Genomic DNA, 72,089 nt, shown 5'->3' on the forward strand with positions numbered 1-72,089 from the left:
ACCTCGTAATGATCGCTAACACCTTTGGATGAGTCAGGATCCAAAAAGATTTTGAACTTAAATCTGGCTTCAGACACTTAACAAGTTGCATGACAAGTCAATCAACCTCTGTCTGCCTCAGTTTTGCCATCATTTAAAGGGGGATAATAATAGCACCATACCTCCCAGGGTTGTTGTGAGGATGAAATGAATTGCAAAGCCCTTAGCTCAGTGTCTGGAACACAGTAAGCACTCTATAAATGTTAACTGTTATTATGACAGCTAGGTGGCACAGTGGATAGAGCACTGTTCCTGAAGTCAGAAAAACTCATCTTGCTGAGTTCAAATCCGGCCTCGGACACTTACCCTGGGCAAGTCACTTGACCCTGTTTACCTCAGTTTCCTCATCTGTAAAATGAGCTGAAGAAGGAAATGGCAAGCAAACCACTCCAGTATCTCTGCCAAGAAAACCCTAAATGGGGTCACAAAGGGTCAGCAACACCAAATTATTAATATACAATAAAACATTTGGACAAATCTATTAAGATGAAGTTCAACAGGGATAAACGTTAACTTCTTACATTTGGGTTCAAAAAAATCAACTTCACCATTACAAGGTTAGAGAGACAAATCAGCTATTTATCTTGAGAGAGATCTGGCGGTTTTATGGACTGCAAGCTCAACAAGTCAACAGTATAATGACAGCCAAAAAAGCTAATGCAATCTCAGCCTGCAGAGAGGCAGAGCTTCTAGGAAGGAGGGAAGGGTCATATTGTAGCCTGCCCTGGTCAGACTACCACTTGAGCTGTGTGTTCTAGTCTAGTCTAGGCACTACAGTTTAGGAAGCTCTTGATAAGCTGAAGAACTGCTAAAGAACAACTAGAATTGCGCAGGCCCATGAGGCTTAATCTAAGGACTAATCAGAGTAAAGGGGGATTTTTAGCTTGGAGGAGACTCAGAGGGGACATGGTAGTTGTCTTTAAGTATTGGAAGGGCCATTATGTGGTTGACTGAGGGCAGAAGTGGGAATGATGAATGGAAGTTCAGAGAGGCAGATCCAGGCTCGATCAGGAAAAACCTCTTAACAATCAGAGCTATTCCAAAGCAGAACAGACTGCCTTAGGAAGCAGCGGTCAGATCCCTCTTTTTGGATGTCTTCAAACAAGCCGAGACGACCGCTAGTCGGACGTGTTCCAGCGGGTGGACTTAATGACCTGAGGCTCCCTCTAACTCTGAAATTCTGCGATTCCACTTGAGTCTGCAGTGGCAGAGCAGGTATTTCGATCCAGGGCTCTTGAGCTCTTGGCTGGAGAGAGCTCCTTCAAACGTGCTTTCTCACAAACTCCGAGGGCCCTATGTTCACTCAGTCTGATGTTGATGTACTTCCATTTCTTTATAAATGAGAGACACGTTGACGGCTGTAGCTCACTGCAGTTGTGCTTAACTCATATTGCTAATTTTTTGTGTGTAATTAGGTTGTAAAGCTCTACAGGGGAAGACTATTTCTTTGTATTCCCTAACATTCCTAGGCATCAAAATCGCTACTAAATTTAGTTTCTTTGAAGTACTTTCATCTGAATTCCTATTGATGTATTAACCAATGCTGAAGCCCCCTCTAGTGGAGCCTCCCATGTTTACCTCGTAAGACTCAGAAGGCTGAAGGGGACCATCCAGGTCATCTAATCCAAGCCACAGGAGCTGGAAGGGACCTCAGGGGCCAGGTGGTACAAACTCTGAACTTGACAGATAAGAAAACCCAGGTTTCGGTTAAGTGACTAAGTCACACAGCTTGCAAGTATCAGAGGCAAGATTTGAACGCAGGTCTTCTTGCCCAGTCTGGTATTTTAATGTTTTGATATATGTTCCTACAACTGGGGTATCTTTATCTATCTACAACACTCTGCTTCTTTAGTGGAAACTATCGTGCACACTTCAGAATGTGATCAAAAGCCAACAGTAGGGGCCCGCTTTGCACCTTATCATCATGGTTCCTGTAATCTCAGAATGCTCAGGGTTGAGGGTCCTAAGAGGCCAGTTAGCTTACTCCAAGCCTGAACAAGGATGCCGTCTACACTATCCCTAAGCAATCATTCAGCCTTTGCTTGTTCAAATCCTACTGAGGAGAACCTACTAAACGGGGCAGTCCATTTTTTATCTTTGCTTAGAAATTTCCCCTTTTCACAAGTTTAAATCTGCCTCTTTTCAACTTCGACCCATTACTCCCATCTCTGCCCTTTGAGGTCAGTTTTACCCATGACTACCTTCAAACATTTGACATAACTATCCTGTTTCTCCTGAATCTTTTCTTTCCAAATTCCGTGGACTAACTTTCCTACGACATTACCTTGGATGCACCATCTGGCTCGCCCTTTTCTGGATACTCTTATACACGTCACATTCTTGTAGAGTCAGTCAGTGGGGGATGGTTTTTCACATGCCTACCTACCTACCTGCTGGTACCTACATACATACATAATCCAGGCAGATTCTGCTGGGACCAAGCCTAGAAGTTCACAACAATGCTAAAACTAACTGGTTTTACTCTACAGAAACCTGAATTTTACAAGATATCCTTTAAGCCCATTTTGTCCACAACTAGAGATTCTTCCAAAGATGGCACTGAATGTCTCTGACATGAGTACATGAGTTGCTTGTGCTTAGCTCTCAGTATATGTGCCCTTGGCCCCACAAAGTTCCAACTTGTACCTAAAAAGATCACAGAAGATGTGACCTACGGACTCAACTAATAACACAAATACAAAATAACACAAATCTGCAAAAACTGTGTAGTCCGCTGAGTACTTTAAATCCATCAGCTCGCACTTTGGGAGGTGAGTAGCATAAATATTATCATTCCCTGGGTGGCTGGGATGTTCCCCGGATCACTGGTGAAGCCAGGGGGCAAAGCCAAACCTACTGCCTTTGAGATGCAAGGGCTCTTTTCACCCATGACATCCTGTGCTTCCCCAAAGAGGCCTTAGGTGTCATTCACTAAGCAGGCTGTAACCTCAAGTAATAGTCTTAGTTACTTCCATCTAATTTGGAAGCTCATACCAACTACAAAAAGGCATAGAACAAGGTCATCTCTTTACTCATTTACAAGAAGGTTGTTTATATTTGTATATTTAAGAATGAAATCACTAGATGATTAGTTTTAGACAGACACTGTGTTTCCGGAGTCCCTCATAAAAACTACATTCCACCCTAACTTGGAAGAACTACCTACCCCTGCTTTTCCCACTTTCCTTCTTTTGTCCCTCAACCTAAGACAAAAGCAAAACTGGGCCAGCAGAAGAAGGGTGCTAGGAAATGAAAGTTTTATTAAGAACTTCTGGGAAAACACCAACATTTCCAAATGCTTTCTCTAAGTCACATTTTCTCAGGCTGGTAGGGACTTAAATTTCAAACCTGATTGTTACAGCAATTCGGTAATCAGTGAGCTGATTACATCCCTAGAAAATACCATTTTCCTCATAAATTCCTCATAACAGCTTTCAATAAAATTATAACTAGATCCCTGAGCAACGTTTTAGATTTGTTAGGAGGTCTTTTCACCTTAATGCTTGAGGGGTGAGGCACATGCTGTCCTAACCCTACCCCTTGCTCCCACAGGACACCAAGTACAATTCTAACTCCAACATGCTCTGAGCCTGCTGTTGCTTCATGGAGAACACACAGGTAATACTGACATAAATTCTTGTTGCACCTACTCCCTGAATTTAGCAAAACTTAAAAATATTAGGATGGGAAAAAAGAAAAAAATTACCTTGCTATACATCACACTAAATTTAAAAATTTGCAGATTTCCAAATGACTGCTTTTTCACCCTAAAAAATAAGAGCAGTTGGCAGTATTCATTCTCAATCTTCTGATCCTGGCCCATTCTCTCTTCCTTTCCCCTGAATAAACTCCAACTGATTACAAAGCAACTCTGAGAAACTTCCCATAACACTTCATTCCTGAGCTCACGACCTACATATTAACAATGTGTAAAAGCAAAGATTCCCTCAATGAAATTACAAGCCACATAAAATTAAAGATCATAGTAAAAGTCATACCCTGATATAGTATTAAATTTTTTTAACATATAAAAATAATGTACACAGGGATTATTCAGTAGAATACAATCTTCAAGATCCAAGAGAATATACAAAATGGTTTAATGGAGCCCAATGTATTTTACTGTACATAAGGATTAAATATAGTAGAACAGTGAGTCTGAATCTGTTCCTTGAGAAACCATTATTATTAGGGTATAAAACCAATTATTATACAGGTATTGGGCAAGGAGAGGCTATTGCTATATTTCAAACAAATCAGTCCATATTTTTAAAAGATCCCTTATCTGTGGAACAGTAACAAAAACACACAAACCAAATGAAAATGTACTAAAATTTAATCATTCATAAAAGCTGTAATTTAATCTGTGACAGTAAAACACAAGAAGCAATATTAGAGTTGGTTTAGTATATTATATATTTTAGCTTTGAAAGCCATAGAAATCAGTTATCCCAGTTTTTTTCCTATAAAAGACCCATTTTTTTCCAAAGCATTATGCACAAACAATTTTAATTAGAATATAATGGCAGAATGATATTTCATAATTTTTAAATATAAAATGAAGTCAATGACTCAAAAAAGTTATTTGCTGCAGTGAGTTTGTGGGGAAATTTCATATTCTATATCTATATCATTATAGATACAAAGTATAATGGTTCAACTTTTTAGTGCTTGATGGGGAGGAATTATGATAAAAAGGTCAATATGAAATCGTTTAATTGGAGTAGCAATATCTAACATTTGAAATGCATCCATGCTCTTTTGTATAATCATATTAGAGTCAAGTATATTTATTTTCACATCTGTTATAACTGCTATTGCAAAGGAGAAATACTATTGTCTTATTTTTCCAAGAGATATACACAGAGCAATTTTTTCTCCAGGGAACTTGTGCAAACCATTATAAGATCTAGATTCTTCACATAATATATAAAACAGGAGAAGCCTCTTCAGGTATGTTGTTAATTAATTAATGTATTTTTTGAAGTCTGGAATGCTGGCACTTTCCAATTAGGCAACAGTTCTTCATTCCTGTAATCTTGAATAGGAACAAAAAGAAAAGTTAATTTCTTGATACAGAGAATACAACAATGAAAAAAGAAAACTCAATTTGGGCTAACTACCACTAGAGGGCTAGAAGTATTTGGAACACACAAGACATGGTAGAAGCAAGAAAACAGTAAAAGGCAGTAAAGCTATTTTAATTTCTCTTCACTATGAATCCTTTATATGTAAATCAAACACATGGGACCAGATTAACTCAAAGAGGCCTACAAATGGTTTGTAATTTTAAAGCACGGAGCTTGCTCCCTCCACTCTGTGGGCTGGCACCTTCTCTGAAACTGAAAGCCTTAGGGAACTGCCTAGAACACTGAGAAGTCAAGGGATCTGACCAAGGTCACACAGCCGGCAGAGGTGAGAAGTGAAACCTGAAGCTGGGGCCTTCTGCATCTGAGGCTAGCTGTATCCCTTGGAGCGTGCTGTCCTCGTGTTTACTGCTTCATCTTTATTTTATATCTGATGGCATCGTTTGGGAAAAGAAAAAAGGGATATGTTATTTTATACAGATTTCGTTTTTACTATTATCATGGAACAGAAGAGAGAAGAGAAGTCTTTCCCAATTAAGGAATCCTGCCCAACTGCTAGACTTTTCATGAACAAATCTAAGATTCTGAGAAGTTCTACTGGGCATAATGAGCTACAGTATACTCTTCGTAGGAATTTGAGTTCTTCTACCCCTATAGATCCACTACAAAGGCAACAGGTTAGACAGATAGGCTACAGCACAGAACCCTCTCCAGTGACCTGTACAAACAGGTACAAACACCCCATGGCAAGAGGATGGCTCAGCTGCCCTCATGAGGTCCTTTCTGACCTAGGGTTCTCACAACTAGCTGACAAACCAAAAAAAAAACACACTTTGTAAACAGTGAACCTCTATTCATTCATGAAGCTTTGTGTCTGTGGATGATAGCACTATACTTTGCACATATGAATAATCAGTTACAGAAAAGCACACAACAAATAAAGGGCTTTATGGCTATGATCTGACCTAGCACTTTCGTCATCCAACAAGCATCTATCATGATGTGCCGGGTAGGGTAGTGTGCTGAGTGCTACAGGGATAAAGAAAGAACAAAAATGATCCCAGCCTTCAAGGAGCTTACATTCTAATGGAGGAGATAACATAACACATACATCAGTACAGACAAGGCACATACAAAGCAGGCATGTTTCCTGTATGCACTGTGAAGTGAAGGTGTATTGACAGAGTTTTCAGAGCTAAAGAAAGTGTGCCAAAGAATGGGTATCTGCTCCCAAAGCTTTGTGCTCAGGCTAAAATCTTCCCTTTACAAAAAACAAACAAAAAACAATCTATGGGATCACAGGAGGCCAGCAGATGGCTCCTCTTCCACTAAACTCAAGAGGAAATTTTGTCTACACAAACAGACTTAAATAGAATTAGCTAATCAACTTTAAATCCATAGCCAAAGGTGGAGGGGGAACACACATACACACACACACAAATATATGTATGATATATACATACATAATAATATATATGTATGTATATATAAGAACTGAGGACCCATCCTCAACCTCCAAAATGAGACCCCAAGATGCCCACTTTTAAATAATCAATATTAAAGTCAGTAAGCTATAGCAATATATAGCATGATATCTGATTAAGGAAGAAAATATCTGCTGACTGGTTCTCATTCAATTCTGTCAATCAAAACCAGCTTGGGTCTACTTCCACAGTATCTCTTCACTTACACAGCCACCAACCTAGCTCTGGCATTTAGGCCCTTATCATTTCTTGCCTAGATACCTTGCTAACAGTCAGTGCCCCTGCTTCTAGTCTGTCCCTCCTTAATCTAGCCTCTACATAGCTACTAGGTTTGTCTAAACACATAAGCCCCTTCCTCTCTGTCCTGCCATTCAGGAAGTGTCAATGGCTCCCTACTGACTTTAGAATAAAATACAAACTTCCCAGCTTGGCATTTAATCAATCAACAAATATCCGTGAAACACACCAGGCACTATGTTAAACAATGAGGATATTACAAGTGCAAAAAAAGAAACAATCTTTACTCAAAACAAACTTATATTCCAGCTCTTCATAGGCTTACTTACTTACAAGTCTGCTCACTTGTCTTTTTTTTTTTAATCTAACAAAAATAGCTAACATTTATACAGCACCCACTATGTTCCAGGCAGTGTGCTAAGAGTGGTCCTCATAACACCCATGGAAGGTAAATGCTGTGATTTTCCCCTATTTTACAGATGAGGAAATTGAAGCAGGCAGCCTGGGGTCGGTTGGTCTGTCTCTCTGATTACATGTTATATGTTTTAGTAGGATATAAACTTTCTGAAAGAAGTGACTTCTTTTGGTTTTTAATCTTTGGGTCACCAGTGCCCAGAATATATGTTTAACATTTGTACTCAATATTAACTGAAATAACTTTTATTCGTTTTTAATTCATAGAAGAGAAGACTGCAGGGTGAAGTGGACAGAAGGCCACCAGGAGTCAGGAAGACCTAGTCTCCAGTTCCTCCTGGGTCACATGCTGGCTGTGTGATGCTGGGCAAGCCCCTTTGCTTCTTGGTGTCCCAGGAGGCTCTTTAAGACTATCAGTGGGGAGCAGCTAGGTGACACAGTGGATAGAGCACCAGCCCTAGAGTCAGGAGGACCTGAATTAAAATCTGGCCTCAGACACTTAACACTTACTAGCTGTGTGACCCTGGGCAAGTCACTCAACCCCGACTGCCTCACCAAAAGGAAAAAAAAAAAGGCTATCAGTGGCCAATCTGAATGGCAGAGAAAGTTTTCACCACCAGAGTGGACAGGCCTGTCCAAAAAAATTCAAGTAATATTAACATTAACTCAGAACACTGCTGCTTGGAGCCTGAAGCGGGAATCCACTAAAAGCCATTTAGCTAAGGCTTTTTGGCTAAATGCTAACTTTTCTGATAAACATGGCTAAGGAGAAGCAGTTACCATCCAGAAGATTACATCTGCTGGTCTTTTCTCCCTCCTATAAGGATTCGTAATTTTTTTCTAGTGTGGATATTCCATTGACATTAGTCGAAAACCCTTAACAACTTAGAAGACATTTTTTGAGACTTGTTGCAGCCAAAATACTCATTAATCCATGGATAACTTTGTGATGACACTCTTTAAACTCACTGGGATGGCTTCCCTCTCTTAGCTACCTCCTTTAAAAAAAAAGAACTACTTCTGCTATCAGAGTTAATTGTCCACTTTTAGAAAAGGGTTCATAACCCTTTTTGTACCATGCACCCCTCTGGCAGTTTGGTGAAGCCTATGGACCCCTGCCCAGAAGAATGTTTTTAAATGAATAAAATACATAGAATTACAAGGAAAACTAATTATACCAAAATAAAAATATAATCTCCCCCCAAACCTCATGGATCCCAGGTTGAGAACCTGTTTTAAAAGGCTGCTCAGTGCTTAGCACAATGGCCAGCACATAGTAGGCACTTAACAAATGTTTATTGATTGATTCAGGCTTCTAGGGAATCATGTGTTATTAGTTAAATTTAATTTAGTGCAGTAGAAAAGGCAATTTGCTAAATGAACCCAAGTGATCTCAAAGAATTAGTACAATTCTCCACTGGGATAATTTTAGTTCCTTCTCACCAAAAGAAGAGAGACTTAGGCATTAACTCTTGCCAAAGCATTACTACAAAAATTTCTTTCCAGGTAGTGGATTTGTTTATAGTATTGATGGTGACAAGTAGAATTATTCAGAGAAATGACATAAGCTGTTAAAGAAAATAAGTGGGTTCACAAAACCCAAATTCTAGCTGGGTAGGCAGCCCAGAGGGCTCCCTTAAATCAGTACAGGTGATGCTTACAGTCAGAAGTTGTTCTGATGTTCTCAAATATATTTGAAAAGCAGACAAAATAGGCCTAACAAGAGATGATTTGTATAAAAATGTGTTTGATGAGTGGCACTGTGAATGGAAAGGACTTTTAACGCCCAAGTAGGCAATGAAGGGGACACTTGGGGATAAAGGGCCTCACCCTGGGGTTCCTTTCCTAATAGTCCAACACCATTGGCAAATGTGTCAATTTTGGAGAAAAGATAACTTGTCCACTTAAAGAATACTTCAATCAAAGCTGGCGATGTTGTGTGATTCCTGGCAGCTTGTTTCAGCCTTGGTTTTTTTTTCCCCCCCGGGGAGCTGTTACTGTCTCACTTGAATGCTGCTTAATTCTCAGCCTTCCCTCTAGAAGAGCAAGAACCTGCCTGAGCATGGGGAAGATAAGTGAGGGAACCTGATGTTATGGGAATCAGAAAAGACCAGCAACTCTTCACTAAGGCAAAAGGAAGAGTGCTTGCAGGCAGGGCAAAGACAAACTTGATGCTATTCACCTGTGCCCACCCATCCGTCTGAAAACCCTGTGATCTTACCTGGCTCAGAGCTGCTGCACGCTGGGGTCTAAAGCAGCAGGCAGGATTTCTTTTTAGGTTTCTTCTTTTCCACTGGTGTTTTTCTATTTATTTGTCTGACCAGGTCATAAAATATCTAAAGAAAAAAAAAGAAAAGAAAATGGACACTTAATCAATTAATATTTGGGAATTCATTCCACAAAAAGATATCCCTCTGACACGTCTTCTTTCAATCTTATAAAGGGGGTTGTCTCAGAAAGCGCCAAATCTTTCAGGAGACACTCAGTGCATACATAGCAAAACTTACGCTACAGCACAGAATAAAATCCTTTGTTCTCAACCAATAAATGAATTAAGGGAAGGAGGTGTTAGGAAACTATGAAACCATCAGACTTAACTAAACGGACTTACTGGAAATTTAACAATTAAGAAATTTTATGCTATATGGAATCTGTTAATTTTTAAAACTTCTAATGAGAGGCAGGGAAGTGGCACAGGACTACTATTGTTGAACTGGTACGGTTAAACACCATTTGCAATTTGAAATTCTGTCCAAAAAAACTCTTGTGAGCCTAGTTTTTAGGTATTTCTGGTCCAAAACATAGGACTCTATTGTTTGCTTTTAATTATAAAAAATAAATGGATGATGGAAAACTAGGAAACTATCACATTTATTTATTTATTTAAATTTATTTAATTTTAGTTTTCAACAATCACGTCAAAAGCTTTTGAGTTTTAAATTTTCTTCCCCTCCCTCCCCATGACAGCATGAAATCTGACATAAGCGCTACATGTATATTCCTATTAAACATATTTTCACATTACTGCATTCAAATGCCATAGTTCTTTCTTTGGATGTGGATAGCATTTTCTATCATGAGACTTTTGGAGATATCTTAGATCCTTGCATTACTGAGAAGAGCTAAGTTTATCAAAGTTAGTCATCGCACAATGTGGCTGTTACTGTGTACAATGTTCTCCTGGTTCTGCTCACTTCACTCAGCATCAGTCCATACAAATCTTTCCAGGTTTTTCTGAAGTCAGCCTGCTCATCACTTCTAACAGCACAATTAAACTGTCAGATTTAACAAATTGGACTGAGTTAACTAAATTCAGAAATCCTGATTTCTTCTTCCATATGTGGAATTTTAAAAATCAGGACAATATTATAACAGCATCTCCTCCTTAATTTCACAAAAGCACAGATTTTAAATCTAATAGGCCTCAATATCTCACCAGGCAGGGTGGTATAGTGTAGAACGACCAGCCTTGGAGTCAAGGAAGACTACTAGTTCAAGTTCCATCTCTGACACATACAATCTGTGTGACCCTGCACAAGTAATTTAACCTTTCAGTGCCCTTGGCCAGGGCTTCTTAAACTTTTCTCAAGACCCCTTTTTGAGTTTCCTCAGCATTCCTTGGCGCTTCATGGGCATGACGGCATACACACTGCAAAATGCACATGTTGTGTGTTCAGAACCAAGACTGCACTGAAGTTGAGCAATGCAATATGGGCAAGTGCTTCCAGAAACCCCTCAGATTCATTACGCATTTGATTCTGAATTAATTTTCGGTCACCGCGCGTTAGGAAACCTTTCACTGTCGCCAAATTTTTCGAGACCCCATATGCGCCAGGCATAAAGTTTCCTAAGTCAATGAAATCACTGGGCCAGTAAAAGGAAAAAACCTCCATGTGACAGAGAGAGGACAGTGCAGCAGAGCAGAGGCTCTGCAAGGCTCTTGAAGCGGCGCAAGCTTCAAGTCTGAGCACAGGAATGGCCCGCACGCTGGCTAAGCTAGCCCAAGGCCGGCAGAGAGAACTTCAGACATGGTCATCGCTAGGGGAGGGAGATTTTCAGCAACTCAAGGACATCACCTACTAACAAAGAGAGGTGGGAATCAGGAGGATGCACCCACACAGATAAAGTCCTGGATCACTTCAATACATATTTATACCTGTTTATCAATTCCTCCAAAAGAAAATCCAAACAAACCCAAAATTGAGAGAAAGTGTGAGTGTGAGTGAGAGTGTGTGTGTGTGTGTGTGTGTGTGTGTGTGTGTGTGTACACTGACAGATCTGTTCTGTCCCAGGTGACTTTTAGTCACACTCTTCCTTCAAACACTATTTGTTCCTTTTCTGCAGGGTTTCCTGAACTGGAAAATGACAGGGTGAGAAAGATTATTTTGTCAGCTGTGTGGAGAATGGACTGGAGAGCTTAGTTACTTGATTCTTACAACAACCCTATGAGGTGGGTGGCTCATATACAAAGAACAAGTAACAAGTTTTGAAGTATCATTTCAAGTTTTTTATTTGAAAAAATCTTTTCTACCTCAATGCAACAGATGGTTTAGAAAAATCCATAAAGCATAACTGGTGGGGAGAAGGAGGTGAAAGTTTAAAATGAGTGCTTTTGGAAGTGTGAAATCACTTGGAATGATTTGAAGTTCCTTCTTATTGCTAATTGAAAGGATAAAAGAAAGACAGAATTGAAGTTTTGCATTTTTTCCTCTATTCCTAAATTGGGATGTCTGGGTTCTATTTATTATGTCAGCCTTGGGATGAAGCAGTCAGCTCTCCACAAAAGTGAGAGCGCTCCTGTTTGTGTAAACTGATACTCAGCATTAGCGATGCAGACTGAAAAACAGTTTAAAGGTGTTCTCAACGTAACTTCAATCTGTTGCCAATACATCTGTGTAGATAACATATGAAACTGACTATTATATGAGTATCTGCACTGTGCTTTTCCAGTTTTTAGGAAACTGGGAAACTATACAAATTTGCTATGTATTGAATCTGAGCAGAAAGCTCCAGCATCAAAGTAAAATACTCAAAGAAACTAACCCTACATAGGATTCTTAAGTTGTAATGAGAGAAAAGAATCATAAATGGTCTAAATGATTAAATTGTGAAAACCACTAGCATGAAATTTGTGTTTTCAATTAAGTTAAAACATCTCTTAGTGTGTTTAATATAGTTTGTTCCAGGTCACATTTACTGACAAGTAAAATCATTGGAACCTGAGGGAAGAAAAAATAAAAATGAGTATCAACATATTGGCTATTTGTCCTCAAGACCTTTTCAACAGTCATTATATTGCAGAAATTTCCACCACTTTAGACATGAGGGAACTCTGACCTACAGAGGTTTAGTGTCAGTTGGTGGTATAACCATGACTATATTTTTTTCTGAAGATTATTAAAACCCTCAAGACCCCCAAACCCAAATTACTATTCCACAATAGGGAAATTCAGAGTCAAGTAGTAAATACTTAGCAGTAAATAGCACAATAGTACAGGTGAAGGAGGGTATGGGATCCACTAATTTCCTGTTTTATTTTTATCATTTGTTAATGCTAGTTTTCTACAAAAGATAAGTTTTGGTATTCATGACTGAGGAGGTAGGGAATAGACAAGTGGGAGAAAGCTAACTCCTTCTGACAAGTGCCTGAAGAGGCCCAGGAAATTCTGGCAGAAGTTAGAGTAGTAGTTATAAATTAAGGAAATCCTGGAGAGTAAAGGCAAGAAACGTAAACTTAACACTGGAGCCTAACCACATAAGCACACCGCTCCTTTAAATGGCAATGTCATAAACAGACACAGACATCTCAGATATCACTTCAGGCTCATTTAGCAGGACTAAGGCACATGTAAGCACCACTCAAACCCAGCCCTGTGTGACTAGCAAAGAGGCCTTCTCTGGCATAGGTCTGTTTACTTTGAAATCAACAAACACAAGGAGAGTCTCTCTCAGATTTTTGCTTTGGTGGACTAGGATTTATATTTACGGCACCATGAAGATTCATTTTTCCGGGGCCCTAGAAATTCCTCTCCTAAAGCATCAAGCTGTGTCTAAGGTACCTGTTCTGGAAACTCCCAACTCAACTCAGGCAGCAGATTATGGACTTGGTAGAATTTGACCCTGGTACAGCACTCCTAATGAGAGCTACATTCTCAACGTAGAGCAGTCCAGAGGGCAGGGACTAGAAAAGGGCACCTGCTAGAGTCTAGAGCTAGAATGATTTGGGTGAACGATGCCTACAAGATGATTAAGTGTATTCCCATACATACACATCTCTTCCCTGGAATTATGGTGTCACTGCCCAGGAACACACCGAGTAAGACCTTGTGGTTTCCCAGAAGGTAGCATGAATGGACAAATTGTAATGATCTGGCTTAAAAGACTTCTTTCTTTTAATTCTCTTCCTGACTTCATAATTAAAGAATTTATAGATGATATTTAAAAAGGAATTTATTTCAATATAAATCTTTATGGAATGGTTTTGGCAGAGCATTTAGTGATAGGCTGTTTAGAGGACATTTAGAACAAAGGTAAATGAAAGCTTCTATGTTCTTTTCAGCATAAATTGAGCCATAAATTTATGTGCTGATGTTAAGTTTTAGATAACTTTATCTATAGTTTCTAGAAATTCACCTAGATATTTAAAATAATTGTTCAAATTCAAATTACTTAGAAAGAGAAATGATATTTTAAAAAGCAATTTTCATATTTTGGCAGTTAAGGCAAACGAAAAAGAGAGACAAGTGTTTGCATATCTTAACAGTTAGAGGTTACCTCATTAACGTTGATCTTTGACTTTGCAGAAGATTCTAAAAAGGCACAGTTACACCACTGTCTTGCTAAATTCTGACCCTGTTCTTTGCCAACTACTCGCTCATCTTCCAGGTCACATTTATTGCCAACCAAAATCATTGGAACCTGAAGGAAAAAAAACACTGAAATGAATATCAACATATGGGATATTTAGCCCAATACCAGAAATCTAGGTAAAATTCGATTAAGCCTTTGTGCTTGCCTTTTAATATAAATCAAAAAGAAAAGTGGAAGGGATATATACACTTACTAGTTTTACACAAGGTAATACTAAAATTCTCTTTTGCGTTTGTTGCTGGAGTTGTTTTAGTTGTGTCCGACTATTTGTGACCTCATTTGGGGTTTTCTTGGCAAAGATACTGGAGAGGTTTGCCATTTCCTTCTCCAGATCACTTTACAGATGAAGCACTGACGCAAACAGGGTTAAGTGAATTGCTCAGGGTCACTGTCTGAGGATGTATTTGAACTCAGGTCCTCCTGACTCCAGGCCTGGCGTTCTATCCACTGTGCCACCTACCTGCCCATCTCTCATGTGCAGAAATATATGAATCACTGATAATTAAACTCTAAGCAGAAAGTCATAGGGATAGAAGCTTTTCAGAATTTAGTTGAGATCCAAATCCAATCACCCAACCGCCACACTGTTTTAAATTAAAAAATCTAACTTTAACTATAGCTCACAGACAAGCTTTTTGAGATTACATACATTCAAATATAAAAGAGCAAGTTTCAGTGCACTGTTTATTACTCTAGTAATTAGCTCTAATCTAGCACATTAGATCATGACCATATAAACAAATTACATATTAATCACTTAAGGGGATCCAAAGCAAAACAAAACTACAAGTATGTAGTATGGAAAACATCAATCTACCAAACTAGAAAGAGCACAATTTCATTTATACTTCAAGACAGTGAATGTATGCAATTCAACATTCCATACAGTGTAGTTCTTGGAACAGCTTAGCATTCTGGCCCAAATGTTAATAAAAAAAAAAAAAAAATCCAGCACTCAGATTAAATGAACCACAGTCATCTCTAAATGAAGATCAAAGATGGTTAAAAGTGCTACTAAAATATATACCTAAGAGCGATGCTCTCAAAAGCAGTTATTTAAATCTTATATTGATATTAGAAAAATTCTAGGGATATATTTTTCTCTCAGAGAGAATAGAAAGGTAAGAGGCAAAAAAAATTAAGTGTATAGAAAATGTCTAGACTACTCCAGCACTTACACATCACCTCTTCTGTGGCACATTTATATCCTGCACTAAGCTAGATAAACTGCAAAATGACCAGCTGCAAATGCAAGAAAACTAGAAGAAAGCCGCTCTCTCAAGTTGCTTTAGCAAACAGCCAACTATTGCTGACAAGGAGGGGAAAACAGTATTAATAAAGACAGTTTAACCCCAAGGGGTTTGAGTGTATAAACAGAGAAGAAATAAATTTAATAACTACAACCAGAAAAAAGCCTGACTTGGGATTAGGGACAATGTCCCACCCACTGTTCCGAGTTCTGCTCTCTGGGAACAAGCAGACCAAGTCCGACCCCATTTCCCCATGACAGCAATCATGTATGTTCTCCTCTAAGTCTTCTCTTCCCCACATAAATGTCCCCAGCTCAAGTATGAAGCTGTAGGAAACGCTTAATTTGGAGTCAGAGGACCTGGAATCCATTTCTAGCTTTCTGACTATTGGTGTCATCTTGAATTCACTTAATCATTCTGGGCCTCAGTTTTCTAATCTGTAAAATGGCATTAAACAAGATTACATCTAGGGTACCTTCTAATTCTGACTCTATGATACATAGGACAGGAGTTCTTAACCTTTTCTGTGTCCTGGCTTCTGTTGGCAGTCTGGGGGAGCTTGTGGACCTCTGCTCTTCTCAGAATGTTCTTTTTTTAAATTCATAATTGAAGTAAATGTTAAATTTCTGTTAAAGGGTAGTGAAAATAACGATGTAATTTTTTCCCCATTCGGTTTCATGGACCCCAGGTTAAGAACCCCTGCTATATAGGACGTAGTATTATAGGTCCATTATTTGTTCAATACAGTACCAACAGTACCAATTCAGACCAAGTGAATCATGGGTGCTGCTTTTCTAGAATTTGTCTGGCAGCCCAAATTTAAAGGCCAGTTTGGGAAGAAGATCAGAGAGACGATAAAAATCAAAATAAAAATCTGCTTATGTGCAGCTTGACTCTCTTGTTCTCTATACTTTAAATGACTCAAAAACTTTGACCTGGTATAGTACTCCACAGAGTTATTGTGAGGATCAAATGAGATTATATTTGTAAAGTGCTTAGCACAGTACCTGGCACATAATGGGCACTTAATAAATGCTTATTTCCTTCCCCCTTTCTCCCTAATTTATTCCTACACTACACAGTCTTGGGGTAACTAAGGTGGTGCAAAAGACAGAGTGCTGGGCCTGGAGTCAAGATGACATGAGTTCAAATCCTGTCTCATACATTTAATAGCTGTATGAACTCAGGCAAGTCATTTAACTGTCAGTTTCCTTATCTGTAAAATGGGGACAATAATAGCACCTACCTCACAAGGTTGTTGTGAGGCTCAAATGAGATGATAAATTATAAAGCTCATAGCACAGTGCCTGACACACAGTAAGTGCTATAATAAAAATGAACACATTTCAGAAACCCACAATTCAACTCTCATTAAAGAAGACAAGATTTTTACTCCTTCATTGTTGAATAGAGGAACAATGTTTCTGGCCTTTAACATTAGCAATGCTAATAGTGGCATCTTTATACCACCACCTTTTATCAGTATAAAAACAGAGGTTTTAAACAAACTCTTATATGAATTAGCCATGAGAAAGAAGATAACTTATTCATTAGGTCATGGTTGGTTATGAGTCATATAAATTTTTTCCTCATGCAACATTACCCAAGGTTAAAGATCTGAGTAGACACATGGGGATCCTATTAATAATTACACAGAACATAAAACCATGGAATATAAAAGGCAAAGGTACAAACAGATTTTTATTTTCTAATTTACACCAAAGAGAAATTCTTTGAGCTCAAAAAAATTAACCTAACATAAATTTCACTTCTGCTAAGATCTAACCAATTTATATAACAATGTGCTTAACTATCTAGTTACTATCTACCTAAAAGCTTAATTACCAGACAAAATAGTTAAAATAGTTATCATTCTGACTATACAAGAGAAAAGAAAGCATGTTTAAAATTTTGTGACCTAATTAATTAAAACCCTCACATAACTGAGAAAGAAAAAATAAAAATAAAAATTATTCCATTAGTATTATTTTAATAGGCATTAATTATGCATCTAGTTTTGGGATTTAAACATCGACCCTCTTCATGAAACCTTCCTCAACAACTCTCACCTATAGTTTCATTTCATTTCTTTTTTTTTGCTTTTTTTTGGTGAGGCAATCAGGGTTAAGTGACTTGCCCAGGGTCACACAGGTAGTAAGTGTCAAGTGTCTTGAGATGGGATTTGAACTCAGGTTCTCTGGACTCCAGGGCCAATGTTCTATCCACTGTACCACCTAGCTGCCAACTCTTGCCTGTAGTGATATCTCTTTTCTTCAACTCTTTTTTGTGTCATTTAAAGGACCTAACAATTACACTAGTGCAATTATCTGCCCAGTACAATTATGCACTTTATACATGATGTCATCCTTCACTGCTATGAGGGAGTGATTCTTAGACTTTATACTCTACAGACCACCTAATACTCTGTGCAATTGATTGATAAACAGAAACTTGCTTATCTGACCACTGAAGGATTTTAGTGCTCAGAGGGGATAAAAAATTATTACTTACATCTTCTGTATCTTTAACTCGTAAAATCTGTTCCCTCAAGTCCTGTAAGTCATTAAACGTGGACTGAGCTGTAATAGAATATACTAGTGCAAACCCTTGGCCATTCTTCATATACAGATCTCTCATTGCTGTAAATTGCTCCTATAATAAAAAACAAACGTGAAGACAATTATAAAATTTGATGTTAATTAACTAGAATCTTTTTTAAATTAAAAGATTTTAAGAATCATTCAGTTATTTCATGGAAAAAGAAAATAAGACGTAACACATGGATTTTATAAACAAATCTTTACCTATGTGAAAGAATTGCTTCTGTTTCTCATTCATGGAAAAAATCATACAACTCTAGAGATAGAAGAGTTATGTAAGGTAATCCACTTCAGTCTCCCTGCTCTTATACAGGAAAAGTCTCCCTGCTCTTAGACAGGAAGTGTCAACCAGTGATGATTTTTTTTTAAAGAACAGTGCATCTCCCCATCTATACCTTCTATCCCATGCTACATAAACTCAGACCATGATCTACATTTTTAAAAAGGGAATTAAATATATTTTTGCAAAACCATAGTATCTCCTGGACTGGGTCACCTTCTGAGAACTCTTCCAATTCCTGAGCTATAATCCTATGATCAGTCTAAACCATTCCAGATAGAATGCTATGTATTCTTTTCTGTAAATCTCCATGGAGAATTGACAACCTCCTTTGGTGGCCCATACCAGTGTTTAGCACCCCAACAGTCAAGAGGCTCTTATTCAACTAAAATATCTTCTGTTTTACTTAATATCTATTTAATTTTGTTCAGGAAAAGAAGGTAATGCAATAATTATAGAAATTACAACTAGGGATATGTAAAATAAGTTAGAAAATTATTATTATTTTTTAAATAGAATGAGATCTGTACAAAAGATAAACAGGTACGTACTGCAGAATATTTGAAAATCTACATGGCCTGGGAACAAGTAGTGCGAAAATATTGCTTTGTACCTATGGACCATATATCTTGGTCTAAGAATAACCTGTTTCTCAGCCACTCTGCCCCTTTATTTCTACATAGCTCTTTCACTCTCAAGCTTTCCTGGGCTATCATCCTACCTTGGTTGCTACTTGATTCCAGCTGGCTGTCCTTAATCCTTCTTTTCCTACTATTCCCCCACCTCCCCCTGATCAAGCCTCTGCTCTCCTATGTCAGGCATCCATCCCTGCTCATTCTCAATCTTCAGTATTCTACGGTGTTCACTGCTTCTTTGGCTGCCACCATAATGCATTTCTGGAAGGTACAGGTAAGAAGTACAAATTTTCTATCTTCAGATTTTCGAGGTATAGATTTTTTAAAATTATATTTTATAAACTACTGTGATGTTAAAGTCTATCAGCTCCCAATTTATTTATCAGCTGGTTAATATTGAATAATTTGATGGAAATGATCAGTTTATTTAATTACAAATGTTAAACACTTACTCTACTACGACTGAATCTTCCCACCTATCTGGCTGCAAGGCATTATTTATTTAATCATACCACTAATAGAAATTTCATCACTACCTATAACATTATTTCTATGGAAAAATGCATTCTGAATTCTAAGCAATTAATTTACAAAGCACAGCAACAACAAACTATTAATAAGTTGGGAAAGTATGTGTACATGAAAAATGAACTACTACTGTATGGGTGGTTTGCTGATGCAGGTAATACAACAAAAACTCTTTGGTTAATGCTAAAATAAAAGAATATTTCACTCAAATCCTAAAATGCGTTTTGCTTTACTTGTAAATAGTTCATTAGAACTTTCTTTAGAAACGAAGTTGCTGATATTAAAAAAAATCAAAATTATTATCTCTTAATAAAGATGAATGATTGTGGTTCCAAGTTAGGTCTCTCTTTAAACTCATAGTAAATGTTTTCTATCTAAAGAGAAGCTCTTGGCTTAATCCTCTCATACTTAAACACCTCAACCAAAGGGAAAGGAAACAATACACAGATATGAGCACAACATAAAATAATATGGTGTTATATAGGAATTAAATACACCCCAGAAGACTTAATATGCTTAAGAAAATTTAATCAGTCCTAAATTTAGGAAGATTCATTTTTAATCATAACAATGATTTTTTTCATGGTGGGATTAATCTAATCACAACTTTTATTCAATGTCCAAGTTATTAATTCAAAGTTTCATAAAAAGATAAAACGTCCTTACTGTCCCTGCTGTATCGAGGATTTCAAGCATACACTGTTGGCAATCAACTTCAACTTGCTAGAAAGAAAAAAAGGGCAGGATGAGAATTAAGCTGCAACATCCAACTTTTCGTTCCATTTCCCTCCCACCTTTACAGAGTATCTTGTTTAATTATAATTTACTAATGGCTTAAGAGCCCCTCAAAATGAACCTTCTGTTCATATCTATTTGACAGGTTTCATTTAAAACTGTGTGTTGACATTATGCATACCCATCCTACTACTCTAATGACTTATAATTTACACATACAGAAAGCATTCTCCTACATGTGCAATGGAAAGATCACTGGATCTGGAGTCACAGAAGCTGGGTTCAAGACCCAGTTTTGCTATTTACTACCTATGGGATTTTGGGCAAATTCACTTAACCTTTCTGGTCTCAGTTACCTTCTCTGTAAAACAAGAGTTGGGTTAGGGATATAAAAAGTCTTTTCCAAGTTCTAATTTGTGCTCTTATGATCCTAAGATGAGGCTAAACATGGGAACAGGTCTTGTGATACTCTAGACACTGTGGTACTTCAAGTAATGATGTTTTTGGGGAATTGCAGGCATTCAATAGCTTACTTTAAAAAAAGCTTTACTATGCACACACACACACACACACACACACACACACACACACACACACACAAACCTTCAAAAGTACCTCCTTGCTACTATTTTTATGGTTGGTTTTGAATCAGAGCAGATCAGCAATGGACGAAATTTTAACAACATTAGCAGTTACAGGAACCCTAGTCTGCATTTTAGAACTTACTTCTTGTGGTGCTGGTGACAGGAAAGACAGCACCAAAGTGACCGAGAAAGGTTCAAGTAATATGTAATTAATTTATGACAGTGTAGAATTATTCCATAATTTTCTTAATTTAGTTAGTACAAAACTTCACATAAATTTTATTTTATTTTTAATGATAGATATCTATATATTGTTGTCAATTCCACTCATTGAAGATTTCATTCAGGAAAAATTATGGTACTCTATAACCATATCATGACAGCTTCCTAAAGAACTTCTCTTTCCCATGTGTAGAAAAATGGTCTCTGATTTGAGCACCCCCCTCTCCAATGATCTTTTAACACATTCTCTTTCTCCTCCCTCATATTAACATGAAAACAGGAGGAAAACTGGTAAAGATTGCCACAGGACTTTACAGCTATACAGTATAGCCATTTGCCAAGACCAAACACATAGCTCTTTCTGTTTTAAAGGGGACAAGGTAATACTTTTATAGTCAAGCAACAAAATAAATAAAAGGCAGTTTTATAACCACTTAATGATTTCAAGCATGACCATAATGGAAATATCAAACCATGAAGAAGTAGAAAAAATTCAAAAGCAGATCTATTGTAAAGATGTCGAAGTACTTTTTCCTCCACATAAAAATTTCTTCCAGAAAAATGTGAATATTACCATAGTTTCAAGGTTTATCCTTCTACTTAATATTTAATTATAAGATCTTTAAAATAGCAACAGACCGCTTAGAAATTGTAACAGGGCATAGATCTATGAATTTAAGAAAATTTTAAGTATTTAAAAATATACTTAGGACTCATGCAGAGAATTTGTATCTACTTTAAAAATAACTTGTTTTTAAGCAGCAATTTTGTGTACCAAGATTTCAAATTATAAGGAAACACTAGTGCAAATGTTGAGACAAGTTCCATAGCTTACCTTTCTGTAGGAGTCTTCTATTGTAGGGTCATATTTTTCAACAAAGATTCCTTGAACAAACTGTACTGTCTAGAAAAATAAAAGTGGAGAAAAGTTAAGCATCCAAGAATCAAACCTCTTGACAAAAAGTTAACAGCTAAAAAGAGACCACAGTTCAATTAAATCACAATTTTTAAAGTTTTTGCAGCTCTTTAATTTCTTAAACTTCTATAATATGGCATAAATTATTAGACTAAGATAAATTTAGGTAAAACTTCAAAATAAAACATCTCAAAAAGAGGACCATATGTAAGTATTCAATGAAATCATTTAAGTCAATATATTTAATCAGAGAACTGATAATCTACTTCTTTGGAGAGACAATTCTGGGCAAGGAGTATGGTTAATTATGTAACAAACTAGACATCTATACATCTTTAAACTCATGCCTCTGCAGTACAATTCTGAATAACCAAAGGGAACCTCTGAAAATCAGAAGACACATGGATGATAGTTACCTTCAAGCCAAAGACACATCCCATAGCAAATTTCATTCGTTTTAACTCTGACTATAAAAACTAAATATCACTTCACTATTCAATAGCAGTGAAAATGTGGAAAGCCATTTAAATGATCAACAATACTGCCACCTCTGTATATGCAAATGTCTTATAGTAAAAAAAATTTTTTTAATATTACATGAATGAATATATACTAGGTACATGTCCAAGAAAAAATGAAAATTCACTTTTATGAATTCTTCTCCTATCACCTTATTCTTAGTACACCTACACTACCCTCTTATCTGCTCATTTCAAAACTAGTTCTGAATGAATTAAAACCAGGGCAAAGAAGCCAATAGCCCTATGTAAAGTCTTAGAATGTTTAAAAATTAGCTGCATTGTTCTTAGATTTTGCTGAACTTTTCCTCTATAAGAATTATCTAGGCTGGAAACAAAGTACCTTATATCTTTTAAGTAAATGAAAAATGTATAGATTATAAAAATTTCCTTAGATAGATTTAAGAAACTGTCCTTTTTTGAACAGGTTAGATACACTCACACCCCACCTCAACCAGAAGAATACTAACTTTCTCTTGAGAAACTATTACTTTTCAAAGGAATCTTATCACATATAAAACTGAAATGTCAAATAAATCTTCTACCTTTCTTTGTAGCTTATCTGATCATTCTTTCTCACACTCCTTCCAGGGATCATTATTCACCTCCCACCTCTTGACATGAGTATCCTTCAAGGCTCAACTCTGGGACCTCTTCTCTCTCTATACTCTCTGCCTTGGTGAACAAACAAAGTTCACCACATCTTTTTCTTCCAATACTTCAGATGCTGATTGCCAGATCTATAACAGTAAGCCACCTCTTCTCGTATTCACTCACTCCAGATACTTCGATCCACCCCTCTCTATCCATTGTGCCTTCTAGAACTTCTATCCCAGTTACACACTTGTCTTCATTTTAGACCTCTTTCTCTTGGGCTCTTTTCATCTTTACCTATCAGGCATACCCAGCTCCCCTCAAAATAACACCACATCCTTAGCCGCTCTCTCTAGCTTTCTCTCCTATGTCCTGGAAGGTCAGTCTACTCTTTGATCCTCTAATATCACTGCCATACTTTCTTTGCAGCCACTACTTATTCTCTTTTGAGGTTCACTCCATTGAAATCTATCACAAAATCCAGATTTTAGTAACAGGGAGCTACTGGTACCTATATCATTCTTTCCTTCTCAAGGAGTTAGGTACTTGGCTCATAGTTTCCCTTTACAGCCCAATTCCATATAATCTAATATCTCCTCAAAGACCCTAACTAACCTCTCAGTCTCATTCTCCATTCAAACTCCTACAACTTATTCCTCTATACTTTGTCTCAGCCCCAGACAGGGATGGTTAACATCCTTGACCTAGGTTATCACTCATAAGATCAAAAACTCAAATCACTTTATGAGACACTAATCTTTTATGATTCACTTCTCCCTATGCCTTCCGTCTCTCTAAACTTGTTCTTCTCCCTCACTGAGATCACTAATCCCTCCATCCCTCAGTACTCTCCTAGGCCATGAACCCTGCTCTAGGCTCATTCATCTCCTTTCTCAATCCTGACCTTATAATTACTAGTTCAATTCTGCAATGTCTTCTACACTTAAATCCCGTGCTCTATTGTTCTTTTGAGGCATACTGCAAGTAGCCTTTCCGTGTGGTGAGCCGTCATCCCATCCCCCACCCTCCTTTTTGCTTGAGCCTTCCTCCTCAGATTACCTTAAATTTACACGTAAATATCTCGTTAGCATTTAGTTTCCTCCATTAGACCATTTCTGCCTTTCTTTGTATCCCTAGTGCTTAGCACACTGCCTTGTACTTAAAGCACTAAATAAATGCTTGCTCAGAATCCTGCCAAACCCCAACCATGGATTACTCCCACTTTCCACTTTCATTCCTACTCACACATTGCTGAATGGAGCTAGAAGAGATCATGAAACCAAGAGGAATGAGATCACTACAAATCTGTTATCTAATCTCAACTGGGGCCTCACTTTTAAAAAGGACAATCTTTAACTCTTCCTTAATTGAGTTTATCCTATTCCCTGGAGGTCTTTCCAAATCTTTTCTCCTCTCCTCAAGCCTTCAGTTCCCCAATCATCTGAGGTGAAGATCTAGCCTCATCCATTACTGAGAAAAGGGAGACCATTTTCTGTAGAATCCCTCTTCTCTTCATGAAAACCTCTTGACAAAATCTCCCATTATCCCCTTCTTTACTTTTGTCTCTGGTAAAGAGCTGACCTTTCTCACAAGGGCTAATTTCTCTGCATGCATCTATTCTCTCTGCCCTCCAAACTTCAGTTTTTTTTTTTCCTATCAGGCTTCTTCCCTGCTTGCTTACAAACACACTCTAGTCTCCCCCATCCTTAAAAAACCTTCAGTAGATCCTACCATCCCCTCAAGCTACTATCCCATACCTCTCCTTTCCATCTCTGCTAAACTCCTGGAGAAAAGAATCTATACTCAATGGTTCTACTTCCTTACCTCCTACTAACTTCTCAACTCTTTGCCACATAGTTTCAGACTTCATCACTCAACTGCTACTGCTGCCTACACCTTACTGATGATTTAACTGTCAAGTCTGATAGCCTATCTATCTTTAATCCTCAACCTGCTTGACCTCTCTGCAGCATCTGACTCTACTGAGACCACAAGTCTACAAGGGAAAGGAAAGGACTGAATAGAAAGAAGAGAGAATAAAGAGAAGAGTTGAATAATAGAGAGAGAAGAGGAAAATAATTCTTTCCTTGCTTTATTACTAGCAGTTTCACAGCTTTCTCAGTTTCCCTGTTTGGTTCATCACCCATACCATTTCTTTATGCTTTCATCTGGTGCAGCGATCAACTCCCACTGGTTTAGTTACCATTTCTATGGAGATGACTCCCCTCAAATCTACAGTATATTTATCCAATCCTACTCTCTCTCAAGTTATAGTCACACATTTACAACTGCCATCAAACTGGTTGCCCTACAGGCATTTTCAACTCACTATCTTCAAAACAGAACTCATTATCTTTCTCCTTAAATCCATTTCTATTCTAAACTTCCCTATTAAGCAACACCATTCTTCAAGTCACCCAGGTTTGCAATCCTGTCATTCTGCTATCAACTCCCCATTTGATCTCATCCAACATGGTCGATGAGTTCCCAAATCCTGTTGTTTATACCCCACAGTCTATCTCTCTCAACCTCTTCCCACTACTCACACTTTCAGTTTCTGTCCTCTGTTTCGGCCCTTATCACCTCTCACCCTATGTGGTGTCTTCATCTCAAATCTCTCCCTTCTCAAATCCATCCTCCACATAGCTGCCAAAGTGAATTTGCTGAAGTGCAAGTCTGAACATCTCATTCTCCTCAATAAACTCCAATGGCCCCTAAGTGTTTCAAGGATAAACTCCTCTTTTAGAGTTTTAAGGTACTTCACAAACTGGCTTCAATTCACCTTTACAACTTTATTATATATTATTCTATTTTCTGCACTTTATAATTCAGCCACACTGACATACTTATTGTTCCTCATATAACACTCATCTCTGGCCTTCACACCCTTCTCTCTTCTGCCTCTGCCTCTTGGAATCCATTTCTTTCAAGTGCCTTACTTTCTACATGAAACTATTCCTAATCACTCCATGTGTTAGTGCTCCCTTCAATTAACCTTGTATTTATGTTTGCATGTGTTGTCTCTCTAATATAACAAAAGTTCCTTGACAGCAAAGACTTTCACTTTTGGCTTTCGTTGCCTAATGCTTAGCCCAGTTTGGCATATGTAGACAAGGCTCTTAAATGTCTGCTGATTAATGATCTCATCTCTTCCTGTATTTTCAATGATCAACTCTATCTGATGATTCCCAACATTTATATATCCAACACAAATGTCTCTAATGAACTTCATTCTTATTTTTTTACCTGGATGTCCTTAGACATTTCAAGTCAAAACTGTTAAACATGTCTTCCAAACATCTCTATCTCTAAACATAACATATCTAAGTGATCACAGAAATTCCCCTTGCCTCTCAATAGCAATGTTTAGGGTTGTCATTCTCTCCCTTTACTGACAGCACTGATACCCAGAACACCTCATCCAGTCTTGTTTCCCACTTCTTCACCTTAGTCCAGTATGGGATCTATAATGGTATAAGTACTATGAAATGGAAAAAGAGGAGAGGAAGGCAAATTCTAATAACTTCTTATCTTGTTATGCTCTCTTCTCCTTGCTGGTGTTTCTCTCTCCATTCCCCCCAGCAGCTCTGGTCCTAGCAGCAGGGTCTCTATCCCCTTCTCATCTCAGTTCAATTCAACACACATTTATTAAGTATTTATACATGCTGAGCACTGTGCTAGAGACACAAAGGCAAAAATGAAAGACCTTGCCACCAAGTAGCTCATGGTTTACTGGGTTATAACCATCATTTATATAGTTCTTTAAAGTTTACAAAGGATTATACAAAACTTTTCTAATTTGATCCTCGTAACAGTCTTCTGAGCTAAGTGCTATAGATATTACCTTATTTTACAGATGAGGACTCAGGAGGAGAGGGGTTAAATGACTTTTCCATAGTCACACAGAGATTTTTGGTGTCTCTGATGAGATATGAACTAAGGTCTTTCTGACTCCAAGTCTAATATTCTTCTACTATGCCATGTGGTCTCTCAAACTACTTCTCCACCCCCAAGCCTCTTGTGGTAAAATGCTTGGTACAACCTTCCTTTAGGAAAAAGGAAGATAAGAGTCTGGGTTTTCCTCTAAGATACAGATGAATCTTACTTTAGAACATCAGATGCTCTAAATAACTCTCCATAACTACCCAGTGTACGAACTAGGACAGACTCTTAAGAGATCACTTAGTCCAGTTTCCTCATTTTACAAATGAGAAACAGAGCAAATAAGTGAAATGACTTGCCCAAGCTACTATGGTATCATGGCTGGAATCAGAGCCCAGATCCCATGACTCCTAATCCAAGGCTCTTTTCTGCTACATAATATCCTTTGTCTTTCTTATGGAGTCTGAATAAAAAATGGGAAAAGTGGGCAAAGACATTTGAGCACTAAACACTATAATGAAAAAAGATTTGAATGGGACAAAGATGAAGATGTAATTATAAAGAAAAATATGAAAGATGAGGGTCCAAATACAGAAGAAAGATCAAGGCCTAAAGCCATTTGAGATCTAATGAATATAAAGAATAACTTTTATTAAGATAGTCTGAGTTTCCTGAAACTTTGTGACTTTTCCTTTGTGTTTGTTATTTTTAATCGTCTGTTTCTTCCTAGTAGCTAGTCATAATATGCCTTAGAAAACCTCACAATGGTTGTGTATCTGCTTCAAGGACAGGAAGCTATAGGACACAGAATGAGAACATACTCTAGTCCAGAAGTATCAAAGATTCATTCTGTTGAACCACATTAAAATGTAATTGAGAAATATTTAACAAAATAAAAATACAATAGATATTAAAATAGATAATGTTTACATGTGGTTTTCTAAGTCATTATGTGGCCTGAAGGGATCCTTATATATGGTTTAGTGGCCCCATTTCCATTTGAGTTGGATGCCACTGTGTGTCCATGGCTGGCCAAAGGAGGAAAGAAAATCTGTCCAGAAGCAATAGATGGTACTAGTATGGAAAAAAGTAAATAGGCTAATCCTTAAGACCCCTATTATAAAAGGAGAATGATGGGAATAAGCACTTAATTAATCACATAATATGTGCCAGGCCGTGCTAAGCACTGTACAGATTTTTGTTTTTCAGTCACGTCCAACTCTTTGTGACCCCATTTGGGATTTTCTTGGCAGAGATACTGAAGTGGTTTGCCATTCCTTCTCTAGCTCATTTTACAGATGAGGAAACTGAAGGCAAATGACTTGCCCAGGGTCACAAAGCTGTCTAAGGCCAGATCCGAACTCAGGAGGATGAGTCTTCCTGACTCCGGGCCCAACATTATCCACAGTGCCCATCTAGCAGCTCCTGTACAGATATTACCTCAGAAGAGAAAGACGGTGCCTAGAGAGCCTTCATGGATCAAAAAATGTGAGGCATTAAAATTAAAACAACTCTGAGGTACCACTTCACACCTATCAGATTGGCTAACAATGACAGAAAAGGAAAACGACAAATGCTGGAGGGGATGGAGAAAAACCAGGACACCAATGCACATTCATTGTTGGCAGAGTTGTGAATTAGTCTAACCATTCTCCAGAACAATTTGGAACTATACTCACAGAGTTACAAAATTGTGCATACCCTTTGAGTCAGTGACACCACTATTAGTCTATATCCCAAAGACATCAAAGAAAAGGGAAAAGGACCTATCTGTACAGAAAAATATTTATAGCAGCTCTTTTTTTGTGGTGGCAAAGAATTGGAAATTGAGGGGATGCCCATTAACTGGGGAATGGATGAACAGGTTGTGGTATATCATTGTGATGTAATACTATTTTGCTATAAGAAATGACAAGCAGTATGATTTCAGAAAAACCTGGGAAGACTTGTATGAGCAGATGCAAAGTGAAGTGAACAGAATAAGGAGAACCTTGTACACAGTAATAGCAATATTGTAAGGATGATTAACTGTGAAACTTTGCTACTCTGATCATGACAATGATCCAATACTGCTTGCCTTCTCAATAAGTAGGTGGGGAGGGAGGAAGGGAGAGAATTTGGGGTTCAAAGTTTTAAAAACAAATGTTAAGATGCTATCCAACTCCAGAAAGAGAACTGTTGAACTCTGAGTGCAGATTAAAGCCTACTTTTCTTCACTTTCTTTACTTTTCTTGTTTTTGTGTGCATGTGCATGCAACGTGGCTAATATGGAAGTTTGTTTTGCATGACTTCACTTGTATAATCCATATATTGCTTACTTTCTCAAGGGGTGGAGGAGGGGCAGGAAAGAGGGAGAGAATTTGTAACTGAGAATTTTTTAAAATGAATGTTAAATTTTTAATGTGTAATTGGGAAATAATAAAATAAATAAAATATATTTAAAAAAAGAAATGTGATGCATTATACCCAGAAATATCATCATACCCTATCACAGCTCCTCACTACTACCATTCCTGAATTTCAGACTTGCAGACTTGGAATTGATCTTGGAGGTTTTCTAGTCCAAACCATAAATGAATAAGAATGCCCTCTACAACACACTCACATTATCTGTCTTCTCTGCTCAGACTCCTGAGTTATGAATATCAATGATGGCAGTCATACCACATACCACTGAATCCATTACAAATTTTGTTACCTAACTTCAACTAAGACTTGCTACCGTACTGCTATTTATTCTTTCTTGATTTTCTATCCCAATTTATCTTAGTACCCCACTTGGAAGATATTTTTAATCTCCTAATTCACTGAGAAAAAGACATATTGACATTCCTTCAAATGCCCTAAACTTCTAGTTCCTCAACTTATTCATTTCCCATGACCTTCTCTTCCTCCACCTCACCTTAGTTATATATTTAGTCATACCCTTGATACCCATCACTCATGAATGTCCCACCTCTATGTTCAAAAATTCCAAAATCCCCTTTTCAGACAATAATCTATTGGCTTTTCACCTCTCCTTCTACCTTCCCTTATAAAACTCTAGTTTTTGTTTGCATCATGACTTCCAATCCTTTGACCCCTCAATTCTCTCCCAAGCCATCTCCCCAGCACTAACCACTTTCTCTTTTCTTAATCTTGACCCCCTGGGGACCCAATTTAACTCTTCACTGTTTTCCTCTCTTGAATCCCTACCCCACTTTCATATTGCCAATTATATCCAGTCAAGTCTCAGCCTTGAAACGTTCATCACTCCCACCATTTGCCCACCTTAACTCCTATATACATGCTGTTGAACAAAGACAGAGAAAAAAATCACTCAACCATTCTGACTGGGTCCACTACAAATTTATGTCAGCCTCAAAACTGGGCTCTCATTGCTGCTAGGCAATCCTACTATACTTCCCTTATCAACTCATTACCCACTCTCAAAACAGCTCTTCCAAACTTTTTCAACCCTCCTCAAATCTCCCATGGCTCCCCATCACCACCTCACTCTCAGCTGAGAACCTGGCTTCATATTTTACAGAAAAAAACCTGAAAGCATTAGCTGTGAATTCCCTCTTCATTCATGTATGACTCAGGTACCTTCTGCCACTCTTTCCTCCCATCTCACATGATGAAGTAGCCTTACTCCTACCAAGGCTAACCCCTCTACTTGTTCAAGTGATCTCATTCAAACTTGTCTCCTTTGAGATATTGCCCCCTTTGTCATACCCACTCTTGATTTATTTTTAATTCTCCCTGTCTACTGGTTCCTTTCCTACTGCTTTTAAACACGCTCAAGACTGCCTCACCCTGAAAAAAACCTCATTTGATCCCTACTATCATTCTATATCTTTTCTGCCCATTGCAGCTAAACTTAAAAAAGGCTGTCTACAACAGGTGTCTCCACTTTCTCTCCTCCCAATCTCTTCTTAACCCCTTATAATTCAGCTTCTGACCTCATTTCACTGAAATTGCCCTCTCCAAAGTTACTAATGATCTCTTAGTTGCCAAATCCAATGGCTTTTGCTCAATTCTCATTCTCTTTCACCTCCTCTGCAGTCTTTGAGACTGTTGGATCATTCTCCTCTCCTTGATGCTATCTTCTGTTTAGGTTTTCAAGACACTATTCTATCCTGGTTCTCATCCTATCTATCTGATCGCTCCTTCTCTGTCTCTTTTGGTGGATTCTCTTCCAGATCATCCCCTCTAACATGAAGTATCCCTCATGTTCAGTCCTGGGTCATCTCTTCTCTTCTCCTTCTATACTGCTTCATTTGGTGATCTCATAAGCTCCCATGGATGTAATTCTCATCTCTATGCTCTTGATTCTCAAATCTACCTATTCTGCCTCAATCTCTCATCTCCAAACTGCCTTTCAGACATCTCAAACTGGATGGTCAGTAGACATCTTAAATCTAATATGTCCAAAAATGAACTCATTATCTTTCCCCTTAATCCCCTGCATTCTCCAACTCTTTTTAATTCTAGGGCCTTTCCTCTGTTAATGATTTCCTATTATTCTGGATAAGGCTTGCTTTTTCTGGCACATAGTAAGCACTTAAAGTTTATTAATTGGGTCCCTTTCTTCTCCCCCATTTCTTAACTGAAAACCAAGCTAATTTCCACCAATCCTTTCCTGCTAACTCTAATTAAGTGGTCCTTCTTGTTGAGGTCAATTTCTCTACCTATGCATTCAATTTTAATTTTTCCTCTTTATTCCAGCAATTTGCCTCACCCATCTATCATTTCACCCCCTCTAATCATCAATTTCTTACTACTAACTGGCTTTTTCCTACTGCCCTTTAAAGCATGCATTTTACAGATTCTTTAAAGCAGTCATTTTACAGATGAAGAAACAGAGCAGAGGAAAGCGACTTGCCCAAAGTAATGAGGTAATGGAGCTTGAATTGAGACTAGATCTAGTCTCGAAAAAGCAAACAAAAAACAACTTTCAATGGACCCTGCCTTCCCTTCAAGCTATTTCCTCTCTCCTCCTTTCATTGCCAAACTCCTGGAAAGGATGCTCTACACTTCGTGCACCTGCTTCTTCAAGCACAACTTCTCAATCCTTGAGATCTGGTTTCTGGACCCACCAGTTGATGGGAACTTGTCTCTAAGGTTACCAATATTCTCCTAAATATTAAATCCTATCATTTTTCCTCCTTAGTCCTCATTCTCCTTGATCTATTTGTAGCTTTTTGATACTGCTGATCACTTCCTCCTCCTGACACTTTCTTTTCCCTTGGGTTTAATGACAATGTTCTTTCCTACTTTACTTACCTGCCTGCCCTTTCCTTTTCAGGTTCTGGATGACCCATCTCCTCCTGCCCCTTCAGGGCAGGTATATTATCACCTCTCACTGGTTCAAGTATCACTTCACTGCAAATGACACCTACATTTACGGATCCAGTCTCAATTCCTCCACTGAACTCCAGTTCCACGTCGTCAACTGCATGTTGGCTGTCGTCCTCCCAGATGTCCTATAAGCACTTCAGTCTCAACAAAATAGAAGCTATCATCTTTCTTCCTAATCTTATTGTTCTTCCAGATGTCCCTGTTTCTTGAAGGCTTCCATCTTCCTAATCACCCAGATTCATAACCCTGGAGTCATTCCATGATTCCTTCCTCTGCCTTAGACTCACCTCAAATCTACTTCTGCAATCTATCACAGCCTTCTCTATCCTCACAAAACCATCACTGTAATAGCTGAGGTAAGAGGTGACAGGCCGGCATTAGGACATAATGCCTGTGTTTGTGTAGAGAAGGTGATGGATGAGTGAGTCTTCTTAAAAAACAATGGTATTCTGTTTTCTCTTTTACCTATCGTGTTCCTTCTGAATCAAATTTACTATTCTGGAATGATATACTAGTCACATATGTTATCCCATCGATCTCAATGGTACTTATGGGGTCACATTTGCTTCTTCCCATGGGATCTACAGTTCACCTTACTTGTGACCCTGTGCATACTCTGTGCATTAGGTACAGATGTTTGCTGATTCCTTTCTTGGATTTATTTTTTGCTGTGAATTACTGGCTGTAGTACCATTCTGCCTCCTACATTGTAGTTACTCCATATAATATCTCATTTGGTGGGCATAAATTGGATTTTTTTCTTCCTTCTCAGTTTAAAATCTGATTATGAATATATTCGATAGACTTCTGGACTAGGAATCAGAAGTCCTGGATTCAAATCTCACCTCAGACAATTGCTGTATGTGTGACTCCATGAAAGTTAATTCATCTCTCTGTGCCTCATATTCCTCATCTGTACACTGAAAAAGTTGGACTTGATGACCACTAAGATCACTTTCAGCTCTCAGTCTAAGATTTTATGATTAGATTTTTTAGGACTACAAGCAAACATACTCTTTTTTTTCTTTTTTTTTTTTAATTAATTTATTTTGATTTATCAACAATCACTTCCATAAGCTTTTGAGTTTTAAATTTTTCTCCCTCTCCTTCCCCACCTTCCTCCCCAAGATGGTGCACAATCTGATATAGGCTATACATATACATTCCTATTAAACATATTTTCACATTAGTGATTTTGTAAGAAAGAATTAGAACCAATAGGAGGAACCACCAGAAAGAGGAAACAGAACCCAACAGAAGAAAAAAAAATAGCAAATAGCGTGCTTCGATCTGCATTCAGATGCCATAGTTCTTTCTTTGGATGTGGATAGCATTTTCCATCATGAGGCTTTTGGAGATGTCTTAGATCCTTGCACTGCTGAGAAGGACTAAGTCTATCAATATGAGTCATTACACAACGTGGCTGTCACTGTGTACAACATTCTCCTGGTTCTGTTCCCTTCACTCACCATCAGACCATACAAGCCTTTCCAGAAGCAAACACACTCTTAGCAGCCACTGCTAGGTCTACTACAACAACTGCTGAGAAACTTACCATTGCTGTCTTTTAAATCAAGAGCACAAGTTCACAAATCTTGAGCTAAAGGGGCCTCAGAGGCCAAAGAGGAGGAAACTGAGACCCAGGGAGGTTAAGTGACTTTCCTTACAAGTAGTAAGCATCACAGGTGGAATTTGAACCCAGGTCCTCAGACTCCAGAGTAAATTTTCCTTCCACTCTTGGAGCTAAGGCTAAAGAAACTGGGAGTTGAGAGTTAGGGGAGAACCTACACATATTTGTTCAAGTTCATTGAAGCAGAAAGGGGACCACTGGCCCTAGCATCTGGGGGGGGTGAGGGGGAGAGCACGTTCCAGAGGTACCTTATGGGTTAAATAGGATAATTCGGAGTTAGCCTAAGAACCTAACTATTAGCTATAACATTTCTACAGGGAAATGTTTTTGAATTCCAAGCAATAGACTTCAGACAATTTTTAAGAACACAACCCACTTTGAGTTGAGGATTATAAATGAATGCAATACTCTCCCAGTGGAATGTCTCTAGAGTGGCACTGTGATGCAGCACAGGAGGCTATGCCTCCCAAAATACATAGGAGAAGTGCCCTATGCCTTCAAGGACGCCAGAACTGAGGTAAAGGTAGCTCCTTAGCATCCCCAACTGCCAAGCTTTTTTATCTTCTAGTCAAAAATTTATTAAGAGTATATACTATATGTAAGACACTGTGTGTGGTGCTGGATACAAAGACAAAAATGAAATAGCTCCTCTCCTCATCCTTACATTCTTCAGTCTTTCTGCCATGGCTTTTCTTCTCTCCTGTGTCAGTCTATTCTTCATGGACAATCTACCAATCTCACTCATTTCGTCTAGGCTTCTCTTCAATGTTGTCCTCTCTTCAGCTTCCTGCAGCCTCTTCCACATTTGCAGATTTCAGTTTAAGAATGGATCATAGACAGTATCAGACAATTGGAAACTCCTTTATTTCCATGTGATAAACTGACCAATCACACTGCATCAAGGCATCCCTCTCAGGTCCCTGGCTTTCTTCCAGGGTGCTCCTTTGTTGCTCTGGATGTTTGGGTGTCAACTCTTTTCTGTAAAAGAAGTTCTCTCTACTATACTCCAAGCCATTGAAAATAATTCAACATCCAGGTCTTCCTTTCATCCTGCCCTGTTCCCTAAAGATAACTTATGCTTTTTGGTTTTTTTTGAGGAAATCTGTTATGTATATACCATATTTTAACCTATGAAGAATGGAGGTACAAAAGCAGCAATCTACTTTCTAGGACATACAATATCTCCTTTATAAAATGCCACAAAGATCACCTACCAGAACTTAATCACACTTAGGAAGAGGAAAGCAGTCAAAACAAAAGAGGAGATTTCCAAGGCCTTCAATTCCCACTTCTTTCACTTGAGGTTCCTACTCTGCCTTGGGACTACAGAATTAGTATATGTGTTATCTTGTCGTTCTTATTGACTAGAACATCTCAGTGTATTGCTTTGCAGAACAGATGTTGTCATGGAAGACTTAATCCTTTCCGCAGCTCTAGAGCTCTCTCCATGGAGCCCTGATGGTGAGTGCCTCACTGGCCAAATACATCACGGCAGCTCCAGGCAAGCTTCATTCTAACCCTCTCACCTCCCCTCTCCCCTCACCCCCACCGCCATCTTCTAGCCAGCTTTGCTGCTGCACTGCATGTCCTCTCTGTCCAATCATGCCTCTTCAAGTTCTGGAACAATACTCAAATCAATATTGCCATTGTGTCAATTTACTCTCTATAGTTCCCTTCACCAGTCCCTGTAACTTTCCAAACCAGTACGCACATCCGTGGCAACCAATTCTCTGTATGTGTGGTCTCTTTCTAGTAATAATAGTTAGCATTTATGTAGCATTTTAAGGTTTGCAAAGCACTTTATGTTATTTCATTTGAGTCTCACAACAACCCTGTAACATAGGTCCTATTATTATCCCCATTTCACAGATGAAGAAATTGAGGCTCAAAGAGGTTAAGAGACTTGTCCCCTAATCACACAGCTAGTGTCTGAGGCAGAATTCAAATGCAAGTCTTCCAGGCTCCAAGTCCCACACTAGCTTCTATCCCATTAGATGCTGCCCTTCTTAGAACGTAAGCTCCTTGAGGCCAGGAACTGGTTTTGCTTTTATGTTTAGCAAAGCGTTTGGCACATAATGGTTAAAAATGCTTTTCTGTTCATTCCTTTATTCAATAGAGATATGTGTTCCTAGCTCTTAATTTAAATTCATTTTTAAAAATTACTATAGGGTTTAAATAATTTATTCCACTGAGTTAAGAGCTCTTGATTAAAACAAAAAAACCTTCCCATCTTGCTTTATAGTGACCATAGTCATAAAGCTATCATATATCAGTGTATATTTATAAAACTTATTTAATACCAGGGTTATGCTTACTAGTTAGATGATTAACTCACCAAAGCAGACTTCCCCACGCCTCCTGAACCAAGGACCACTAGCTTGTACTCACGCATGATGTGGTCTGTTCAAATGCTGACAATCTGAAAAACAGGAGGAATACCTAAGATGAGAATAAATAAATTACATATGTATTACTATCACATTAAGTAATGGTGCTTTCTCTTAGACTAAGGGGACAGACAGCATATGGAAAACTACATCTATGCAGCCACGTGGCACAGTGGCTAGAGCACTAGGACTGGAGTCAAGAAGTCCTGAATTCAAATTATGGCCTCACACTTACTAGCTACGTGACCTGGGACAGGTCATTTAACCCATCTGCCTGGGTTTCCTCAACTGTAAAATGGGAATTATAATAATAGCACCTACTTCCCAGGGTTGTGGTAAGGATTAAGTAAAATAATACTTGTAAGGTGCTAAGCACAGTACCTGGCACATGTACTCTGTTATTATTATTATTATTATTATTATTATTATTATTATTATTACATTACAGCTAACATAAATTCATAAGAAGCCTATGATTTACTGTTCTAAAGATTATCCATCTAACTATCATAAGTCAATTTAGCTTGCAACACATGCAAAAATGTTCCATCAAGCAGGACCATAAAAACCAACATGGCCATAGATCTAATTCTAAGACAGTCACACATTTAATATATAATACAAAATTTTTTAAAAATAAGTTATTCATATAAGCTAGTATTTGCTCAAAATATAATCTACCAGCTTTATTTAGGATTCCTTGAGACAACTGGAGATTGGTTTTGGAGACTGAAATTGGAGATTGAGCAATATAAGTGACCACTAATCAAGGCTGTTATAGTAGGTATTACTTTTGTAAATAGATTGAAACACTGAAGTTCTGACTCTCAAATTTTGTATTTCTGTGAGATTATAGGAGATTATATTAAACTCCACTGACAATTATTTGTAAACTAAATAGTTGAATACATTACATCTGTTCAAAACTTGAAGGGGGGAAAAAAACTACTCCAGCATAGAAAATAGCTAGTTTTATAATTAAGAGGTTTAGAATAGATTTTAAGAAAAGCTATCAAAAAGAGGGAAGAGAACAAGAAGGTTTATCATAATGTTCCTTAAATAGAGAAAAGCAGGATAGAATAGATTATTGAATATGTGAACAAAGCATTATGAATGGCACCCCTTGCCAACCATCTCAATACCTAGGCAATACTATGAATGAGGTTGAAATATGTACTGACAAATGTTAACAATTTAGAGTCTGTTTTTCTGATATAGCTCCTAAACTTCCCCCAAATATTGACATATATGACATAGTAGGTAGAATGTTGGAAGATCTGAGTTTGATTCTGTTTCAGACACTTAGTAGCTGTGTAACCCTGGGCAAGTCACTTCATCTCTCTGAGCCTCAGTTTCCTCATTTGGAAAGTTGGAATAGTAAACAGCACTACCTTCCAGGGTAGTTGTGAGGATCAAATCTGATAGATACATAGATGACAGAAATCCCTCTGCAACTCTTAAAAGAGCTTTGTAAATGGTAGCTATTATTATTACATGGGCAATAGGTATGTGTTTAAACAGTGATGTTTAAATTATCATTGTTATTTTATGAATTTTGTTCATAAATGCATGACATTTGAGATGCCTATGAAACATTCTCATATGAATTACTGGTAGTTGATGAGGAGGTTGCAGTATAGTTCACTTGAGTGACTGAGCTACATATCTGAGAGCTGTCAACATAGAAGTATTAGTTAAATTCACCAAAATAGTGTAGCCTGTAGGCACTAGAATCAGAGGTTCCCTAAGTGGACAATACCACTCCCTGAGGGGCTCTGGAATGATCCAGGGGGGCGGTAGTAGTCTTGGGTGCAATTGGGGGGAATTGAATAAAAATAAGGGGACAGTGGAGCATAAGGAAAGAAGAGAAGAGAATTTTGAAAACCCATTCGAACATGTTTCATCCGTTGTGTAACAGTTAAAATCGTAGTGATGACATTATTTTCCAAATAAACACACAAAATGCAAGGTAGAACCAATCAGTAGTCAAGTCCTCTGGCAGGTCTTAACAAACAAGTGTTAGCAGGTGAATTTGTATCCCACTGTCTGGAAGTCCAGCATGCACTGGCAGGAATATGTGCCTGTAATGACATTTAAAATATGCTAGGTGGTGCAGTGAAAAGAGCACTGGCCCTGGAGTCAGGAGGACCTGAGTTCAGATCTGGCCTCAGACACATAACACTTACTAGTTGTGTGACTGGGCAAGTCACTTAACCCCAACTGCCTCATCAAAAAATAAATAAATAAATATGATACTATACAGTTACATGATGCAATATTGTATCACCAAAATTTCAATGCAGGAAAAATCCCACAAATTTACAATAAATTATTAAATTTAAGATGCATCATTTAAACAATATGTTTTCTATTTTTTTTTAAATGCTGCAAATTTCAAAAAACCACCGAAGCATTAAAGATTTCCAGGGTAAGTGCTGAGTAATTTTTTTTTTTTGAAAATGGGGTGGTAGTTCAAATAAGTTTGGGAACCTCTGCACTAGATGATCCTTGAGGTCACTTTTAGCTCTCTCTATTGCATGAGTTCTTAACCTTTTTGTATAATGGATCCCTTTAGCAGTCTGGTGAAACCTATGCACCATTCCTAAAAATACCATGTTTAAATGTACAAACTAAAAAACATTGAATTACAAAGAAAAACAATATTGGGAGAAATAGTCATCAAATTTTTAAGTTCACAGACTCCTAGATAAGAATTCCTGGATAAGGAACACCAACTCTATGAGATCAGAGTTAGTAACTTATAGTGAATAATGATTAAGACAGCCCTTTTGTCAACTTCTAAAGGTATGCCTTTTGTATACATCTAAAGATTATAAAGACCTTATTCTGGATCCACTGTTTCCATATTCATTGAGACTGATAAACTTTGTTTTTCTTGTTAACAAAGCCACAAGCTAAATCTTCAACTATGGTTTAAGTCTGGAAGGGGAAAGAGGAGCAAATATCTAGTCAAAGAGACATTTAGGGTGGCACAAAAAACCAAAAAGATATAGTAAGGACAAGATAAACTATGAGGCATCAGAGTAGTCTGAACTGTAGAACCAAGGAAGGGAGGAGATCTGAGTCAAATTAAGTAAAGTTCTCTGAGGCCTCTATGTGCTATGAAATTTGATGAGATCTCATATATGTTCTTTAAAATGGCCACGTCTAAAATAACTATGAAAGACTTAAGAAATCTGGGTCATTACAATGACTAATTATCTGTCCAAAGGACAAATGATGAAACATGCTGCCCAATTTTCAGAATGCAGACTGAAACATATATTTTTGGACATGGCCAATTTGTTTTGCTTGAATATGCATTATTTTTACAATGGTTTTGATTCTCCCTGCCCCCTTCCTTCAATGGGGCAGTGTGGAAGAGAGAAAATGTATCTTTTTTAATTTGAAAAAAAAAATTTTTTTAATCGACATATTTCCCAATGTCACACAATATAGCAACATTTCTTAGAATGGCTTGGTACCCTATATTTCTACCTTTTTTTTTTTAATGTGTCAGCTAAGTGATAAGAAGACTTGCTGCCAACAGATATGAAGGGAAATGTTCAAGACTCTAGGTTCCAATCTCTTTTCAAGACTCCACTAAATCAAAGAATCGACATACTAAACAACATATAAATCTATTCTAATAATCCATATATGTGTATTTTCACAAAGCACACCTTGATATAGTTATATTTGTATTTCTAGGGCAATAATATGTCCTGACAAAGCCAATTTATTCTGAGTACTATTCTGTAATAGCAGTGCAACCCTGCCATTCAAGTTAAATGGCAAAATATTAAAATGCCAAAGTAGTTTTTCTTTAAGAATCTAGTATCATACATTTAAAGTTGAAAGGAATCTTTAAGAGTCCATCAAGTCAGATTCCTTCATTTTACAGAAAAGGGAACAGTGGCTGAGAGAGCTTAAATGACTTTCCCTGGGTCACACAGTGTGAGTGGCAACTCCAGACTCAGCAATCCGTAAACTGGGCCCACCTACCTGTTACTTGAATGAAATAGCATTTTAATTCAGCCAAAAAAAAAAAAGACCCAAAAACAAAACAAACAAAAAAAACCCCAACCATTAAGAGCCTAATAACGTTAAGGAACCATAATAGGTTCTAATACAAAAAAAAAACCACCAAAACAATAATCCCAGACTCCCAGAGAATACAGAATAGGGATGATATGAGGGAGGTAGTATAGCACAGTAAAAAGAATGCTGTATTAGGAGCTGGAAGACCTGACCTGGAATCTCTGCTTTGTTACTTAATACCTATATGACCTTGGGCAAGTCACAACTCATCTAAGCCTCATTCTTCACCTATGAAAATCAGCCAGTCAATAAACATTTATTAAAGACCTACTACGTGTCAGGCACCGTGCTAAGAAAGGTAAAAGATTGTTCCTGCTCTTGAAAACTCACTAACTAATAGGAGAAACAATATGCAAATATCTATGTGCAAACAATAGAATGAATTGGGAATAATCAAGAGAAAGAAGGCACTAGAATGAAGAGGGGACAGGAAAGGCTTCCTGTACAAGGTAGATTTTAATTGGGGCTTGAAAGAAGCCAGGAGGCAAAGATGAGAAGAGAGAGAATTCCAACCCGGAGAAAGCCAATGAAACTGCCCAGAGTCAGGAGATGGAGTGTCTTGTTTAAGGAAAATGAAAGAGTAGAGTGTTACTGGATTCAGCAAAGGAGATTGACAGGTAGTACCATGAAAACTTAGAGAGAAGAAAGTAGAAGAGTGACCAAAGTGATAAAGGATGCACAGTCAAGAAGGATGAGAATTAAGAAAAGATCACTGTATTAGGCAATTAACATATTGTTAACAACTTTGGACTGTAGAGTTAAGAAGTGAGAGGAAAGAAGTGGAGGTATTTATTACAGACCGCCTTCTCAAGGAATTTAGTCACAAAAGGAAGGAAAAATACAGGATAAAAGGGAAAAGAGATATGGGATAGCTAATGGGAATGGATGGGTCAGGTAAGGGTTTTTGAGGATGGGAGAGACAGGTATGTTTGTAGGCAGTAAGGAAACATTCAGTAGATAGTGAGAGACTGAAGATAAGTGAGAGTGGGGATGCTAGAGGAGGACAATATACTGGAGAAGCTGGGATGGAATAGGGTCACTTGTGTATGTGCAGGTGGTTGGTTCCCTTGGTAAAGAAAAGAGCCACCTTTTCATGTAAAACAGGGATAAAGGAGATAGTGGAAGAAGGTATCTGAGTCATGTAGGAGGAGGAAAGAAGTAAGAACTCTCAGCAAAAGGTTTTCTTTTTTTTCAGTAAAATAAGAGGCACGGTTCTCAGCTGGGAGGGTGTAGGGAAGGGGAGCCATGGAAGGTTTGAAGAAGGATGAAAAGATTTGGACAAGCCACTGTGGGGAGTGGTTTAGTGAACTACAGAGGCTTAAAAGGTTTGCCTTGCAATAGCTGACATCACATTACATACATTAACAGTGGACCCAGGCAGCAGAGTTTCATGATTTTCTCCATCTTTGTTCAGCAGTACATGTGTAGGAACAAAGACAGTGGTTGGTGAGAGTGATCCAAGCCTGAGGCTTGGCACCGCAAAATCAGCAATATGATAAAGAGGCAAGGGACTCAAGAGAAAAGGACAGATAGTGGAGAATTTAACTGGTTCCACAAAGGGTCAAGATGAGGCAAGGAGAACAGATTTAATGCAGGGGTGATGGCCTGAGAGACAATTGAAGGATGGAGGGACTGGAGGGCACAGTTGGGTGAAGAATAAAGGCAACAAAGCAGAGGGAAAGATGGGAGTAAAGGTAGCGATCAGGTGAAGATGTTACTGAATAATGGTGGTAAGAGGGAGAACATGGAAGTGGCAATGGGGAACAAGGAGTATTTCCAACTCTACTCATTCAATTCTCTTGAAGTGGGAGGGAAAGAGGGAGGGAGGGAAGGAGGAAAGGAGGGAGAGGGGGAGAGGGGGGGAGGGGGGGGGGGGAGGGGGGGCGGGGGGGGGGGGGTGCAGTGGAATGAAAGAAAGTACAGCTAGGGTAGAAATGGCAGCTATGGGGGTCTATGTTATCAAGAGGGAGCCAGGAAGCCATCTAGAAGATGGAAGGAGTAGTAAAGGAAAGGAAAAGATTTAAGATGAAAATAAGTTTGTTGCCTATGGAGCAGACAAAAAGGGAATGGGAGGCAGACTAACTAGACAGCCATTAAAGTCTCTTTCACCTCTAAATCTATCTTATGAATCCTGGCTCTGTTATTGGGTGACTAGTTCTTTCTAGACCTTAAGTAAAAATTGAAGGAGAGACTATATTTCTAGGGTTCCTTCTAGGACTAAAGCCTATAATCCCTATCATGTTTTTTTTTTCTAAAGGGGTTACTACTAACTCATTACTGCCAAGTTAGAAACCACTATGTTCTTCCAAGTAAATCCTATGCCTTTTTATGGAAATCTCTCTTGATCTCTGTACTCACAATACAGGACCAGAAAATTTCTCTTTCTGTTCAAGATTTCCCTACAAATAAGGAAAACTACAAATCCAGCAATAAATATTTTACAATGCTTACATTTCAAGTCACACTTGGTTCCCCCTACCAATGCAGACCAAGCAAATAACAGCTTTTTCATTTTTTCTTTTCAAAAAAGCTATATTCAATGAAACTATGTATTGAAATATTTACCTTCAGAAAACATAAGATAATTCTTTTAAAGAAAAATTCCACCCCCAACTTTGTCTTTACTTCAGTTTGTTTTTGAGTGGGTAAACTTACAAATAGCAGGAAGAATTATTTTCCTTTAGATTAGTGAATTTGAAGTGATATAAATTTGTTAAGGACAAATTACTTATTATAACAAACTAAACTATATCCTCTGAAAAATTAACAGAAAAATCAGTTTGGAAAAGAAATTTTTGTTTGGAACCAATTCTTACAAATGGACACTGATAAGGTATTTTGGTCATATATAAATGACTAAATATTCAGTTAACAAATGATTATTAAGGCCTTACTATGTGCCAGACACTGAGCTAAGCACTAGAAATACAGAGAAAGGCAAAAGCAGCCCTTGCTCTCAAGCAGCTCACATTCTAAGGGGGTAGACAACATGTTAACAGGTACATAGAAGAAATACACAGAGTAGATGGAAGGTTATGTTACAGAAGGCACTATCGGCTGGGGAATTAAGATAGATAAATCATTAATTAAGCACCTACTATGTGCCAGGCACTGTGCAAAGTACAGATTTCTTAAGTCTCTATGTGTGTTATATGCATGCACATGTGTATGCTAGGAGTCAGGGAACACGAAAACATGTTTAGCTCTCTAAAATAACGATTTACTTAATCTAAAGCATGTCAATGTAGAAACACAAAATGTTTTTTGGTAAGGAGAAATCATCTATATAACTATCACTAGAAGATAATGTCTCCTTTGTCCCCTTACCCCTAAAAAGAGAGAATACCATGCCTTTAGTAGGTTTTTTTGTTTAGATAAAGACAAACTAATGGCTTGGTTATAAATTAAAATGTGTAAATATCTACCCTGAAGTAGTCTAAATTTCAGAATAATTTAAAATCATTATTGGTCTTAAATATAATAAATAATCCAATAAATCCACTATTGAAACTAGATCTTCCTAGAATTGTATTGATCTGATGGTATTTGCTCATCGCTCATTACCAGCACACAATTAGGTGGCAGAACCATGACACTCAAATCAGCTTATCCTTTTCTCACTCCTTCCTTTCTTTGTCTCTCCCTACTTTACGCAACTACTACGTGTACACCATATTGCTATTGTTCAATGCTGTCACTCTTCTTTCTTCTACAAGTATAATTAATTTGTATTCTCATTCTCAAGTTCATTTAAGGTCCCGTGCCTAACTGCAAGATTTATTACATTATATTCATACCAGGGAGTAAATGTGATCTGAAAGATTTTCATACTATACACAAAGAAGAAGACTGTCAGAATGATTTTTTAGGAGTTTTGGGGCTTTTTTATGCACAGTATTCCAAATCTCCATGGGATACATTACAACCTTGTAACACTACAGGAAAAGTGACACTGGCTTCCTTGCTGTTCCACAAATTAGACACTCCATTAGCTCCAGGCATTTTCTCTGGTTGTCTCCCATGTCTGGAATGCTCTTCCTCACCTCAGTTTACTGCTTCCCTGGCTTCCTTCAAGTCCCAACTAAAATTTCATCTTCTAGCTTTTCCTAATCTCTCTTAATTCTAGTGCCTTCCCTCTATCAATTATTTCCTATTTATCCTACATATAGATTGCTTATACATATTTGTTTGCTTGTCTCCCCCATTGGATTGTGAGTTCCTTGAGGGCAGGTGCTGTTTTTGGTCTCTTATTGAGTTTAGCACAGAGTCTGGCACATAGTAGGCACTTAATAAATGTTTACTGACTGACTGAAAAGTGCAATATTCTGTGTTAAAGATTTAAAGTTAGAAATTGCACTACACAACTCATCTCAGAATATGTTTATAATGTCTAATGTCATTAACCTGATCTCTGTCTTTACATTTGCCTAGCACTATATTTATATTTCTATGTGGACTTAAAATTATTTTTATTAGTTCATCAAAATATGAGGAAGACTAATATCAATTTCATAGGCAAAAAAAATCAATGCAGAAAATTGGTAGCAAGGGAGATTACTTGTATAGAATCGCACAGCAATTCCTTAAATGACAGCATTTAACATGTGTCAATATCAAAGTAGTATTTATGCCTCATAGAAGGTAAGGTAATTCTATTTTACTTAATAACTTCTAGAAAGGGTGATACAAGCAAATTAGGGGAGCATGGAATATTTTACCTGTTAAATCTATGGATAAAGGATGTAAAATACATAATTTCGATTACATTAAGTTTAAAAGTTTTTGCACAACCAAATCAATGCAACAGAGGGAAAACAAGAAACTGGGGGAAATTTTTTACAGCAAGTTCTCTGATAAAGGACTCATTTCTCAAATATGTAGAGAACTGAGTCAAATTTACAAGAATGTAAGTCATTCCCCAATTGATAAATGGTCAAAGGATATGAACAGGCAGTTTTCAGAAGAAGAAAAAAAGCTATCCATAGTCATATGAAAAAATGCCCTAAATAACTACCGATTAGAGAAATGCTAATTAAAACAATTATGAGGTAGCACCTCATACCTATCACACTGGCCAATATGACAGAAAAGGAAAACGACAAATGTTGGAGGGGGTTGTGTGAGAATTGGGACACTAATGCACTGTTGGTAGAGTGATCCAACCATTCTGGAGAGCAATTAGGAACTATGCCCAAAGAGCTAAAACTGTACATACCCTTTGACCCAGCAAAACTAGGTCTGTATCCCAAAGAGATCAAAGAAAAAGGAGAAGGACCTATATGTATAAAAATATTTATATCAGCTTTTTTAGTGGTATCAAAGAATGGGAAACTGAAAGGATGCCTATCAATTAGGGAATGGCTAAACAAGTTGTGGTGCATGATTGTGATGGAATACTATTTTGCTATAAGAAATGATAAGCAGGATGATTTCAGAAAAACCTAGAAAGACTTGTATGAACTGATGCAAAGTGAGGTGAGCAGAACCAGAACACTGTGCACAGTAATAGCAATATGATGATCTACTATGAATGACTTAACTATTCTCAATAATACAATGATCCAAGACAATTCCAAAGGACTTATGAAAAATACTATCCACCTCCAGAGAAAGAACTGATGGCATCTGAATGAAGATAGAAGCATACTTTAAAAAAAAAAAAAAACTTTCTTTTGCTTTTTTGGGTTTGTGTTTTCCTGTGTAACATAGCTAAATATGGAAATGTGTTTTGCATGACTGCATATGTATAATCCATATAAAATTACTTGCCTTCTCAAGGAGGAAGGAAAGAATTTGGAACTGAAAATTTTTAAAAATGAATGTTAAAAATTATTTTTACATGTAATTGAGAAAAATAATTTAAAAATAAAATTAATTAGCATGAGGGAAAAAAGAACATCTAGCTATGTTAACACTTCAGGATATAATTCCTAGGACTCACATAAATTTGTTTCTCCCTGCCAAATCCATCTATTCCATTCATGCGAAGAACCTTGAATAAAATGGACCACAGCCAACATTCTAATCATTTGAATCTGATGTATTTTTTAAAAGCCTGTATTTCTACCTCATATTAGTCAAACAGGGACAGCCACAATAGGTTCATATCCTGTAAATGATATACATACATATATATATATATATATATATTAGCTGTGTGATCCTAGACAAATCATCTGACTTCTCAGGGTTCCAGACAAACTTTCTAAGATTATAAACTGCAGACAAACTTTCTAAGATTATAAACTGCAGAGGAGGTGCTGACCTGTATTTTTGGAGGGAGCTTCTTCATACATGAGCTCCCTATATCAATGAAATCACAGGTCTAGTCCTTATCTCTTATTGGGCAAACTGGCTGACACTATCAATGACTACCATACTGTTTTAAAAAATAATACTAAAACAATGAAACAGACAAGTGTCAGGACAGTTTTGAAAATAACATGTTGAGTTGATTATATACTTGTTAAAAAGCAATCTATATGTAAGAGAGACTGGCATGGAAAGACCTAAGGCAAAGATACCAATTAGAAGGTTGCTGAAAATAGCTAGAGACAAGAGGTGATGAGGGCATAAAATAAGATGGTAGCTGTGTGAGTAAAAAAAAAAAAAAAGAGTCAGATGTGAGAGATATGGAGGTAGAACCTGCAAGATCTGGCAAATGATTAGCTATGCCAGGTGAAGGAGAGTGAGCAATGGATGACAATGCCAAGGCTGTTAGCCTGACTGACTGGAAGAATGGTACTGTCATTTACAGAAACAAAGAAATTTGGAAATTAAGTGGATCTAGGGAAGGAGTGGGGAACCTGTGGCCTCGAGGCTACACGCGGCCCTCTACATCCTCAAATGTGGCCCTCTGATTGAATCCAAACTTCACAGAACAAATCCCCTTAATAAAAGGATTTGTTCTGTAAAACTTGGGCTCAGTCAAAAGGCTGCGACCAAGGACCTAGAAGGCCACATGAGAGCTCAAGGCCACAGGTTCCCCATCCCTGGTCTAGGGGAAAGATATGAACTTCTATTTTGGACATGCTGAGGTGGAGATGTCTCTGGGACATACAGATCTGTAGGTCATCTGCATAGAAATGATAATTGCCACAGTTAGGGAGTATGATATGGATAATGATTCAAAGGAGACTGAGAAGGAATAGTCAAGACAGGTGGAAGAACCAAGAAAGTAGTGTCATGACCAGAGAGGAAAGAGTACTCAGGACACTTGTTAAATGTGACAGAGGTCAGGCAGGCTGAGGACAGAAAGGTTTATCAGATTTGGTCATTAAAAGATCATTGGTAGTTTTGGAGAGAGTAGTTTCAACTGAGTGATTCGATCAGAAGCCAGACCACAAAGGATTTTGAAATGAGTGAGAAGAAGAAAAATAGAGGTAAAGTGTGTTGACAACTTTATCTAAGAATTTGGCTGAGAAATGAATAAAACAGAAGGAATGATATGGGGCTAGAAAAGTTTTGTTTTTTTTTTAAACAGATAAGGAGACCTGGCCATGTTTGAAGGCATTAAGAGAAAGAACTGGTAGATAAGGAGAAGTTGAAGATTAGAGAGGTAGATGACCGAAGGAGCAAAAGAAAACAGGAGGGAATGGGATTAAGGGCAAAATATAGAAAATCTGGTCTTGGCAGGGAGAAAGGCCATCATTATCATAGGAAAAGGGAAAAGGAGAGTGGGAGATGATTTCAAGAGATTTTGAGATAAAGAGAAGGGGAAAAGAAAAGACTGACAAAATTTTAGGATATTAGTTTTAGAAGGATATGTTTCATCAAATTCTAGACTGAAAAAATGCTTTTAGTTAAATACTCTATCTCCCTATAATCACGTAATTCTTTCCACAAAAATGTGCTTTGCCTAATTCATTCAATGCTCAAATGGGGGAAAAAAAAATACCAGATGATTACTGAAGAACAACAATTCGAGCTTAGGTCATTTGATTTCAGTAAAATTATTGTAAAGCAAAATGTATTTCCAAAGAAAAAATATAGTATTTATTAAAATTGGAAAATAATCCATAGATTCTGCCTTATAATTAAAATAATAAAATCAATTTGTAACAACCATTTGTGATAACATTTTTCTTCTAATGCTGTGTGTTGGGAGATAAAGATTCAAAAATATCTCAAAACTACCTGTGTGTGCAACCAGTGTTCAGCTGGTTGGTTGGTAAATGAGTGACTGTGTGCCATGTCTTGTTTTCTCAAACTTATTATTAAGTCATCAAAAAGGGAGACACAAGCAAAAGGCAAAAAATGGAAAATGGAAATAAATCTGACCCTATACAAAACCCCTACTTACTAAAATGAATTTTCTTTCACTTTTGCTATTAACCAAATATAATATTCTTAAATCCAAATAGGAAACTATAAAGGTAGTGGCTTAATATTTTTTAGTTTGAAGAAACAAACAAAAAAAGTTTTATGTAAAATTCAATTCCAATAAGGAAAGAACATGCAAAAGACTACCTACAAAGTATATACAGTATGTAAGGTAATCTCAGAGAGAAGGTATTAAAGTGGTTTAGGGGAGGGGAGGCAGGGAGGGAAGAGCTGGACAGAGAAAGGACTCCTCCATAAGGTGGGATTTGAACAGTCTTGAAGGAAACCAGGAGATGGAAGCAAGGAGCAAAAAGCATTCCGTGCATGAGGGACAGTCAGTAAAAAGGAGTCAGGAGATGATTACGCAAGGAACAATAAGAAGGCCCAAATTGCTGCTGGATAGTAGAGGATGTGGAGCAGAGAAAAGACTAGAAAGGTAGGAAGGGAGCAGGTTGTAAAAAGCTGTAAAAGTCAGAGAATTTTTTATTTGTTCCTGGAGGGTAATAAGAAGCCACTACAATTGATTGAGCAGAGGAGAGACACAGTCAGACTGGCCCTTTAGGAAGCTGACTGGAGGATGAAATGGGGAGTGAATGGAGGCAGAGAGACTAGGCAGTAGGCTGCAGTACTCCAGGTAAGGTGATTAGAGCCTAGACTAGAGTGGTGGGACACATACATACAGCAGATGTGATCAAGGTAAAGATGACCAGCTATTTGGGACAAGCAATAGTGAGGGCTAAGAATAAAAGTGAAGTTTTAAGCCCAGGCTGCTGAGAGTAGGGTGATGCCCTTGAAAGTAACAGTGAAATTATGATGGGGAAGATTTCAGGGAAAAGATAACGATTTCTGATTTGGACAAGTCAAGTCTGAGATGCCTATATGACACTCAGTTAGAGATGTCCAGCTAATATGAGACTGGAGTTCAGAAGAGAAATCAAGGTTGGATATACAGAACTGGACATGATCTGGATAGAGATAATAACTGAACCCATAGGAGCTGATAAGACACCAAGTGAAACAGTATTGAGGAAAAAGAGAAGAGGAGGCAGGACAAAGCTCTGGGGGACATCCAGGGTTAATGGGTATAACTAAGAAATAAAAGATACTGAGAAGTAGTAATCACACAGGAGAGAGCAATGGCAGGAAAACCTAGAGAAAAGAAAGTATATAGAAGAGGGTAACTGACAAAATCAAAGGTTGCAGAGGAGTCAAGATGGGTAAGAACTGAAAAAAGGTCATTAAATTTGGCAATTAAAAGATCGCTGCTAACTTTGGAGAGAGCAGTTTCAGTTGTATAATTCTAGATTCCCCTAACAAAGACTATTTGAAAAATTAAAGATCTAAATAATAATAGTATCAGAGGTATCATAAGCAACACACAACTTTAAACTGTAATCAATTTCGGTAAGCATTTGTAATAGTGAGAAATCAAAGAATGACAAAATTTCAGATTTGGAAAGTACCTCAGTGACCATTTAGTGAACTGACTGACACCTGAATAAGAATGGTCACACTACTACAAACCAAAAATGGTCATCTAGCCTCTGCTCGATAGCTTCCAGTGAAAGGGAACCAACTACTTCCAAAATTAGGCCATTCCACTTTTGAATGGCTCTAAATGTTAGGAACTTTTTTCTTGACATCCAGCCTACACTTGGCTCTTTGTAATCTTCATCCACGTATACTGTTCTGCCTTCAGACAGAATTCTTTGACAAAAGAGAACTAATTCAATCCATTTTCCAAACGGCAGCCCAAATGCCCCCCTGAGTTCTCTTTTCTCTTAGCTAAACATCTCCAGTTACTTCAAGTGATTTTCATATGGTATGGCCTTGAAGCCCTTCGATATTCTAGCTGCCCTCTTTAAGATGCTCTTAAGCTTCTTAATGTCCTTCTTAAATTCTCCTGCCCAGAACTTAACACAATATTACAGATATCATCTGACCAGGGAAAATAACAGTGACTTTTTGGATATCATATCACACTCAGGACTCAAATTTAACTTGTTATCCACTAAAACCCTTTTAAACATCTATCTAATTATGTCTCTCCCAACTTTACTTTGGATTAAAAAACAGACTTTATAAGTATAAGAATTTACATCCCTGTCTATTAAATCTTAATAGATTTGGACCAACATTCTAGTCTGTGCAGTTACTTTTGGACCCTAATTCAGTAGTCTAGTGTTTTAGCTATCCTACCTTTGTGTCACCTGCAAATAAGACTAGCATGCCATCTATGTCTTTATCCAAGTCACTGATAAATATGAGCAAGGGGCTAAGCACAGATCTCTGGACCCTGCCACTGGAGACTACAAGCATAGTTAATATTTGACCCTTAATGAATGCAACAAGTTCAACAAATTCTGAATGAATCCCTGTAACTGTACTATCTAGCTCACATTTTGCCACCTTTTGTACAAAGGAGTGAGAAGTTTCATAAAATATCTAGGTAAAATCTGGGCAAAACTACAGCATTATCCTGATCTATTAATTTAATAACCTTATCAATTAAAAAAAAGAACATTAGTTTAGCATGACCTGTTTTTGATGAAGCCATGTTGGCTGACTCTTTATGATCACTATTTCTTTTACTAAAGGGTCACTAATCATCTCTTTAGTAATACATTCTAAAATTAAAGGAAAGCTCATTGGCTGGCTTACAGCATGCAGGTTCTATTCTTTTCCCTTTTCTGAAAACTGGGCAACATTTGACCTTGGATTTTCCATAATCACAAATACCATATGTACAGTTCTGTCATACCAAAAAGATGTAGTTCTTCTGGGCCAGGCAATCTGAAATCACTAAGGACAGTTACTTACCATCTCTTCATTTATGCTGGGTATCAGCTTCTTAGTTAGCTATGTTTGTTCTTTCCATTCTAATCCAAAGGTCATTCTTCTTAGGCAACTGCCTAAAATTAAGAACTAAGCAGCTTTTCCTTTCCTCTGTTGTTAGTTATCAGTCTATCCAGCTGAAGCAGGGCTCCTAACCTCTCTGGGATCCTCTTTCTCCCAATAGTTAAAACAAACAAACAAACAAAAAAAAAAACAAAAAACCCAAACGCTTCTTGTTGTTCTTTGCTTTCCTTGCCAATACTAGCCTATTCTCTGTGTTAGTAGCCTACAATTGATATTTACAGTAATATGCCACATTTCTGTATTAACCTGTTATTCTTCTGTCATCTGTACTTATCTTTTACAAATCTAAAGGTGATGTAAAAACAAAAGATAACAATTTTTAAAAATCTAAGTGGATTATTGAGTTTTTGTGTACTGTTTTCTTCAGACAAATCTCATCTTTTTCATAATCAGAATCCCCTTGTGTCTTCAAAAATTTCATTCCAGAGAGTTTCCCATCCTTCCTGGGCCAAATTCCCCTGGAGGATTTTAGTCTACGGAATCCTATCTCTCTTTCCTTGGAATTCTCTGATATCTGATCTCCCCAAATCTGGAATTCATTTAAGACTATACCTGGCTTTCCTCTTCTTTTCTTTTTTCTTCTTTTTTTTTTTTTGGTAAGGCAATTGGGGTTAAGTGACTTGCTCAGAGTCACACAGCTAGTAAGTGTCAAGTGTCTGATCTGAGGTCACATTTGAACTCAAGTCCTCCTGACGCCAGGCCTGGTGCTCTATTCACTGTGCCACCTAGCTGCCCTTTCCTCTTCTTTTCCATCACAAACTCAAAGAGAAATTGGCCTCTGCTCCCCAAAGTTCTCACTTCAGCAACCATTTCTTCTCTGTTAGTGATAATAATGATAATAGCAGTAATAATATTTTTTAGCAAACAGTTACATAGCACTTTAAAGTTTTACAAAGCATTTTATATATGTTTTCTCATTTTACCCTCATAACAACTCTGCCAATTAGGTGCTATTATTATTATCTCCATTTTGTAGCTGAGTAAATGGAGACAGAGAGGTTAAGTGATTTGCCCAAGATTACACAGCTAAGTGTCTAAGGGGGATTCAAATTCTGGTCTTCTTGATTTCAAGTATGCCTGGAATTCTCTTTGCATCCCCTAATTTTGCCTTTTGAAATTTTCCTATCCTTCAAGGCCCTACTCAAATGTTCCTTCTTCCAGGAAGCCTCCCATGATTGCCCCACCTAGAAACTTTTCTTTCCTCAAACCACTCATAACACTTGTAACCTCTCTATGATAATATATTATTATGAACTATAGTTGTCATATATTCCTATTTGGGTGTCATATTCACTAGCATAGAACCTTGCACAAAGTGCTTAATAAATGTTTTTTAATTGAATTGAATTCCTCCCTACCAACTATAAGCTCCATAAAGGAAGGGACAATATATATGTGTGTATATATATATATATATATGTGTGTGTGTGTGTGTGTATATATATATATATACGCACATATTTTTTTCTGCACGCAGCAGGAATTTAATAGGTTATTGATGAATGAATTAGTGAATGTTGGAGGCTCAGTAAATCCTTGTTAAATTGAACAATTCACAAAAGGCATTCAAATGTTTGTCACGATTTACATAAAAATGTACACAGTGACTATGTAACCTCCATAAAATTTGTCTATTTCTAGAATTCATGATACATCAGAACTAGAAAATATTACCTAGTCCAACACTCTAATTTTTAAAATAAGCAATCATAATATGCTATCAAAAATATATAGATTTGTTATGTGGAAGAATATAGGATGATTATAATGCTAAGAATAATAGCATTTATTTAGTGTCTACTATGTGCCAACACTATACTAAGCGCTTTATAAATATTATTTCGTTTGATCTTCACAACACTTCGAAATAGGTGTTGTTATTGGTGCCATTTTACAGAGGAAAGAGGCAGAGAGGTTAAGTGACCTGCCCAAGCAAGTCACTCACACAGCTAGTAAGTATCTGAAACAGCATTTAATTTCAGTTCTTCCCAACTCGAGATCGAGCACTTGATCTACTGCACCACCTACTTCATGTATTTATGTTGTTTGTTGTTCATTCGTTTTTCAGTCATGTATGATTCTTTGTAACCCCATTTTGGGCTTTATGGGCAAAGATACTGAAATAGTTTGCCATTTCCTACTCCAGAACACTCTACAGATGAGGACACTGAGGCAAACATGGTTAATGGATTTGCCCAGGGTCACACATCTAGGAAATGTCTAAGATTTGAACTCATGAAGATGAGTCTTCCTGCCTCCAGGTGCAGCACTTTATCTGCTGTGCCACCTAGCTGCCCACTGTATTTATAAGACATATATTCTGATAATCTGCCTTTACATGGTAAAAAGTAACATAGAAAATAAGTAAGTTAAGGAGTTAAGACAAATGTGGAAACTGAGACTTAATGGTAAAATCATTTATCTTAGCAAATGAAGATAGCTGAAACAAATGCTAAAGCAATTTATGTAAAACTAATTGAACTTTTTATGAGACTGGACATATATTTTGTTGATAACTCAAAAGAAATATTTCTAGATAAACAGCTTTAATAGACTACTTACTATCCCCTAATAGATGATAATGTATTTTATCTGATTGGGCCTGCACTAGGTCAGATTCTAATTCTCAATAGTTACCATTATTTCAATGGTCTAGTAAGTCAGTGACTAATATGGCAATTCTTTCTTAAATCTTTCTTAATGTTAGATGTAAATGAGCACAAACTGGTCTTACTTATTAGTAAATGGTAAAAAGGAGGCTAATTATGTGCAGTTGGTTTTTCATGTCTCAGACAACATTCGCCTTTAGTTTATTCTTATTTTTTAAAAAATGCTCCTATAAAATGTGTTTTAAACACCACACCACTAGCTTAAATGTCAATGGGAGTTAAATGCATAAATGTGAATGTAAATTAGTTCTATCAAACTTTTTTCCATCCATGGCCAAAGGAAGAAAGAAACAATAAAGCTAAAAGAATAATTCACAGTGACAAAAATGTTTTGCGGGTGTAGGTTTTTTTAAAGTTTTAATTTTCCACACTAACAAGGTATTTAAGGTGCTAAGCACTTGTAACACCCAGATTTTTTTTCCTCTCCCTTTTTCCTTTTATATCCCACTCTCTAGTGAACCACTAAAGTAGTGAATGGCCAGAAGACTACACAAATCAAATGATGAAGAATTGGGATAACATGACCTATGGATATAATTTCTCTCCACTCTGTTTACAATGGCAAGGATTCTTCTAAGAAAAATAACTGGAATCATTAGGACTAAATGAAAACTATATATACACTGTGGCTAAAATTGTGCTAGTACGAGTTTGAGTGTCTAGATACACAGTGAGTCAACACTTTCTAGTTGATTTTTCATTAATGTTGTTTTCCTTATGAGACACCTACAGTTTTCCTGTTCCTTATTTATTCTTCCTACCTCCTTCTATATATATTCCCTTACACAGTCTGCTTGCAAGAAAAAAAATGCATCCAAATATTCTTAGAAGAAAACTTTAATTAGAGTTTTTAAAAGTACTATTAACTATGCAATTTACTTTCTGCTGTGAAAATATTTGACTGGAAAGAACATTTACTTAGATAATATGCTTAATAAAATTCCCCAATTTCTATTTTAAAATACTATTTACATTTAAATAAGACATTTCTTATTCACACAAGAACATGCTGTAGGAAAACAACTTCATAAGTGACACTGATTTATTTCAGGGAGACTTACCAATAAGTCACTGATGATTTTATGGTAAGATCACTTAGGAATATTAGGTAGATAATAAGTGATAGCATGTGCTAATATAAGCAAATTTTAAAATGGTGGGGGGTTGGGGGGGAAGTACAATGAAAGAGCACTGGTTGTACAGTCAGGTAGCCAGCCCAAATCCTAAGTCTCAGTTTCTTTACCTGTAAAGTACTTGACTGCCTGAGTTCCCTCTTAGCTCTAATCAGAGGTTCTCAATCTGTAGTCCACAGACTAGTCTATGAATAGATTTCAGGGGAGTATGTGAATTTTAAAATATATTTTGATAACTGTATTTCAACATAATTGATTTCTTCTGAAATCCTACATTTTTTGCATATAAAAACAAGATTCTGAGAAGAGGTGGTCCATTTGTTTCACCAGACCCCATCCAAAGAGGACCATGACACACAAATCATTGCTCTAAATCTATAACCCTATGGAAAAATCATTTCCCAGCCATCTCCAGGCCATGCTGCCTACACTCACCTCCCCACTCACTACCAGAACCTTGGATACTCTACCCTTTGGGATACTGAGCTGTAATAAGTAAGCTTTTGTCTGGTCTTGCCCAGAACCGGGCTCCATGCCTTTTAGTGACTACCCCATCCCTGCACTTTGCTGTTTTCTATCAACAGAATGGAAGCTACTTGAGTTCAGGTATTGTCTTGCTTGCTTGTTACTTAAGCACAGTGCCTGGCACATAGTAAATCCTTAACAAATGCTCTATCTATCTAGAATAGATGCCAACGGGACACAGACTACACTGAAATTTCTTCGGATCATAGGTTCAGGTTAACAATTACAACATTTCTGAGAACTTTGGTTGGAACAGAGTATGCTTTTCCCTGTTCAGAAGATTTTTTGTAACAATGGATTAGTGCTTATAAGAGCTTTACTGTACAGATGTTACCAAAAAACTTTTTAACACACATGTAATGGGAGATGTTTCTCACCCTTTAAAGGTGTCTTAATCCTTTGTAACATTCTGAAGGTTCACAATCACCTTCTGGAATGCAGTAAGTTGAAAGTATCTGGTAATACTATAATTAGGTGACAAACCTATTAACTCTTCAAAGTATGTTCTAGTCCATGACTAGATATATCTGCTTTAAATCTAGGAGCCAGTCCAAAAATTTAGATGCTAGAAAAAGTAGCAACTTTCAAGGAAAGAAAAAAAACATAAGGGCAATACCTACTTCATGGGCTTTTTCAATTCAATGCAACAAGTATTGAAGTGACTACTATATGCCAGATACTGTAATAGGAAATAAAAATGAGAGTCTCTACCCTCAAAGAGTTTACATTTACTATTCTAAAGACAAATACTAAAGTGCTAAATAAAGGAGTTATCATTATCAAGTGACATAGCATGTTAATAACAGAAATCTTAGAATAGGAAGTGAATTTAGCAGTTACATATTACAACTCCTGCCAGAAGTATGATCTGTCTTTAACATCCATCAGAAGTGGTCCCCTGACTTCCATTTGAAGACCATAAAGCACTATATAAATACCTCACTGAGTATTACTATTACTGTTCCCACATAGTTCTCAACTTCAGCTCAAGGTCCAAATTAGTGTCTACAAGGAAGATCTGTAAAGATGCTCTGGAAGGGCTTCAGGAGGGTGCTGGACACATCTGTTGATCTCACCTCCTGGGACCCACAGGAAGCAAACAGAAATCCCCCATCTGACAAATGGGCTGGTCTTTGAGCTCCCAGATTCCTCCCTTCTCAGCTGCAGACTATAAGGCAGGCCTTTCCCTTTTTAAGCCTCAGTTTTGACACCAGTAAAATGAGGAGAGTACCCATTTCACAGGGTCATTGTAAGAAAAATGCTTTGTAAGCTGTGACATCTATATAAATATAAGCTACTTTTGAAACAGGCATGAATATGAGTAGGGAAAACAAAACAACAAATCACACGTCTATAGTTACAGTTAAGACTGACTGGAGAACATTAAATGACCTGATGAAACTGTGAATTGTTTCTCCCATTAGAACATGAGCTCTTTAGGGCATGGCCCAGGTTTCTGCCTTTCTTGGTACTTCAGGCTCAGTGCAGTACCTGACACAAAGTAATTTTAATAATTCTTGTTGACTATTTGGCTTAAGGAGGGAATAACATACATAATGGGGTATGGAAATCTATCTTACCCTACAGGAAAATAGGGGGGAAGGGGATAAGAGAGGGGGGATGATAAAGGAAAGGGCAGATGGGGGGAAGGGATAATCAGAAGCAAACACTTCTGAGGAGGGACAGGGTCAAAAGAGAGAATAGAATAAGTGGGGGGTAGGATGGGATGAAGGGAAATATACTTAGTTTTTCACAACATGATTACTATGGAAGAGTTTTGCGTGACTACACACCTATAACCTGTACTGAGATGCTTGCCTTTTTAATGAGGGTGGGTGGGGAGAGAGGAAGGGAGAAAATTTGTAACCCAAAGTTTCAAAAACACATGTTAAAAAATAAAAATAAATTTAAAAAAATAAGTCTTGTTGACTGACTTGCTAGGCACCATGGCAATCAGAAGACCAAGATTTGTCAAATCCAATTCTAATGTCATGCTTTGAAGTCACGAATTTAGTCCCCTACTTTCCTCAAAACGAACTTAGAAGAGACTTTCAACATTCTTTCACTACATAAATCATTCTCCAATTCAACTTACTTCACTTTCTAAAAGGTTTCAAGTACCCTTAAAAAAGATACAAAAAGCTGAGGTAAAAACATGTTTTAGTTCCTAAAAAGTATTTACAGCTCAATCAAAACCATCCCCAAATTGGAGAAACAGTGAAAAGGTTCACCTCAAGTACAGAGTTGCAAGAAGATACCGTAATTAAACATTCCTGACTGAAGTTTTATAGCAGGCTTGCAATCTTGACACATATTAGAACTATATTCCTACTTTGGAGAAAGGCTGTCATGGGCAAGCAGCAAATAACTGAAAAAATTAAAAGCATATCTTTTTTATACTACAAACAAAATGTAAAGTAATAAGCATTTCAAAAGCAAGATCAGGAAACCTGGATGACACACTCATGTGGCAAAAGACAGATTATTGTAATTGCTAGTAACACTATAAAAAAACCTACTACCTACTGTGGAAAGAAGTTGTTTGGAGATGAGAGAGAACAAATCATCAATTCACTCAAATTATTAGCAAGAAAAAATACTGTAATCCTTCTTATTGTTGAAGCGTTCAATTTATGACTTAATGCATTCCTCTTTAATGGCACTGGGACAACAAAATTTTCCATTGGAGAGTAGCAAAACATATCCTAAAATACACAGATACTGTGTATTCTGCAGAAAACTTTCTAATTATTCTTGTCATGTTTTAGTTAAGAAACAAGTAAGGAGGCTGCTTTGCTCCAATGCATATTTTGATTTTTTATCCCCTTGGTTTGCATTTGCTTCAGCACTTGTTCACAAACTGGCCACCAACTAAAGAAAAAAATAAAGACACAAACACATGGTGCAACCTCCTCAATTTGAAATACATCACTAACTGTAACTGGCAGAGGTTCTCTCCCAAACGGACAGATAAATAACAATAGCTGCTGGGGAAAAAATTAAAAAGGAACAGTCTACTAATGCCGGGTTATATGTTGAGAGGAAGGAGAGGGATGATGCAGTGTTGACTAGTTGAGCCTGGACTTAGAAGGGCCTGAGGTCAAATCTATCCTCAGACTTACTAGCTACCCTGAGCAAGTCACTTGACTGCTGTTTCCCTCAGTTTCCTCATCTATAAAATGAGGATAATAATAACACTTACCTCCCAGGGTTGTAAGGATCAAATGAGATAATTATAAAGCACCTGATACAGTGCCTGACCATGCTAAGTACTGTATAAATGTAATATTACTGTTATTACTATGTTATTATTACTATAGTATCCTACTAAGGGGGGGGGGTAGAGAAGTTGTTTTCATACTATCTAGAACTAAAGAAACAGAAGTAAAAAGTATGAGTATAAATATGTAATAGCAAAAGGTACCAAAAATAGAGATAATGGTAGTCATGAAAAATGAACAGTTTACGTCTGTACTTTTTTGTCAGAGATATAACAAAATTGGAGTATTAACATATTAAAAATTTTACTAGAAAAATTGAACAGTTAAACAATAAGTCTGTCTCCCCTAGAGTTTCCAATAATAGCTTTCTCTAGGGTCCTGGGAGCCTAAGTCGAGGTTTGAATATGGAATCACAACATGAAACTACAATTTGAAATTGTATGGTTTTAGATTTTAAAACACAGAGAGAGAGAGAGAGAGAGAGAGAGAGAGAGAGAGAGAGAAGGTCATGTTTTTCATGAAAACTTGGTCCAATAACCTTTTTTTTCTTTAAACTGGGTGCTAAGATTTACATTGTAAATGATTGGTCTGTAGGACAAATGATGACAATTCTTTATCAATGATTAGACAGTTTGAAAATATGTGAAAAGTAAAGCTATATCAAGTGAAGTGGCAATTTTTTTTGCTAAGGAGAAACAAAAAGAAATGGGGGTGATGGCCAGGGAAACAACAGGAAAAGGGGAGTTTCTAAGCCCTCAAATGTCACATAGATTCTCTTCAGTATCTAGTTTTTACTTTTTCATTCCCATATTTTTTCAAAAACAGTAGTTTTAACATTGCTATTGCCAGATCTCAAACAGTTTAAAGCTTGCCTCTTCATTTTTCTGTATTAATAATTCCACAGGTTATCAATAGTATCTCCATTACTATTTCCTGACAGCTCACTGGCTTTAATGTTGAAAATCATTAAAGGAAAAATTCATCATCTTAAGATGGAATATTATATATTGTGACCCAAAAAGGATTTTTAGAATATTTGATACTCTCATATCTGATTGATTTATCTAATATCTAATAACTTGATAGATTTATTAAAAATTTTAAAATATAAACACCTCTTAGCTACATTGCAGAACTGTTAATAGGGATAAACCACATATAACATTTTGTGGTTGTTGAGTCATTTCAGTTGTGTCTGACCTTTCTGGGGTTTTCTTGGCAAAGATACTGGAGTAGTTTGACATTTCCTTCTCCAGTTCATTTTACAGATGAGGAAACTGAGGCAAACAAAGTTAAGGGACTTGCCCAGGGTGACACGGGTAGTAAGTGTCTGAGAGCGGATTTGAACTCTGGAAGATAAGTCTTGCTGACTCCTGGCCCAGCACTCTATCCACTGCACCAAACTAGGGCATGAAATTGTTTCAAGAATTTGCCAAGCAAACTAACTAGAAAAAAAACAAACCCCAAAACAGCATTTTACACTTACAAAACAATAACCAAATATTATATTAGTAGTCTTTTAAAGTTCTTGCTTTCTTAAAGACCAACAGAAAAATTACTTTACCTCTTCTACATACAAATTAAGCCAAGATGAGAAAATTGCTAAAAGATGGCTTTAAACAAAGTGGTCCAGTGGAAAGAATGCTCCATTTGGAATAAGAGGACCTGGGTTCAAATCCTTCCTCCTTGGGCCATTTATCTGTGTGACCTTAGGCAAATTAAAAGGGAAAAAGGAAATATGCATTTATTAAGTGTCTATGTATCAGGCACTGAGCCAAGCACTTTACAAATATTATTTCATTTGATCCCTACAATGACCTTGTTGCATTATCCTCATTTTACAGTTGAGGAAACTGAGGCAGAGATTAAGTGACTTGCCCAGGGTCAAACAGCTAGTTAGTATCTGAGGCCAAACGTGAACTCAGGTTTTCCAACACTCTATCCACTGTGCCTCCTAGCTGCCTCAGTGTCTTTATATGCAAAATTAAAGGGTAGGGTTCTATGATCCTGTGATCTCATGATATGGTCTACATATCTGAAAGCATAAAGTAGAATACTGAATAATACACTAAGAGAAATATTCCTAAGTTCTTCCTTTATATTGGAACTAAACTCCATGTCCCTAAAACTTCTACCCATTGGGCTTACTGCTACTGGTTTTAATATGTAATTATTCAATTCTTATTGAGGCAATAATGTTCCTTTGTAGTTCTTATAGAAGGTATTTCTTTATAGCCTTAGAATGTAACCTGTGTTTAGACAAGGAAGGAACCTTAGAGTTTATCTAACCCAATCACCTAATATTCAGATGGGGAAACCAAGGCATACTCCTAAGATCCCATTGCTATTAAGCAGCACAGCTGGGGCTAGGCCATCACCAGCTGTTTTGACATGTCTTGCCACTGGACTCCGATGACTCTGGAGGATGGAGTAAAAGGTTGATGACTTTCAGCAGCTCTGTCTCACTTAAATCCAATTCACTCTAAGTCCCAATATCACCCTTGTGATGTCACTGGTCCAGAACAAAGGATGAACAACAACAGCTGGGACTCAAACACAGGTTTGGAGATGCTCAGCCCAATCAATGCTCTTTCCCTACACTACTTTCCTCCTCAAAAAATATGATTCTTTTGAGAGTGAACAAATGGCCAGGTTGATGAAGTTTTTGTTCGTGTGTTTTGGTGTAAATATAATTTGGAAATCTCGTGGATGTGAAATCTATGTGGAAGATAGATCAATTATTCATCAGAGAAACATAGCAAAATGAATGACAGTCTGTGCTGGAGCATTACCTCAGTGTGGCTAGAGAGAGCTCTGGCAGAGCCTGGGGGTTGTTTAGATGTTGTCTATACGACCATTATCTTCAGGGTCTAAATTTACAAAATGCTTTATGAAGTGCCTATTGTGTGCAGGGCATACATCTAGGCTCTGAGAAACAAAATTTAGTCTACCAAGGAATATGATAGATGCACAAATAATTGTAATACAAAATAATGAATGATAAATGAATTAGAATGGTATAAAAATAAAATGCTATGTAAAAAAATCATTTAGGCAACTAGGGGATGAGAATGAGATAAAGACAGGTAAACCATTTATTAAGCTTACTATGTACCAGCAACTGTGCCAAGCTCTAAGGATACAAATATAAGCAAGCAAGACAATCCCTACTGCCATCAGCTTATATTATAATGGGAGAAGAAAACAATGAAAGAGGAACTGGAAGGAAGAGGTGGAATGTTAATGCAGCAGGTTAAAAGCATTCTGGAGAGAGTCCAGGTGTTAGAGAGATGAAGCCTAGGACTGGGGTCTTTCCTAAAATTGTGGTTCTATAAGAGGGAAGGCTTTATGGAGAAAATACTGAAAAGGATTTTAACTCAACCATACTTCCGTAAGGGAGGAATGAATGATGAGTCCAGCCCTTATAAGCATGTACAGAATGCCTGGACTGATGCAATCCCCATGTGGACTGTGGGAATATTCTTAGACGTTCTGTAACTAGTTCTAGTCTGCTAGCCAAGTGATGAAGAGAAGCTTTTTTGTTTGGCTGTATGGGGGCGGGGGGGTACATGTGAAAGGCACTAGATGAACAGAACTTCACCCTCCTCTTGGGGTGACTCCTTCCTGACTGACAGCATTTTGGTCAGAGAAGAGAGACAACGTAAGGGTAAAGGCCTTGCGTTCTCTCTCCATCCAAGACTGGCATATTGCTTCTCAACATGGGCCTTGGATCTTTGCCTTGGTATTTGTTCTTTCAATTTTAGATAAAAGTTTGGAGGCTACAACTTGTGGGCTTCAAAAGGTGACGAGAGTGAGATACCAGGAGGTCTGGGAGTAGAGTCCATGACAGTGTTTGCAGATTGAGGCCAGTCCATCAGTAGGTGAGAATGGATTCATCCAGCAAGAATGTCACATTTGGACATGAACTTGGTAAGACTAATGTTATATAGAAAGTGCATTAAGTCTGAACCCACTATCTCTGCAGAGATTGAGGAAGGAGGCTAGGAGAGTGTGCCCCCAAGGTGTTAGGAAAGGGGATGTTTGTACTTCTGTTCTTGCTATATTGGTGAAGTAAATGTCCCTTTTAATTAAAAGCTAATTGATGCTAACTGGTTAAATATAAGTGGAGAACTAAGAGTTAATGGGGGGGGGCATACAGAAAACTGGGCTTGAGCCAAGACTATTAGAGAAAAACACTCAACCCCTGAGGTGTACCCCTAGAAACTTGAGGGAATGACGTAGCCTGCCCTTCTCTGGAAGATTAAGGCTAGAGTACTCAACAAACTTAGAATTGTGCTTTTTTTCCCTTGACCCAGACCCTGTGCTTTCATTTTGGGGAAAGCAAACACCCTCTACTGACACAATATTGAAACTTTTGTGAAACTTAAAAGTCATAAAGAGTTGCCTGGAATACTGAGAGGTTAAGTGACTTGCAGGAAACTTAAATCCCTATATTAAAGAATCTTAATAATCCACTACTTGGTATCCTCCCCACCTGCACATTAGCCTACTTGAAACAGACCTGCTACCTGTTAGGTGGTTATCAAACAGGGCTGTAAATTAAAGTTCTGTGCCAAGAACAAAGTTCCTTAAGGGTGTTTCCCTTCCCTGACCTTTACTCTTCACTTTTCTGGAGATAATCTCTACATTGCCATTTTGACACCTCTTCTTTTCCTTTCCTCCAGTTGGCCCTTCTCACCATTAACAAGAGCAAAAAGACCTGAATATTCTCAATACAACCTTAGGTTCTATTCTTTGGGCACATCATCTTCCATGAGTAGTCCCTTCTTTTCTTTGTGTCTCACCTCCACCCTCTCCTCATCTGTTGGCTCCTTCTTTACTGTGTACCAACATATCCAGCTCTCCCTCATCATTAAAAAACCTTCAGTTTAACACTCCCATTCTCCTAAAAACATCTCACATCTCGTTTGCACTCATTGCCTCTATTTACTCACCTCCCATCCACTTCTCAGTCTATTGTAGTCTGGCTTCTGTCTCTATCACTCAAAGGAAACTATTCTCTCCACATTTCTCAATGGTCTGAACTGCTAAGTTCAATGACTTTTTCTCAGTCCTCATTCTACTTACCTTCCCTGCAACCTCTGACACTATCAACTACCCATCTTCTCCTAGACACACTGCCTTCAGCTTCTTCTATCTATTGGATTGCTTCTGTTTCCTTCGACAGATCATCATCTTCATCCTAGTTACCAAAAGTGGGCATTCCCCAAAGCTCTGTTCTGGGATTTTACACTCTTTGGTGGTCTTATCTGCTCCCACAGGTTGCGCTATCCCTATCAAGACAACTCACAAATTTTTGTGTCCAGCCTTAATCTCACTCACTTCTGAACTTTAGACTCACATTACCAACTGCTTAGAGGACTTAATTCAGATAGCTATTTCAAATCTATCATGTCCAAAATGGAACTCAATTTTCTCCAAAACTCTATACTTCTTCCTAACTTCCCTACTGAGAGCACCACCACTTTGTATTTATTTGCCTGTACAAATATCTGTCTGTCCTAGCCAAAAAGCTTTTAGTGAGCATTTATAATGCCATGTGGCACTGTGCCAAACATTGGGGATATACAAAAAAGCCAAAAACATGGTCCCTGCCCTCATAGAGCTCATATTCGAAGGGGAAAGAAGCTTGCAAAAAATTGCATTTTAAAGATAGATAAATATGAATATATATATATATATGCATGTGTGTGTATATGTACACACACACACACATATATAGTATAAATAGAAAGTAAATCTCATAGGAAAGGGAGTAGAGAGGAGTAGGTCAGGGCAGAAGATGATTTGCACTGAGCTTTGAAAAAAATCAGAAAAAAAGGAAAAAAAAGAAAAAGAAAAAAAAAATCAGAGAAGCCAGGAGGAGTACATGAGGAGGGAGAGAATTCCACATGTGGGGAACAATGAAAAGGCAGAATTTGGGGGAAGTAGTATTATGAGAGGAATAGCAAGAAGGCCAAGGTGGCTAAATTGCAGGGTATGTAGAGGGGAGTAAAGTATAAGATGGGAAAGATAGGATGGTTGTAAAGGTCTCTAAAAACCAAACAAAGGACTTTATAGGAAGTAACAGGCAGCTACAGTTTACTGTAACAGACTAACATGGTCAGACCTGCACTTTTAGGAAAATCACTTCGGCAGCTTAGTGCAGGATGGATTTGGGTAGTGAGAGACTTGAGGCAGGGAGACCAATAAGAAAAGAAGGCTATTTGTGACAGTTCAGACAAAAGGAGATAAGACCACCACTACTAGTAGTGTGGTGACTGTGTGAGCAGAGACAAGGGGATGATTAAAAGAAATGTTCTGATAAGATCTGGCAACATTTGGGAAGAGTGCAAGTGAAGAATCAAGGACAGCACCAAGGTTGTGAGCCTGCATGACTGGGAGGATGGTGGTATCCTTACAGTAACAGAAGAATTTGGAAGGGGGGGGGTTGGGGGAGAAAACAATGAGTTCTGTTTTAGAACACTGTATTTGAGATATCTACTGGACATCCAAGAGGCAGTTTGTGATGCAAGGTTGGAGCTCTGCAGAGAAGTTAGGGCTGAATGTAAAGATGTGGGAACCATCTATATAAAAATGATAACTGAACCAATGGGAGCAGATGAGATTACCAAATGAGCTAGTACAGAAGGAGAAGAGAAAAGGTTTCAGGACAGACAAGCTCTTCTACCCACCCCCAAGCAAGTTTTTCCTTGAGAAAAGTGAGCATTTCATTTTTATCTTGTATCCCTAGAGTCTTAAACATAGTAGGCACTCATTAGGTTTTTACTGAATTTTTGAAACCTGAGTTCAAGTCATAGTATCTCTAGCTTTTTGACCTTGGACTCTGAGCCCACTCTCTCATTAGTGGGAAGGACAATAAAACTGTAATATCTATATCACAGAGTTGTTTTGATGTTCAAATGATATGTATAAAAGCTAAAGGACCATATGAATATTATTATTCATACCTTCCTTTTAGTTTTTAGTTCTATAAGGTGCTGGTTCAGATTTTATGGACATATCATAATAAAATCCGGCAAATATTTATTCACAGTTTCCATTCCAATTGCTAGCACATTACATAAGGAAAAATAATCTGATAATCTGGAGTTGACTTTTTTTTAATGTGAATGGAGGAACAGCAGTATTTCATTACATTCATATATCATAATTTCCCACCATTCCCCAATTAATGGACATCTACTTTGTTTCCAGTTCTCTGTCATTTCTGTGCCTTGCGAAGTAACAAAACGGATGTTTTCAAAGAAACCTAGAAGACTTCTATGAACTGATGCAATTTAGTTAGCAGAACCAAGAAAGCAATTCATCCAACAGCAATGTTGTAAAGACAAACAATTTTGAAAAAAAAATAAAGGACAAGTGAGTCACCATCTATTTGTTATAAGTAAGCACCAACTTGACCTACACTACTTAAACATAATTCCCTATTTTTATCATTTCCAAAGGTCCCAGTTCTACCCTTTAGGACCAATTCAATAAATATTTATTAAACGCCTACTACAGTATGTGTAAGAAACTGGGGATATAAAGACAAAAACTAACCAGTCCTTGTTCAAATTTAACTGTGGGATATAACAAAAGTAACTGCAAAGCGTGTGCAAAGTAATACAAAAACTCTTTCTTTAAATTACACTGCTAATAACTAGGATTAGGAAAGACTTCATTCACATAGGAGTTAGCACCTCAGCTATGCTTTGAATGAAGCTATGGAGTCTACAAAAAGGCATTCTATACATGGAGGATCAGTTGTATAAAAGTAAAAAATGAACTGTCATATATGGAGAACTATCAGGACAGCTTGATTATTTCCCCCCACCTTCATCCCACTCAATACTTAATAAACCCAATCATCTCAAATACAAAATCCTGTTTGCCATTCAAAGACCTTTATGACCTACCCAGGGGAGGGGAACCTGTGGCCTCAAGGCCATATGTGGCCCTCTACATCCTCAAGTGTGACCCTTTGACTAAATCCAAACTTCACAGAACAAATTCCCTTAATAAAAGGATTTGTTCTGTAAAACTTGGACTCAGCCAAAAGGCTGCACCCAGTGACCTAGAAGGCCACATGTGGCCTTCACGTTGCACATTCTCCACCCCTGAATTCCTTCTTACCTTTCCAGTCTTCTCACATCTTACTCCTATCCCATACCCTTCAATTTAGACACACTGGCCTCTTTGCTGTTTCTCCAACAAGATACTGTTGGCTCTGGGCATTTGCTCTGAATGTCCCTCATGACTGCACTATTCTCCCTCCTCACCTACTGGCTCCCTTCAAGATCTAACTAAAATCTCACCTACAGGAAGTCTTCCCAACTCCTCTTAATTCTAATGCCTTCCCTCTGTTAATTATTTCCAATTTATCCTGTATATAGTTTGTTTGTAGATATTTGTTTGCCTGTCACCCCCATTAAATTGTAAGTTGCCTGAGGGTAGGGACTGTCTTTGGCCTCTTTTTGTATCCCTAGAGCTTACAGTGCCTAGCATATAGTAGGCTCTTAATAAATGCTTACTGACTAGAATGAAAAGTGTACAAAGAGGAGTAATACTAAGTAAGACTAAAGAGGCAATTATGGACTACATAACAGAATTTTAAATGTCACACTGAGGATTACCCTACATATAACAAGAAGCCATTGAAAAGCTTTGGACAGAAGTGAAGAGGTGGTGATGACACAGTCAGAGCTGTATTTCTGGACTATAGGAGAGGGAAGTGACTAGAAGCAAGGAGACTTAGAATGTTAATGCAATCATTCAAGCAAAAAGGTGATGAGGGCTAAGCAGGACAAGCCCCATGTTGTTGTTCTCTTGTGACTCTTTGTGACACCACATGGGATTTTCCTAGCAAAAATACTGGAGTGGTTTGCCATTTCCTTCTCCAGCTCACTTTACAGATGAGGAAACGGAGGCACAGGTTAACTGACTTGCCCAGAGTCACATAGCTAGTGTCTGAGGCCAGATTTAAATTCAGGTCTTCCTGACTCCAGGTCTGGTGCACTATCCACCGTGCCACCTCGACACCCATTCCCTGTATAACACTGAAAACTATCTTACTGATGCTTGTGGTGACTGATTCAACCAGTTTACTGTATTAATATGAAGCAGAGTACCACATGATTTGAAGCATTGGTCACTATGTAAATCATTCACATTTGAATCACTAACAGAAGAGTATATTGTATTTCTTTTGTATTCTTCAGTGCAGAATGCAATAAATAATAAATACAATTTGCTTACTACTGAAAAAAACCTGTGCTTATTCTACAAATGAAATACTGTGCTCTGCATATAGTATGTTTATTTATGAAATTTAGTAGAATTCATTCAATTAATTTTTATGTTTGAATTAAAAGATGATATAGACAATACTGACAAAGAGAACTGACTAGGATATGTATGAATTGCCAACTCTCACTTACTGGATTTTTTGAGGGCCTCTTTTAAAAAAAAATATTTATTTTTGGTTTTCAACATTCACTTCCATAAGATTTTGAGTTCCAAATTTTCTCCCCATCTCTCCCCTCCCAACACCCTAAGATGGCATGTAAATTGATATAGGTTCAACATATACATTCATATTAAATCTATTTTCACATTAGTCATGTTGTAAAGAAGAATTAGAACCAATGGGAGAAACCACGAGAAAGAACCAAAAAAAAAAAAAAGAGAGAGAGTAAATAATATGCTTCGATCTGCATTCAGACTCCATAGTTTCTTAATCTGGATGTGGGCAGCATTTTCCATCATGACTCCTTCGGAGATGTCTTAGATCCTTGCACATTGCACGGCTAAGAAGAGGTAAGTTTATCAAAGTTAGTCATCGCATAATGTGACTATTACTGTGTACAATGTTTTCCTGATTTTGCTCACTTCACTCAGCATTAATTTATGTAAGTCTTTCCAGGTTTTTCTGAAGTTCACTTGCTCATCATTTCTTATAGCACAACAGTATCCCATTACGTTCATATACCACAACTTGTTCAGCCATTCCCCAACTGATGGGCATCCCCTCAATTTCCAATTCTGTCACCACAAAAAGAGATGCTATAAATATTTTTGTACATGTGGGTCCTTCTTCCCATTTGTATGATCTCTTTGGGATACAGACTTGGGCATAATTCCAAATTGCTTTCCAGAATGGTGGGATCAGTTTACAATTCCACCAATAATGCATTAGTGTTCCAATTTTCCCACATTTACTCTAACATTTATCGTTTTCCTATTTTGTCCTGTGAGCCAATCTGATGTGTGTGATGTGGTACCTCAGAGTTGTTTTGATTCGAATTTCTCTAACCAATAGTGATTTAGAGCATTTTTTCATATGACTACAGACAGCTTTAATTTCTTCATCTGAAAACTGCCTGTTAATATCCTTTGACCATTTATCAATTGGGAAATGACTTGTATTCTTATAAATTTGACTCAGTTCTCTATATATTTTAGAAATGAGGCCTTTATCACAGACACTGGTTGTAAAGATTCTTTCCCAGTTTTCTGCTTCCCTCCCAATCTTGGTTGCATTGGCTTTGTGCAAAAACTTTTCAATTTAATGTAATCAAAATTGTCCATTTTGCATTTCATAATGTTCTCTCACTCTTGTTTGGTCATAAACTCTTCTGTTCTTCACAGATCTGACAGGTAAACTATTCCTTACTCTCCCAGTTTGCTTACAGTATCAGCCTTTATATCTAAATCATGTACCCATTTTGACTTTATTTTGGTATACGGTGTAAGATGCTGCTCTATGCCTAGTTTCTGCCATGCTATTTTTCAGTTTTCCCAGCAGTTTTTATCAAATAGTGAGTTCTTATCCCAGAGACTGGAGTCTTTGGGTTTATCAAACAGTAGATTACGATAATCACTGACTACCGTGTCTTGTGTACCTAACCTATTCCACTGATCCACTACTCTGTTTCTTAGCCAGTACCAAGTAGTTTTGATAATTGCTCTTTTATAATACAATTTAAGATCTGGAATGGCTTTGCATTTCTTTTCATTAATTCCTTTGATATTCTGGACTTTTTGTTCTTCCAGATGAATTTTGCTATTATTTTTTCTAGCTCTATAAAATAATTTTTGGTAGTTTGATTGGTATGGCACTGAATAAGTAAATTAATTTAGGTAGAACTGTCATTTTTATTACATTAGCTTGGCCTACTCATGAGCAACTATGTTTTCCCAATTATTTAGATCTGACTTCTTGTGTGAAGTGTTTCATAATTATGTTCATACAGTTTGTTTTGGCTGGTAGACTCCCAAATATTTTATAATGTGTACAGTAACTTTAAACGGAATTTATCTTTCTATCTCTTGCTGTTGGGCTTTGTTAGTAATACATAGAAATGCTGATGATTTATGTGGGTTTATTTTTATCCTGCAACTTTGCTAAAGTTGCTTATTATTTCAAGTAGTTTTTTTCTTGGTTCTCTAAGTATATCATCATATCATCTGCAAAGATTGATAGCTTTGTTTCTTCTTTGCCTATTCCAATTCCATCAATTTCTTTTTCTTCTCTTATTGCAAAAGCCAACGTTTCTAATACCATACTGAATAACAGTGGTGATAATGAACATACTTGTTTCATCTTTGATCAAACTGGAAATGCTTCTAGCTTATTCCCATTACCTATAAAGCTTGCTGATAGTTTTAGGTAGATGCTACTCATCATTTTAAGGAAGACTTCATTTATTCCTATGCTCTCTAGGGTTTTTAATAGGAATGGGTGTTGTATTTTGTCAAAAGCTTTTTCTGCATCTATTGAGATAGTCATATGGTTTCTGTTAGTTTTGTTGTTGATATGGTCAATTATGTTGATGGTTTTCCTAATATTGAACCAGCCCTGCATTCCTGGTATAAATCCTACCTGGTCATAGCATATTATGATAAGTTGCTATAATCTTTTTGTTAATATTTTATTTAAAATATTAACGCATTAGGGAAATTGGTCTATATATTGGTATATATCTTGGTCTTTCTTTTGGCTCTTCCCAGTTTAGGTACCATATTTGTATCATAAAAAGAATTTGGTAGGATCCCTCCTTCATCTATTTTCCCAAACAGTCTACATAGTATTGGAATTAACTGTTCTTTAAATGTTTGATAGAATTCACTTGTAAATCCATCTGGCCCTGGAGATTTTTTCCTAAGGAGTTCATTGATGGTTTGTTCAATTTCTTTTTTTGAAATGGGATCATTTATGTATTTTATTCCCTCTTTTGTTAATCTGGGCAATTTATATTTTTGTAAATATTCATCCATTTCACTGAGATTGTCAAATTTAATGGCATAGAGTTGGGCAAAATAACTCTAGTTATTGTTCTAATTTCCTCTTCATTGGTAGTGAATTCACTCTTTCCATTTTTGATACTGCTAATTTGGTTTTCTTCTTTCATTTTTTTTTAAATCAAATTAGCCAAAGGTTTATCTATTTTACTTTTTTCCCCATAAAACCAGCTTTTAGTTTTATTTATTAGTTCAATAGTTTTCTTGATTTCAATTTTATTAATCTCTCCTTTGGCTTTCAGTATTTCTAATTTGGTATTTAATTGGGGATTTTTATTTTGTTCTTTTTCTAGTTTTTTTAGTTGCATGCCCAATTCATTGATCTCCTCTTTCTCTATTTTATTTATGTAAGCATTCAGAGATATAAAACTTCCCTTAAGAACCGTTTCTGCTGTGTCCCATAAGTTTTGGTATGTTGTCTCATTGTCATTCTCTTAGATGAAGTTTTTGATTGCTTCTACGATTTGTTGTTTGACCCACTCATTCTTTAGGATTAGATTGTTTAGTCTCCAATTAATTTTTAGTCTATCTTTACATGACCCTTTATTACATGTAATTTTTATTGCATCACAATCTTAAAAGTATGCATTTAATATTTCTGCCTTGGATTGTGAGGTTTTTATGCCCTAGTAAAAGGTCAATTTTTGTGTAGGTGCCA

At 37.3% G+C, this 72,089-nt stretch overlaps 1 protein-coding gene across 1 annotated transcript; it reads right to left on the bottom strand.

Moving 5' to 3' along the window:
* Window positions 1–4,122: 4,122 nt before the first annotated feature.
* Window positions 4,123–36,267, bottom strand: RAP1A (RAP1A, member of RAS oncogene family). The gene is made up of 7 exons (XM_027860388.1): window positions 36,184–36,267; window positions 21,801–21,869; window positions 20,091–20,147; window positions 17,893–18,033; window positions 14,036–14,179; window positions 9,483–9,597; window positions 4,123–5,077 (listed from the first exon to the last, which is right to left on the bottom strand). Exons 1-6 carry the CDS (start codon window positions 36,238–36,240, stop codon window positions 9,511–9,513), a joined length of 555 nt encoding a protein of 184 aa, XP_027716189.1. The 5' UTR covers window positions 36,241–36,267; the 3' UTR covers window positions 4,123–5,077; window positions 9,483–9,510.
* Between the last annotated feature and the right edge of the window lie 35,822 nt (window positions 36,268–72,089).

The sequence above is a fragment of the Vombatus ursinus genome, unplaced genomic scaffold (assembly GCF_900497805.2).
Source record: "Vombatus ursinus unplaced genomic scaffold, bare-nosed wombat genome assembly UNPS02014179.1, whole genome shotgun sequence".
Classification (NCBI taxonomy): domain Eukaryota; kingdom Metazoa; phylum Chordata; class Mammalia; order Diprotodontia; family Vombatidae; genus Vombatus; species Vombatus ursinus.

Bases quoted from the DNA above. Each gene is read 5' to 3' on its own strand.
- RAP1A (XM_027860388.1), bottom strand. From the start codon at position 36,240: ATGCGTGAGTACAAGCTAGTGGTCCTTGGTTCAGGAGGCGTGGGGAAG. The intron at 21,870-36,183 runs GTGAGTTAATCA...TTATTTTTCTAG, and splicing joins GCGTGGGGAAGTCTGCTTTG to ACAGTACAGTTTGTTCAAGG. The intron at 20,148-21,800 runs GTAAGCTATGGA...TTTTCTTTCTAG, and splicing joins TAGAAGACTCCTACAGAAAG to CAAGTTGAAGTTGATTGCCA.